This window comes from Salvelinus namaycush, chromosome 1 (genome assembly GCF_016432855.1).
Source record: "Salvelinus namaycush isolate Seneca chromosome 1, SaNama_1.0, whole genome shotgun sequence".
Lineage (NCBI taxonomy): Eukaryota > Metazoa > Chordata > Actinopteri > Salmoniformes > Salmonidae > Salvelinus > Salvelinus namaycush.
This window is the reverse complement of record NC_052307.1, coordinates 36357249-36418196: the sequence shown is the minus strand read 5'-3', so window position 1 is coordinate 36418196 and position 60948 is coordinate 36357249. Positions and strand designations below refer to the sequence as shown.

General features: G+C 43.7%; 1 protein-coding gene across 1 annotated transcript; it reads left to right on the top strand.

Moving 5' to 3' along the window:
- Positions 1–302: 302 nt before the first annotated feature.
- LOC120051521 (NMDA receptor synaptonuclear signaling and neuronal migration factor-like) lies at positions 303–26493 on the top strand. Its single transcript, XM_038998440.1, has 15 exons — positions 303–331; positions 1551–1612; positions 2133–2921; positions 4335–4407; positions 5320–5325; positions 19211–19263; positions 20334–20423; positions 22146–22273; positions 22564–22647; positions 22901–22934; positions 23073–23143; positions 23303–23382; positions 23517–23619; positions 25965–26040; positions 26396–26493. The coding sequence occupies exons 1-15, from the start codon at positions 303–305 to the stop codon at positions 26491–26493; spliced, it is 1776 nt and encodes a 591-aa protein (XP_038854368.1).
- The last annotated feature ends 34455 nt before the right edge of the window (positions 26494–60948 follow it).

The window sequence follows — 60948 nt, the reverse complement described above, 5'->3', positions numbered from 1 at the left end:
CATAGCTATGTGGGTGTGCTTAGAAATGTGTTTGTAGAAATGTGTTTGCGTTCGAGAGTTGATCTAATTACCACTATTAAACCACTTAGTACTGCTGACCATGTTTTTTTTCTGTTGCCAATTAAGAGAGCGAGAACAATAGCTCTAGCCACTAAATAAAACATTTCCACATTCACTCCACATTTTAAGGGAAAGGGAATTGGGAAAAGGATTTTTTTAAAGAAATTGATGTTGAAGAATTATAATGAATTGTATGGTAATATTTCATAACCCACCCTATTACGTTTTAAGTATTCATAAAGATGTTCCGTATGAAATCCTTTGTCAGAGGGTTGGTCATGGAGCCGCAGATTGTGCAGGCTTTTGTTCCGGCACAACACTTAAAACCTGATTCAACAATGGTCTTGATTGTAATCTGGTAGTTTAGCACTGGGCTGGAATAAAAAGTCTGCACAGTTTACAGCCTTCACATGACCATGTCTGAAGCACTGTTCACATTCCAAGTTGGCCAGTTAGAACGCCTCTGTTTGTGTTCCAAATGGCACCCTATTCCCTAATAGGTCCACTACCTCTGACCAAAGCCCCGTGGCCCCTGGTGAAAAGTAGTGCGCTGTTAGGAAGTACTGTAGGGTGCCATATGGAAGACACATTTGTCACAAAAGTCTAAAACCGAATTAAATGACCCTGCTACTCTGTGTGGTACAGTACATGGCAGATCGTATTAGGAAGTATTAAACCTGGAGAAGAGAATTGCACGCGGCTTTTGTTTCGTATTGCAAATCTATCCCCAGGCCCATGCTAAGAAACCGTAGGGGAGATTGAATTTGTGACATGTGAAAGGAGTGCTTTTAAGTTTTACGAAGATAACGATTGAATTCATGTACATACTCAGTCTCCCACATCCTTCTTCTAACTCTCCATGCCCAGTGCTCCCCACGCGACTATGTGTGCTTGTGTGTGTGCATGCATGTGTGTGTCTGTGCTTGTCTGTGTGTGTATTTGTGTATGTGTGTGCAAGCGTGAGGAATCATATCAAACCTGTCTGGAACACACTGCATATTGGATTTCACCTTCTGTAGGAGAGAATAATGGCCACTGTGTAGGACACGTACCATGAACATGTTTGCGATGTATAGATAGACTAGCAGCGTGAAGTGACCTTCTCGAGTAGTTTCGGCTTAAGAAGACAGTTCCATAGGGAAATCAGAGTAAAGTCAAGTCAATGAGACAAATGTTCAGGTTAATCAATGATTGCGCAAGACAATCATAGAACATTGCTTGCGTCGCAAATGGAACCCTATTTCCTATTAAAGTGCACTACTTTTAACCAGAACCCTATGGGCCCTGGTCAAAAGTAGTACACTATAGGGAATCTGAAGCTATTTGGCACGTAGCTAGCTACTGAGTAGGTGACGCATTGGAATAGTGAATCACTCTCAGTTGGAGTCAGCAGGAAGGCTCACGGTGGCAGGCAGGCAGTCAGGCAGGCAGGCAGGCAGGCTGCCAGTGGTCCAGTGCTAATCAGTGTTGTGTTGTGCTTCTTTTTGCAGAGCAGCCAGAGCTTTTGGAGATTACCTGTCTCACACACACCCTGAGAACCGTGCCGGCTCAGGTAGGCAACCTCTTCCCCTGTGCCCAGCCTCATCTGGTAGCCTACATCCCAACCTCATCTAGTACATTCCAGAGCTTTCCTCATTACATGGCTTGACCTTTCCAAGGACCTTCCTCATCACTCGGCCTTCCTCTCATCTCACTGTATAGCAGTTAGAAGCAGAGAATGCTCTGAAAATTTGACCACATTATATCTGGCATATTTTACTGTGAGAGGGTGTGTCCTCCCAAGGCCCAGGACCGGGCAAGTCTGCCAAACCCCTTCTATCCTTCAACTTATCCTCTCAAAATCCCTCCCAATTCCCCTTCTCCGTCATCCATCTCTTCACATCTCATTCCCCCTCTCATCTCCCAAAAGCTTTCTTGGCTCCCTGATGTTTGCTCAAATGTTGCCAAGGCCTTGAGATCACAAGACGAACAGCTCATCTCTTCGCCCCCTCTCTCTCTCTCTCTCTCTATCTCTCTCTCTCTCTCTCTCTCTCTCTCTCTCTCTCTCTCTCGCTCTCTCTCTCTCTCTCCAGATCACCTGCTGTCTGATACCTTTATCGGCCAAGACACAGACTCCCCTGACCTCAGTCGTTTCCACAACAACCTACACCCTCAGAATCAGCCCCAGGCCCACAGTCTCCAGTCACAGCCCAGCACCCTGCATTCCCAGCCCAGCAGTCTCCAGCCCCAGCCCAGCACCCTGCAGCCAGATAGTTTGCAGCCCACAGGACCGTCCAAGCGCAGGCTCTCAGCAGGGCTCTCAGCGGAGCGCAGCTTCTCCTTTGAGGAGCAGCAGCCGCCTCCCAGGTCCACTGAGGGAAGTCTGACGGGCCTGAAGCCAGCTGCCCAGCGGGTCTACACCATCACCAGGGAGGGAGGCATGCTAGGGGGCCGAGGCAGTGAGGAGAGCCTGGAGCTGGAGGTGCTGAAGCAGCCCCTGTCCCCTCCTCCCTCCTCCAACCAGCCCTCGTACTCAAATCCACAACCACCAGGCAGCAAATACCAACGCGGCGGCGGTGGTGGCAACCATCACCATGGCAACCATAACCATGGCCCACAGAACCACAGGTCCCAGTCCCAGCCCCTGCAGAGCTCGGGGAGCGCCCATAACATCCGGGACTGGGGGGTGCGGAGGGGGGGCTCGCGGGAGGACTGCACCCCAGAGTCTGTGACCTGCATCAGGGCCCCATGTCAGAGCCAGCGCTCCCTGGATCTGGAGACGTCCCCGCAAGACGGAGGCAAACAAAGGAAGAAGCTGGAGAGGATGTACAGCGAGGACCGAGACAGAGACAGAGACAGACAAGGCTCTGCTGAGGAGAGAGGTGAGGAGGAGGAGGAGGGGGAGGGAAGAATGGATGGGAGTGGGGCCTTAGGTGTCTATATATCTCATTATCTCCATCCCTTGTCCACTATGATAAGATTCATTTGCAACATAATGTTTTTCTCAAACGCAAAGCACTTAAGGTTGGAATCGGTATCGGTGAAACTGCCATGTCCGTTTGTAATATTACAACAACAATGATGTTACTTCAAACAGTGGGGCCCGCAGAGGTACTGCAGGGGGCCCGCAGCTAAATCTCAATCACACCTACTCATTCAAGGTTTTTTCATCAAAACTATGAAATAACACATAGGGAATCATGTAGTAACCCAGAAAATGTTAAACAAATTAAAATATATTTTATATTTCAGATTCTTCAAAGTAGCCACCCTTTGCCTTGATGACAGTTTTGCACACTCTTAGCATTCTCTCAACCAGCTTCATAAGGTAGTCACCTGGAATGCATTTCAATTAACAGGTGTGCCTTGTTAAAAGTTAATTTGTGGAATTTCTTTCCTTCTTAATGTGTTTGAGCCAATATAAAATATAAAATCTATTTTGATTTGTTTAACATTTTTTTGGTTACTACATGATTCCATATATCTTATTTCATAGTTTTGATGTCTTGACTATTATTCTACAATATAGAAAATAGTAAAAAATAAAGAAAAACCCTTGAATGAGTAGGTGTGACCAAGCTTTTAACTGGTACTGTATATATATATACTGTAAAAATATATATAAACTCATAATTATTTTTTATTTTTTATGAATATTACTAAGAACAGATTAAACACATTTTGGCCAAGGGATGTGTTCTTAACCCTGGGTTAACATGAGCCTGGGAGGCTCACAGGGATTTTGGTATCCACAGTACACCAATTATAGATTTTTCAACTCAATACTTCTTGTATTCCCCAACAATCTTTAATTTTCATAAATGCACTGTATTTTAATCTTTAAAACACCAAAGTTTTCTATTTGCCTCATGGAAAAATGTGTAGAATTGCAGGATATTAACGTTAAAGCTGCAACAACCCAAAATCTCTGCCCCATGACAAAATGTGTTTTTGCAGGAATTGCAGGAAATTGGCTTGAAAACTGCATCATTTTCTCTCCAATGCCAAGAGGCGAGCCTTTAAAATGTTCTTTCCCAGGGCCCGAGACTTGGTTAGAGGGGGTACCTGACTAATTTGCTATCAAAAAAGGGGTCCCCGGCCCCCAAAAAGTTTGATAACCCCTGGTTTGATAAACAAAAACAATAACAAATCCCCCATGGTGGCCAGTGGCACTGTTTCCCCTAATACGGATCTCAGCTCTAACATTGTATGAAGCATGGTAACTGCTGAGAGAGAACAACAGTTGGAGTCTTATGTTGTGGGCTAAACTTCTGCTTTGTTTCCTTGGTATGTAGAGGACAACCCTAATAGCTGGTTCCCCAAAGAGAATATGTTCAGCTTCCAGACGGCAACCACAACAATGCAGGCGTGAGTATAGGATACGCCCAGTCCAGATATAACACACTCCTAACGAACATGACATGGCTTCCTCAAGAGTTCTGTGTTCTCAACACGGATCTAAAGATAGATGAGAGTTCAGAGTGCCTCCCAAATATGCACCGGATTCCCAACAGTATATAGTGCTCTATAAAGGGAAAAGGGTGCCATTTGAGATGTTTCGACTCCTTCACATGGCTCTACCCTGGACACAGTTGGAGGCCAGTAGTTTGAGAGAGGCTCTGTCATGGAGTACAGAAGGGCTAATGACTGTGCAAGGCCTTCGGACCTTGGGCACTGTGTGTTGCATGAGCAGGTTCATTAGTCTACACACATACACACACGAGGTACACACACACACTGCTGACTGCTTAATTATCACCTGTCTGGTTGAACTAGTAATTACGGCCCACACACACCCTGCACTCCCAGCACGCCACTGTCATTCTCCCTGCTCCCTCTCTCACTCCACTCATCTCCTATCTGGCCGTCCCCCTGGATCCCACGCTCTCTCTCTCTCCATCGCTCCCTCTCTGTGCACATCTGTCAACGTCTTTGTTTATTTTTCTTCTCATCTGTCGCTGTCCCTCCTTCCCTCTGCGTCATCTGTCCCCCCCTCATACTCCCCATGGAGGCACTGCACTATATCCCCTATATAGTGCAGTACTTTTGACCAGGGCCCATAGGGCTCTGGTGAAAAGTAGTGCACTATAATAGGGAATAGGATGCCATTTATGATGCACACAGTGTCCTTGACTGGAATAGCATATGATTGACAGCTAGCTCTCCCAACCGTATATCTCTCTGTCAAGTTCTTTATTTATTACTAAAGTGTCTTAACTTGATTCTTCTCTCTTTCCTTCCCTTCCTCCACACGGCCTGCACCAACTCCTGCGCCTACAGTATATCGTGAGTAACTCTCTCTTTCTCTCACTCCTTCTCTGTGCCCCTCAGACAACTCACTGTTAAACTCTTGGCTATGTCTCCCTGTGTGCTGTTACCCACTGTATCCCTCATCCTTATTAACCCCTCTTAACCCCCCCTGCTGGACTGAGTGTTCGATGTTACGGAAAAACATCAACAGTATCCAAAGCTCCAATGAATAAACAATACATATTCTGCACAATAGGTCTAAATTGTAAATAAGTACAGATTGAATTCTCACTTTAACAGTATAGCTAGTATTAAATTGTATTAATCTACGGATCAACAATGCAGAACATAAAATACACAGTACTGTAGCACAATGAGTCACACTAGAGATGGTAGTGTATTGTTCTGTTCCTCTGTAGCCGGGGTCATGACTCACACACACACACACACACACACACACACACACACACCCCTCTCCACACTGACGTTGTTTTAAGCTTGGCTTCATCAGTTCATTCGGAGCAACAAAAGGACGACTGACTCTTCAAAAGGCCGCATTCGGAAGGAACATAGAATTGCCTAGAGCAATATAGGCTTACTGTAGTTATGCAATATTGTATAATACACAAGTGCATAAGTATAATGAAAAGTACACATTGTAGGTGGTCTCAAGAAAAGGCCATTATGGCGCTCATTGTTTTAGTGGTCCCCGTCTAGATAGAAGTAGATCCCAACTGACACCCTATTCCCTATATAGGGCACTACCTTGGTCAAAAGTAGAGTACTATAAAGGAAATAGGTTCCCATTTGGGACGCATTGAGAGTGAATAGATTATATTTCATAATTAAGCAATAAGGCACAAGAGACCATGCTATGCGCTGAATACAGTCACAGGTAAATGCTGTTGTTCAGCCCGATGCGAAGCGAAGGGCCAGTCAACCCATTTAACTTTGACTGTATTCTGCACATAGCACGGTCTCGAGTGCTTTATTGCTTTAATAAAACAGTTTCCAACATATAAAATGTAAATAAATGACACATTTTCATGAACTTTATCTTGACAATTCAATTCATACTATTTAAGTATTCCTTTAGAGGAAAGAGTCCGGACAGAAACTGGTTGTCAATTTTTTGGGCAATGTTGTTAGGGAAAAACACTGGTTGTTCTTTCTATACTTCTAACAAACAATTGTTGTGCTATGTGCTGAATTCTGTCACCGGTAAATGGGTTGACTTCGGGCCAAACAACGCAATGTACTTGTAACTATATTCAGCACATAGCAGAGTCTTTTGTGCCTTATTTCTTAATTGTGCACTGTCCAGTATTCATAGAACAGGTTGTGAAGTAATTTGTTTTATAATCCTCATTAGTAGTTATTAGTTTATACCACAGCATACAGCAGTCTAGTTTATGCACAGTAGGCAACACACACGCACGCACACACGCACGCACGCACGCACGCACGCACGCACGCACGCACGCACGCACGCACGCACGCACGCACGCACGCACGCACGCACGCACGCACGCACGCACGCACGCACGCACGCACGCACACACACACACACACACACACACACACACACACACACACACACACACACACACACACACACACACACACACACACACACACACACACACACACACACACACACACAGACAGCTCTCATCATCTGTCTGACAGGCAGTGATTGACCCCAGTGCGTAGAATATGGATAGCATCTGTCACACATGATCGTTACTCTTTTTGGCACCCTGTCACAACATATATCCATTTAGGAGGTACACACACACAAACACAATTGCTAGTTTCCTGTGTACTCCACCTCTGTGGCTCCGTGTCTGTCTGACCTCTGCTCCTCTTGGTCTCTGATTGGTGGCTTGGTGGTATCCTTATGTGTGTGTTTGCAGTGTGCGTGTGTCGTGTACAACAAGCACCTGTGCTGCTGGCTCTAACCCACTAGCCACTAACCAGTGCTAACCCTGTGATGGCTAATTCTCTGTGGCGTGGATCCCCGCTCACTAACGCCTTCTAACCCTGCACTCACAAACCCCGCCCCTCACGTCTGAGCCCTGACCCCGTTAACACTGTGACGTCCCAGCAGGGCATTCCGGTGCATTGCTGAGAGAAAGAGGAGGAAACGAGAACAGGAGGCAACCTCTACTATAACAGAGACTGAGAGGTACCTTCCATGTCTGAACTGGCTGCCCTGTACACGGTGTTGTAGTGTGGTGTGGCCCCCGCCCCAACAACCCCTGCACACACACACACGTGCACACACACAGAAACACACAGACGCACAGGCACCCTCTAACATTATTGTTGTGCCTCCCCCCTCACATTCACACCCTGTCCGTCAGACCAACTCTAATGATCGACCATGTCTCAGTAGCCTCTCACTGTTCCAGGTAGCGTGATCATACAACACTTTGCTTAAGAGCCAGACAGTTGCCTCCAGAAGTCAATAATCATTGGTGTGCGTGAGTGTCTGGGTTGCTGTGCATGGATGGGTTGGTGGTAAAGGAGGAAAGCTAGTGTCTGTCTCACCAACTCAAACCCAGCTCGAAAGTTGCGCACTACAGTATATATGGAATAGGGTTCCATTTGGGAGACAGCCTAGCTGTACCACTGTAGATGGGACCAGGAACTGGGTTTGCGTTGGTGAGACTGACACTGCTACAACAGCTTGTCAACATTTTAGTCCGCAGGCCTGGCAGCTGTGCGACAATGGGCAGTGGTGTGTAACCGTGGCAATGAATCAATGTATGAACATTTACAGCATGGCGTTGGCATGACAGTTTTAATCAGTGTTAAACACCGAGCTGCTGCAGTGCACAACGTGTGACTGTGTTCATGGAGACTGGACTGTAACTCACTTCTCTGCCGGACAGCTTTGTGTGGCTGTGACTGTATGAATCATGTGTCACAGTGTAGCTCTTACAGGATAAAGGGTACAATAAATTGTCGGTGTATTCAGTGCACCAGGGTTCTCATGTGTTGCAGAGGAGTATGGACAGTGTTTCATTGTATCAATTTGGTTCGATTTATTATATTCAGATTGAAGGAACACATATGGATGGGTGGAGATTGGACTAAGAAGTTTGTATATGAAGAGTAACGCACGCACGCTAATACACACACGCACGTGCACACACACCAAAACATTAATTTAGATCTGGAGGAGGTGCTCTCTCTTGCTCGCTCGCTCGCTCTCTTTCATCACTGAGTAATTTCAGGGAGTGCATCGTGCTGTCACAGGCACCCAGTTGATTTGTGTAAGAGACCTTGACAGCATTTTATTTGTAAACCAGCTGTCTAGAAAACACACATTAGCTTTAGCTTGGTATCTAACACACAAACCGTTAGGCTGCCGTTACACGATGCAACTTGCACACAATTTTAGTTGCTAGCAACTGAGTTCTTTCTTGATTGCTTCGCGAAGCACCCCCCTGCAACTAATCTGGTTGCATCCATTTAAAACTTTTCAACAGTCAATCAAAACAAACACTTTTGTCACATGATCCATTCGACGGTTCGGAATTCTGACCCAGTTGTCATGTCAACACACAGCTGTCAGTTCTGCGCAGCACAATCCGCGACCAAGGTTGACAGAACAAAGACTAGCACAGCAGGAGATGTTTAAGTGATAATGCACTTGAAGCCGGTGTTTGGAGGATATATTGGCACGGGTGTTGTTTGGCCCGAGACAAAATTGAGTTTAACAACACCCGTGCCAATATATCCTCCAAACATCAGTTTTATACATCAGGTTACCAACATATTCAAATAATGACTGACATATTTTCATCAAAAACATTATTTAGATTTTTTTTAAATTCATACTATTTCATCCTTCCACAAGATATAGTCCCGACACAAATCTAGGGTTGCTACCCAAGCCGGCTGGTCGTTCGTTCTATCGGTTCGGTTGCTAGAGACGCGACACATGGACGCGACCCAGTCATTCGTTCTAAATGTTCCATTGCCATACTGGCTGGCAACGTTCTTATCCCTTGCTTGCTAGCTAGCCAACTACGGCTAACTTACAGTCACGTCAAAAAGTGCAGGTAGAATAACAGCAAAGTAGCTGCATTTGCATTTGTTTAACCCTCTGTGGCATGGTGTTGCCCTCAGGCAACAAACTACCTTTTCTACCTCACACCACCACTTACATTTTTTGGGATAAATAAAATATATCACCTAACATGTTTGTGTCCAATGAAATGAGGGGCTGAAGTGAGTGTGGCCTTTTGTCTGGGGGTAGAGCAGTCCTTTCAGGAAGCAAAGCCACATGGGACACAGTGCCACCAATTGGTAAGATAAAATCACTTTTTAACATGTTTAAATTGAAATAACGTTATATAAAAAAAATATGCATGAGTATGTAAAGACGTATGTTTGATTGTTTAAAGACTTATTTTGTTTTTATTTATATACTAAAACTGTTTTTTGGTTCGTTGCCTCAGGGCAACATTGTGCAGTTAGACCACTTTTGTTCGGGCAATATCATGCTAAAGTGTGGAGATGTGCTCGGATGCATAATTATGACCATAGTCAATGTTTTTACTTTACTATCTACTGATACTTACAGGAAATGGACACAAGAACGTTTTATGGGCGGAAGTGTCATGGCTGTCGTTGAAGAAAGACCAAAGCGCAGCGTGGTGAGCGTACATTACTTTTTATTATAGAAAATGTTGCCAACAAAAACAATAAACAATACAAAACAACCGCGAAGCTTAAGAGGGCTATAGTACCCCAAACAAAGACAACTTCCCACAGTGACACAAGGGAAAAAGGCTGCCTAAGTATGATTCCCAATCAGAGACAACGATAGACAGCTGTCCCTGATTGAGAACCATACCCGGCCAAAACATAGAAATACACAAACCTAGAAAACAGAACATAGAATGCCCACCCAAATCACACTCTGACCAAACCAAAATAGAGACATAAAAAGCTCTCTATGGTCAGGGCGTGACAGGAAGGAACATCATCGAGCAGTTAGGGTCATTCCCTCTGACAGTGAGGACAGTGAGCTTGAGGAGTCAGAAAGAGTGGATCCCCGAATCAGGTTTGAAAGACAGTTAGGAGGTCAGGGGTCAGTTAGGGGTCAGTCAGCAAAGTAATGTGTGTGTGCACGTGTGTGGTGTGTGTGTGTGTGTTTGCATGCGTGTCTGGATGAAGAAGGGTATATGACACATTCATATGTGTGCTTCCTGCTTTCTTTTTTAAAGGAGAATGCCTGAGGATGAAGATGTAGCAGAGGTTGATGTTCCACGCCTACCCCGGTGGAGAACACCCCACAATGCATACTTCATTGCTTACCAAGAATGGCAGGGCCTGCTTTCAAGATCTGATGATATCATGTCCCCCTCCAGTACTTCAAGCAGTTTTTCTCAGAAGACATTCTGGAAGTTATTGTAGGGCAGTCAAATCTATATGCGATACAATGTAACGCAAACAAGCCCCTTAACCTCACTACAGAAGAACTGGAGCAGTTCCTGGGTATTGTGGTGTACATTGTTTGGTTTACCAGGCACCTTCATGTTTTGGAACAAAGCCTGCCGAGTGTCCCAAGTAGCTGACACCATGATACTGAATAGATGGGAGGCCATCAAAAAATCCCTGAGGTTGACAGGTGGGATCGCAAGCGAAAGATGATCAACAAAGTCCCCTGCCCTGCTGTGGTGTAAGAATACAACAAGAATATGGGTGGGGTGGATCTGCTTGACTCACTGAGTGCACTGAACCGGGACAAAATCAGATCAAAGAAGTGTTCCACTTCCTGGATATGATCATCGTGACCACCTGGCTGCTCTACCGAAGAGATTGTGAAGGCACTGGCATGAGAAAGAAGGAACAAATGAAGCTGTATACCTTCAAGTCATACATCGCTGAAGGCCTATGCAAAAATGGAACGAGTCTGGAGTGCAAAAAATGTCATCCCAGTTCCACAATTGCTTGTGAGGTATGAGGAGAAGAGGAGAAAAGGACCCGCTGCTCCAATTCCAGTTCCTGATGTACGCCTGGATGCCACAGCCCACTGGAAGATTATGGCTGAAAAGAAGGGGAGATGCAAGGTACCAGGGTGCACAGGTACACCAAAAGCCAAGTGCCAGAAATGTGATGTCCACCTCTGTTTCACATCCACCAGCAACTGCTTCCTGAGGTTCCACACAGAAGAGAAACACTGATTCAAACAATAACCCACACATTCAGACACACTTGCACATATACCCACACACATAAGCTAACCCCTCCACACACACACACGCACACGCACACACACACACACACACATATACCCGCACACATAGGCTAACCCCTCCACACACACACACGCACACGCACACACACACACACACATATACCCGCACACATAGGCTAACCCCTCCACACACACACACACACACACACACACACACACACACACACACACACACACACACACACACACACACACACACACACACACACACACACACACACACACACTCATTTGGATGTTAGTTTATATGTTTGTATGGAATGTGAGAAACGTTTATACATGAGGTCTCAGTTGTAATTAGTAGTAGTTTGTTTATTTGATTGTTTAATGTTTTGACTTGAAAGCTTCTAATTGTGATTGGCTGAAACTATTTGTGGTTGATGTTTGTCTAAATAAAACTTGTTCTAATGCATATATTGCTTGTTTTCCTTATTCCACTTATCATACGTACTATAAAAAACCTTGGTGTTTCAGTACCCTCGTAGCACATTGTTGCCCTGAGGCAACAAACCAATATCTGGTTGGAAGGGATGACGACACATTTATGATGGATATATTATCAGGGTTTATCATATTATCATATTATCAAGCTCCCCAAAAATCGGGTGAAATATCCCTCCCCCCCCAAATAAAAAGTCATGCCATAGAAGGTTAAGCTGTTTTCCAGAGACATTTATTTGGATACATCCATAACAATGAGATAATGAGGCATGGTTTCGCCTGGAAAATGTGCTCACTCGTCAGGACACTGATGTTCAGAGGAGCTAGCCAACAACACAGCTAATGTAACAGGGTTATATTGGTGATTCCCCTTGCCACTTTATTGTTAAGCCAATGGGTTTTTGGTTTTAGTTTTGTCTTGCCTTCACCTACTCAACATGGCATCTTATTGGCTGGTTTGCGTAGCTTGCTTACGAGGGAGGATGTTTCAGTTAGAATCGTCCCAGCGAACAAGCACCAAACCAGCGGTAAGTTGTTGGTTGCAAAGCACTGTACGTCAAAAGTCATTTTTATACTCCCAAGTGATGATTTAAATGTACAATTTATATCAATTTGTTTGTAAATGTTATTCGAACATCACAAATAAGATGCAGCGTTTTTTGGTGAATATTTATTGTGCATTTTGTTGTAGAGAATTCCCACCAATACTAGCTAGCAACTTACCGTGTCTGGTGGGGAGGTTCGTATATTTTGTACAGTGCGTGAGTGCAGAGTTGGATGGTGAGCCGTGCATTGCATGACGTGCAATTATGTGCTGTTTTCTGTCAGAATAAAGCTCCATGACTGGTGCTACAAGTTGGAGTTCGTGTCGATGATTGATTGTACACAACGCAAGAAGAGTACTGTTACACTAACACAATCACTTCAAACTGAAGCTGGAAAGACTGCAAACTAGCTGCACTTCGTTTCGTTTGACATTTTTTCAATTGACATTTCTTTGTATATATCCATAAAAATTATGCCAGCAGATTCATGATTTCGACTGGCTGAGAAACGCTACCTGCCTGTCTATCTGTCTCGTCCCGAATCCCGACACGTTCATTACTATGGGACAGCTGCACATCGAATTTGAATATTGAAAAAATGTTGCAAATGTCGGAGAGACAGTAGGGTTTTTACAAATCTCCGCTGTTGAAAACAAAATGTTAGTCTAAAAGAAATAGATAATGTCTAGATGCTTTTTATAGTGGAGATAAAGTTTATAAATTGCCTGGCTGAGCTGATGAGACAGTGGATTGCGCAGTCGGATGCAACAGAGTAAACAGGCATTTTAAAGGCATAGATTTAGCCTGTGGTAACTTGTGGAATAGACACCGGCTGGAATGCGGTTTTAAACAATCAGCATTCAGGATTAGACCCACCGTTGTATAATTACAAATTATTGTACATGGTATAGCAGTTAATAAATGCAATTTTGAAGTGAACCCAAACCTCTCCCTGACCAGTTTCAACTGAAATTGTTCAACATGAGCTACGCTAGCTAGCAAGTTTGTTGCTAGCTTGTTTAGCGTGTTGCTAGATACCTACCTAGCTTGATCAAAAAGTGCTGGCAATTAATTTTTTCTAGCTATCTAAATTGAACAGCCAGCATTTTGTCTTAATCGTTCCTTATACAATAACGAAACGCTTGGATAAACCAATAATAATTTGTGAAATCACGATGTACTGCAGCAGATGACACGGGATGAGTTTAGAATTCTCAAACAATATGACAGAAGCATCTTCAATTTGATTGGCTGTTCCATGCAATTTTAATCGCATTTGAGTTGCTTCATGTAACAGCAAAGTTACTTGAGATGATGTCACCTAAAATTGCATGATAGTTGCTTTGTGTAACCCCAGGCTTAGGCAACAGTCTCAATAAAGGTATTACCGTTATAAATTGGACACAGCAGAATGCACAACATTAGTTATAATTTATGAGTGTTTCTTCCGACATGTTTGTCTTAACTATGGTATTCATACCACAACAGTATAGAGAGAGATTCAGTATTGCGTGCTGGACAACACGTGGGACCAAATACCTAACTTTGAGAGAGTCCTCTTAAACAAAGACAAGCGACGACACCGCTAAAAGCGTCTTAACAGAGGCATGCATGCACAATAGCATCACGTGTCAAACAAGCATTCATGAATTATGAAAAAAATGTTTTAGGCTTGTTTCTCTTCTACAACTCTGTTCCACTTACATTTAGGGCTTTCTCTGTTTCCCCTCATCCTTTTCCCTCTCTACTTCCTCCTTTAAAGCAGGCAGTGTTTGTGGGTAAACTGACGACAGCAACTCACACACACACATCGCCCACACACACACACACACACACACACACACACACACACACACACACACACACACACACACACACACACACACACACACACACACACACACACACACACACACACACACCCATATGCATAATGCCTGTGTTTGATCCACAACATGAATCATAACCATGGATATGTGTAAACCAGACAGCTGTGTAGAACGAGAGACAAGGGCACAAGGGATGAAGTAGGTTGAAGAGACGAGGAGAAGTAGTGAGGGATGAGAGGGAGGGCAGTATTCAACTTCAAATTCAAAGTCTAATTTCAACTTCTAAGTTAGAGGGAAAGAGAAGGTTAAGCACACATAAATTGCACCTTAAGCCATACCAGTGGCGATTTTAGCATGTAAATCTTTGTGGGGCAAAAATAAAATGTTTTTAGATGCATGCCAGCAAAGCCACTAAACAACACAACACAACACTAAACAATACATTCATTTTAGAATTTTTTATTTCACCTTTATTTAACCAGGTAGGCTAGTTGAGAACAAGTTCTCATTTACAACTGCGACCTGGCCAAGATAAAGCAAAGCAGTGCGACACAAACAACAACACAGAGTTACACATGGAATAAACAAACATACAGTCAATAATACAATAGAAAAAGTCTATATACAGTGTGTGCAAATGTGGTAGGATAAGGGAGGTAAGGCAATAAACAGGCCATAGAGTGGTGAAATAATTACAATATAGCAATTAAACACTGGAGTGATAGATGTGCAGAAGGTGCAAAGGAGCAAAATAAATAAATAACAGTATGGGGATAAGGTAGTTGGATGGGCTATATTTACAGATGGGCTATGTGCAGTGATCTGTGAGCTGCATTGAAAGCTGGTGCTTAAAGTTAGTGAGGGAGATAATGAGTCTCCAGCTGATTTTTGCAGTTCGTTCCAGTCATTGGCAGCAGAGAACTGGAAGGAAAGGCGGCCAAAGAAAGAATTAGCTTTGGGGGTGACCAGTAAATTATCCTGCTGTAGCGTGTGCTACGGGTGGGTGCTGCTATGGTGACCAGTGAGCTGAGATAAGGCGGGGCTTTACCTAGCAAAGATTTATAGATGACCTGGAGCCAGTGGGTTTGGCGACGAATATGAAGCGAGGGCCAGCCAATGAGAGCATACAGGTCGCAGTGGTGGGTAGTATATGGGGCTTTGGTGACAAAACGGATGGCACTGTGATAGACTGCATCCAATTTGCTGAGTAGAGTGTTGGAGGCTATTTTGTAAATTACATCGCCGAAGTCAAGGATCGGTAGGATCGTCAGTTTTACGAGGGTATGTTTGGCAGCATGAGTGAAGGATGCTTTGTTGTGGAATAGGAAGCCGATTCTAGATTTAATTTTGGATTGGAGATGCTTAATGTGAGTCTGGGAGGACAGTTTACAGTCTAACCAGACACCTAGGTATTTGTGGTTGTCCACATATTCTAAGTCAGAGCCGTCCAGAGTAGTGATGCTGGACGGGCGGGCAGGTGCAGGCAGCGATCGGTTGAAGAGCATGCATTTAGTTTTACTTGAATTTAAGAGCAGTTGGAGGCCACGGAAGGAGAGTTGTATGGCATTGAAGCTCGTTTGGAGGTTAGTTAACACAGTGTCCAAAGAAGGGCCAGAAGTATACAGAATGGTGTCGTCTGCGTAGAGGTGGATCAGAGAATCACCAGCAGAAAGAGCGACATCATTGATGTATACAGAGAAGAGAGTCGGCCCGAGAATTGAACCCTAATTAATTGCACTATAACGGTGACAAAAGGTGCCTACAAACTGTTATGGCCTACATAAAGTTGTCCCAACAGCAGAGCTTTTTTTTCAGCACCATGGAGTGAATCCTTACCACCGCTACACCTGGCTATCAGCGGAGCCTTGTCTGGCAGTGAAACAGTTCATTCAGCCTCATTTACTGCCTTTAAAAAAAGCTGATATGGCTGACTTGCTTAAACAAATGTTGTTTCTACTGACCATTGAGATGTACAAACTATGGCATAATGGGACGACGAGCAAATATGAGGCAATCCGTAATTTCGATTAAGACATTAATGAGCGAGCTAGGACGGACGTATATATATAATATATATAATATATTATATAATATATAACTATATGTTCAGCACTTTTGAAATGTACAGCGACAGAATTCAGAACATTGGCCGTTCTTACAGTATTCTCCCTGTACACCAAGTCAGAACCGTAGGATAAATAAAGGGGGCATATACGCAGACAATGAAAGCTCTTACAATATTCAATGATGACATTTATGTAAAACAGGCTATAGGCTACATGTGCACCACCAAGTCAGATCAGTAGGCTAAGTTATGAGGGGGAAAGGTACCAAATTATTAGGGTGAGGCACATGGGCTACTAACAGCTTGCTACACAACATACACTTAGTATTACTTTCTTAGCTACAGTATACATATCTCCGAGGCATATTCACCACCACCACAGAAAGCACTGAGCTAGGCTGAAACACCTGCATTTTGGAGCTGCCTTACTCAAGAAAGCAAAGATGAGACCATGTTTTTGTATGCGGCTTTATTAACTCAAGGATTTTTTTTAACATTGTTTGCAAACTGATATGTGACACGTATTAATGCCAAAATAACATGCAAAACAACACATTTTTGTTTTATTTTTATTATTTTTATTTTTTAAATTTTTTATCCCCTTTTCTCCCCAATTTTCGTGGTATCCAATCGCTAGTAATTACTATCTTGTCTCATCGCTACAACTCCCATACGGGCTCGGGAGAGACGAAGGTCGAAAGCCACGCGTCCTCCGAAGCACAACCCAACCAAGCCGCACTGCTTCTTAACACAGCGCGCCTCCAACCCGGAAGCCAGCCGCACCAATGTGTCGGAGGAAACACCGTGCACCTGGCCCCCTTGGTTAGCGCGCACTGCGCCCGGCCCGCCACAGGAGTCGCTGGAGCGCGATGAGACAAGGATATCCCTACCGGCCAAACCCTCCCTAACCCGGACGACGCTAGCCCAATTGTGCGTCGCCCCATGGACCTCCCGGTCGCGGCCGGCTGCGACAGAGCCTGGGCGCGAACCCAGAGACTCTGGTGGCGCAGCTAGCACTGCGATGCAGTGCCCTAGACCACTGCGCCACCCGGGAGGCCCAACAACACATTTTTTATATTAATAACAAAAAATATATATAAATAAATCAAGTAATACTGCATATATACATACAGTGTCTTTGAAAAGTATTCAGACCACTTGACTTTTTCCACATTTTGTTACGTTACAACCTTATTCTAAAATCAAAATACAAATCCTCAGCAATCTACTCACAATACCCCATAATGACAAAGCAAAAAAACTTTTTTTCAGAAATGTTGGCAAATGTATTAAAAATAAAAAACAGAAATACATAATTTACATAAGTATTCAGACCCTTTGCTATGAGACTCAAAATTGAGCTCAGATGCATCCAATCAATTGACTGGACATGATTTGGAAAGGCACAAACCTGTCTATATAAGGTCCCACAGTTGACAGTGCATGTCAGAGCAAAAACCAAGCCATGAGGTCGAAGAAATCGTCTGTAGAGCTCCGTGATAGGATTGTGTCGAGGCACAGATATGGGGAAGGGTACGAAAAAATGTCTGCAGCATTGAAGGTCCCCAAGAACACAGTGGCCTCCATCATTCTTAAATTGAAGAAGTTTGGAACCACCAAGACTCTTCCTAGAGCTGGCCGCCCGGCCAAACTGAGCAAACGGGGGAGAAGGGCCTTGGTCAGGGAGGTGACCCAAGAACCCGATGGTCACTCTGACAGAGCTCTAGAGTTCTTCTGTGGAGATGGGAGAACCTTCCAGAAGGACAACCATCTCTGCAGCACTCCACCAATCAGGCCTTTATGTTAGAGTGGCCAGACGGAAGCCACTCCTCAGTAAAAGGCACATGACAGCCCGCTGTGAAGATGTTTTTCAGCGGAAGGGGACGAAGGGTCTGTATACTTATGTAAATGTGATATTTCAGTTTTTTATTTGTAATAAATGAGCAAAAATGTCTAAAAACTTGTTTTTGCTTTGTCATTATGGAGGTATTGTGTGTAGATTGCTGAGATTCTTTCAAATCCATTTTAGAATAAGGTTGTAACGTTACAAAATGTGGCAAAAGTCAAGGGGTCTGAATACTTTCCGAATGCACTGTATATATTTTTTGCCAAACAGGTGGGGCTCAAAACAGTTGGGGCTCTGCCCCATCTGCCCCGAATGACAGTTCGCAACTGAGCCAAACCATTGCATGTGTTTCCTTAAGAAAGTTGTTTAGTAATTGCCTGTTTCACTCATATGTTTATGAGGATGCTCCAGTAACAAGGTTATCTCTACGCATTACTGAATCTAGTCAGTATTTACAATCTGTGTAACTAACATCACATGTTTTTTTGTTTTTTTGAACATTTGTACAGTCAGTAGATGACAGCTGAATCACAGGAACTTGTTTCACAAGCTTGGATTTTTTTTAAATTCACAGATCCACAATGTTTTAGATCTTTTTTCAGAGGTTTTGGATGAGTCAGTCTGACCAAACTTGGAAAAGAGTTCATCTCTTTTGATCCAGTTGAATCATGTTGTGGGAGAGTTCGAAAGGAATCAGTTTGATCAGACTGAATAACTTCAAACACCAAAGCCCCCCCCCCCCCCCCCCACATGAACAGGCGTTGATTGACAAGCTGTTTCACTTTCCTGTCCAGGTAAGTTACTAAACTGTTACTCTTCTTCTTCCCTCTGCTCTCTCCCTCTTCTTCTCCCTCTGTTCTCCTTCTCTCTCCTCCCTCTTTCTTCTCCCTTCTACTGCTCTGTTCTTTTCTGTGACAGGAACTTCCGGAAGCACCTGAGAATGGTGGGCAGCCGCAGAATGAAGGCTCAGAGTGAGTTCCCCAGTGAGTGTGGCCCTGGTGCCTGTGCCGTCGTAGCTTGTTATTATGGGCTCAACTTTCGTCAGTGTGGTTGTGCTAAATGCATGCAGCCTGTAGAGTACATGTGTATAGAGTACTATGTACAGTGTGTGCTGGATAAAATATACTGCATGGTGCGTTCATAAATAAGTGTGGCATGGCTCAATATTAACTAGTTGAAGCTACAGTAAATGGAACCAAGTGGTCCATTGTGGGAGTGTGGTGAAACTGTAGTAGTATAGTCTCCCAAGCACACCGAATCTCACTTCACCCGCCCTTTTCCACCTGTTCTCCCCTCTGAATTCTGTGTCCCTCTCTTACATTTCAACCTGTCTGAAAAATAGACATCCAACTCCCGGGTGAAAGTGGTCAAAGAGTCAAGATGGTCAAAGTTACGGCATGAAAGCTTTCAAGTTGGCGTTTTATAGTAGGATGTCTGGTTAGACGAAGCTGGTAGAGGTGTTGACTTTATTAGCAGCTGTTAAGTGACTGGGTGGTTTGGATACGACAGGCCCAGCTGTGAGCTGGAGTACCAGATGCTCACCCACTCAGTATCACTGTTTCGTGATGATGACTCAGTCAGAGCAATACAAGGAACGTGTTTTCACCCAGGCTGTTTTTGAATGAACCGGGATGTGTTGTACATATGGGAAGTGTTTGTGTGTGTTGGCGTCTGTATAGCGGACTAAATCCCACTCCGTGGTGAAAGACGTTTCTGATGAGTTCCTAGCGTCTGTGTGGAGTGGCTACATCCCAATTATCTCTCCTTTTCTCCCAAAGTGTTCCTTTGTTCACTTCCCTTCACTGATTCGAAAGGAAATTACAGGTATTAAAATACAAGGTGGAAACTCCCTCTAGCCTCCACCAATCCAATGCTTTTAGATTTGTTGGAAGTAGTGAACAAGTGTACGCTTCAGAAGAAAATAGATATTATTGGAACACGCCCAGTGTCTTTTGGGCTTGATTAGGGAAAGTGTGTGTGGCACTCCCCCCCCCCGGCCTCCTCCTCATCCTCCACTCATTCTCCTTCACTCCTTCATCAGCATATGCCGACCGCCGAGCTAAGAGTTTCAACCGCTCCTGGAGTGACCCAACCCCTATGAAGCCAGACTCTCTCCATGGCTCCAGAGACAGTGAGTCCAGACACATACTATACACACACACTCGCTCATGCAAGCTGACGTGCCCAGGAGACATACGCAAACACACTTTCTCACTCAAGCATACTCGGGCACAAGCATGTACAGTTAAGAATAACTTTACTGAGGCACAAACAGGCACTATACGTACACTATGGACACACACACACTCACACAAACACACACACAAACACACACACACTCATTTGAAAGAAGCTCCCCTGTACAGACTGTTTGACCCTGATTGTATTTTTCCTCTACCTATTCACGTCTGTCTTTTGGCGGCGACGGTCTACTGTACCTTGCGTCTGTACGTCTGTCCTTTACGCCAGTACTGTGCGTCTCTGCAGTCCTCCATATCTGTCCAGGGTCTGTCCGAGTCTGTGCTTGTATGTTCCAAGCTCTGTCTTTCATCTAAATATTTTGTGTCCGTGTCTCTCTGCAACCTATTGTCTGTGTATCTGATGGCTTTGTGTGCCTGCTTTATGTGCCTATGATTTCTTGTGCTACAGTGCATTCGGAAATTATTCAGACCTCTTGACTTTTCCCACATTTTGTTACGTTACAGCCTTATCCTAAAATGGATGAACAAAAACCAAAATCCTCAATCTACACACAATACCGCATAATGACAAAGCAAAAACAGGTTGTTCGGAATTTTTGCAAATGTATAAAAAATTAAAATCAGAAATACCTTATTTACATAAGTATTCAGACCCTTTGCTATGAGACTCAAAATTGATCTCAGGTGCATCCTGTTTCCATTGATCATCCTTGAGATGTTTCTACAACTTGATTGGAGTCCACCTGTGGTAAATTAAATGAATTAGACAGGATTTAGAAAGGCACACACTTGACTATATATGGTCCCACAGTTGACAGTGCATGTCAGAGCAAAAACCAAGCCATGAGGTCGAAGGAATTGTCCGTAGAGCTCAGAGACAGGATTATGTTGAGGCACAGATCTGGTGAAGGGTACGAACACAGTGGCCTCCATCATTCTTAAATGGAAGAAGTTTGGAACCACCAAGATTCTTCCTAGAGCTGGCCTCCCGGCCAAACTGAGGCATGGTGGTGGGAATGTTTTTCAGCGGCAGGGACTGGGAGACTAGTCAGGATCGAGGGAAAGATGAACGGAGCAAAGTACAGGGAGATCCTTGATAAAAAGGAACAGAGAGACAGGAAACACAGGGATAAATACACTGGGAAAACAAGCGACACCTGGAGGGGGTGGAGACAATAGCGAGGACAAGTGAAACAGATCAGGGTGTGACAAAAATAGCTGTGCCTCGATGCTCCCCATCCAACCTGACAGACCTTGAGAGGATCTGCAGAGAAGAATGTGAGAAACTCCCCAAATACAGGTGTGCCAAGCTTGTAGCGTCATACCCAAGAAGAGTCGATGCTGTAATCGCTGCCAAAGGTGCTTCAACAAATGACTGAGTATAGGGTCTGAATACTTATGTAAATGTGATATTTCCTCGGTGTGTGTCTCTCTATGATTCCTGTCTTCTTCTCTCTGCAAACAGCCAGCAGCCATGTGTGCAGCTTTGGTTGTATACTCTCCTCTAATCAGCTCTGTTTGTCATCCTTTCATCTCTCAACGACTGTGTGTGTGTGTGTGTGTGTGTGTGTGTGTGTGTGTGTGTGTGTGTGTGTGTGTGTGTGTGTGTGTGTGTGTGTGTGTGTGTGTGTGTGTGTGTGTGTGTGTGTCAGATGGGGACCTGCAGTCCTCGTCAGGGGCTCTAGATGAAGGGTCACAGGAGGATGCAGACTGGGAGGAGGAGAGAGAGCTGGAGAGAGCAGCCTGCGAGGGAGAGGACTTCATCCCACCCAAAATCATAGTGAGATTCTCAGCTCACCTACGAGACCAGTTAGCCATCTCATAGCAGTGCAAAGTGAATAGGGTACATTGTGTTGTTAATAGCTAAGTGTCAACTGTAGTAGAATATCTCTGTAGCTCTGTTCTAGATGACCTTAAACAGATATCATACTACTAAGTAGGGTTGTTTCTGACAAATGTATTTATCTGTTTCCATTCTTATTATGATGTTACTTAGTATATAATGTACCCATTATGGACAGTTTTTAGTGGATTTTTGTATAGATGTTGAGACTGGCCGTCTTCTTCCAGCTGATATCCTCTAAAGTCCCGAAGGCTGAATATGTCCCTAACATCATCCGTCGGGACGACCCCTCGGTCATCCCCATCCTTTATGTGAGTCCCTCTCATCCACTGGTCCGTTGCACTACTCCTACCTGTTATGATAATTCCTGGATATTCTGATGACTGTCATATTGATTTACAAGAGCCTCTTCTACACTTCCTAATTATTACAGTTTATATGGAAAATATCAACTTTTTAAATGCTACGCCATAACGGGCATACCATAAACGACCCCGTTCACACAGTAGTCGGAATTGTCTTACCGTCTCATCTTATTGTGTCCTATTTTTCATTTTTCTGTAGGATCATGAACATGCCACATTCGATGACATCATTGGTGAGTAGATTGATGTGTTTGTTTTTCAGTCATGGTATGCCCTGAATAATGATCATAATACAGTATGTGGCCTCTCTCCCCAGCCTGCAGAAAAGTAACATTTATACTTTCCTCCCTCATCTTTCCCTCCAATCACAGAGGAGATAGAGAAGAAGCTGACGGCCTACAGGAAAGGCTGTAAGATCTGGAACATGCTCATCTTCTGTCAGGTGAGAGAGAGGAAGGGGAGATGGTTTAGACAATATTGTGTGTTTGCGTGTGTGAGCTGGAGAATGGGTTCTTGTTGTCTCAAACTCAGCGTTTAAGTCAGCTTATTGCTGCTGCGGTTATTGTTGCACGCACATAACTGGAATTAACCTGTTCTCCAGGGAGGTCCGGGGCATCTGTACCTGCTCAAGAACAAAGTGGCCACGTTTGCCAAGGTGGAGAAGGAGGAGGACATGATCCAGTAAGATCACTCACTTCTGACAACAATATCACCATGACAACTGTCACTGGATTGCAGGAACATAGACTAAAGTCATACACTACCATATTAATGCAGATTCATTTAATCTCTTCCACTTTTATTTGTATGGACAGGTTTTGGAAGAAGTTGAGTCGGTTTATGAGCAAACTAAACCCTGAGGCCAACCTCATTCACATAATGGGCTGCTATGTTCTGGGGAGCGCCAATGGAGAAAAAGTATGGATTTAAAGTTTCCTATTGTAGTTGCAAAATTCTAGTAATTTTCCCAAAGTTACCAGGTTTTCTAGAAATCCCAGTTGGAGGATTCCTGGATTTCCTGCGTTCTCCCCTCCTGATTCCAGGAATTTCTGCCAAAACCTTTGGGATTTTGTGAAAGTTACTGAAATTTTGGCACCATAGTCTGGGTAGCAGTCTGTTTAGCTGTCATTCCACTCCTTGACAATCCTCGTCATGCTAATCTTTGTCATATGACAGCTGAACAGACTGGTACCCAGGCTAACCCTACCCAGTACTATATTAACTTATGTAAAGAGTTGTTTCCTATTCTGTCACTGTCAACATTTATTACCACAACCGTACTGCTTCATTATAGATTAATGCACAGTATATAGGCCTATCCCTCTTTTTTTATTCATGTAGCCAGTATAGAGCCTCACACACACACACATCCCCCTGCCCTGGCCCTCCTCACCCACAGAGCCTAAGCCGTACTGGCAGACACTGCAGGGAACAAGCAGCTATGCACACAAACAGTTTCACGGACACACACAGACACACACGGGCACTTAGTGCAGATGGTCTTGAAAATGCGTGCACTCTCACACAGAAACTCTGTGCACATGCTACAGCATTTGTGTTTACTCATTTAAATAATTGAACATACAGTTTTCACAGGCTGTATTAGGCAGTCCAATATACAGCAACACATGCATGCATTTTGTACATTAGCACGCTGTACAGTCTGTCTACACTCTGACACAGACATCAGTGTTGTTCTAGTCTATCTGACATTTTCTCCACGTTGTTCCTTCTCTGGTGTGTGTGTGTGTGTGTGTGTGTGTGTGTGTGTGTGTGTGTGTGTGTGTGTGTGTGTGTGTGTGTGTGCGTGTGCGTGTGTGTGTGGCAGTCTGGAGGCTGTACAAGTCGCAGAAATGAAACAGGGAAGCATTTTTCAGTGCATTTTTCAGTGTTCTCTTCTGCTATCTGTAATCCCCTGCTACCTCAGCTGGAATGCAGAAAGAAAGCTTTAGTCATCCGTCTAATAATAGTCTGCTAGTTTTAGAGACCTACGTACCGGTACACACCCAGCCTACCTGTATCTGCAATTCAACTCTAACATCTCCTTGATTGATTTTGGGTGTCTCCCAAATGGCAACCTTTTCCATATATAGTGCACTACTTTGACCAGGTCCTATAGGGAATGGGGTGCCATTTGGGATGCAATCCTTAACTTTGTTATACAGCTCGTTTCCACTACTTTAGTTGTATTCACTCCCTGTACAGTCTTCTTCTGGGGAGCAGTCACCTCTAGCCTACAAAGGGCAAGACAAAAACATCATTAGTTCCTCCTCTGAATTCTGTTCATCCGTGAGTCTGCTGATTTCTGCCGATAGAATCTACCACCGAAATCCTTCTGTTGTACAGTATTCCCCTCTTTTAAAACAGTGACCCGGCTTTAAGGGTTCAAACTATTGTTGTTCATCTCTGTCGACACGGTCAGGGGAGTTGAGGTTAAGCACTGTAACACTGGATCACGTTATATTAGCAGAGTCCCGCTAGGGGCCGCGAACCCTGACCTCTCCCACACACACACACACACACACAAACTCCCCAGAGGTTCCGTGCATTGATTTAGATCCTGAGCATGCTGCTACTTCTACTGCTCTGTGAATGGCGTCAGCAGAGAGGAAACGGGCTTCTGGAAAAACATGTTAATTGGTTGCGAGGCTCCATGGGGCAGTGGCACTGGCTGGTCCAGACTGCAGGGAGTGGAGTAGGAGAGCAGGAGCGGAGAAGAGAAGAGGTGCAGGGAAAGGGGAGGTGCAGAGAGAGGGAGAGGAGCGGGGAGAGGGGAGGTGTAGGGAAAGGGGAGGTGCAGAGAGAGGGAGAGGAGCGGGGAGAGGGGAGGTGTAGGGAGTGAGCGGAGAAGTGGGCAGGAGGAGGGTTATGTAAGGTACAGTAATGTGCTCTGACAGGCTCTCTCCAGCAATGAGCACTCTCCTCGTACACAACAGCCACTCAACAACAGATATACTCAGGGAGACAAACACAGGTTAACACTTCAGTGTCACTTCCCATTCTGCTGTATACACAAGACCCTGCCCCTGTCGTTCCCACTATGAAGGGCTCTTTTCAGTTGATGTTATGACATTTAACTTTGGAGTTAGTTGTATTGCTTTTAGAGGTACAACTGAGCGTTAGTTTCCTTTGGAAAAAGAATGAGTGACAATATGTCTGCAATTGTTTTTGCTGTGAACAGAAGACTATTTTCTCTCCTCTCAAGAGGTTTGTCTGTTTTGCCAGATGGATGTTTTGAAAATGTAAAATGTTCTGCTTCACAGCTAATCCAGAATCTGAAGCAGCTAATGAGACCTCATGCCATCGAATTCAAGTCCCCACTAGAGCTGTCTGCGCAGGGTGAGTGTAGCACGCATGACCCCACAAATGCAATTTCACATATGTACATGATCGATTTTCCAATATCTGCTACATGCTCCGCTGTGCACGTTCCCTGAATGTAAATAGTGAACATTAATCAAACCTAGCAAGGCAAACCAAGTTAATCAGGACATTAGGGAACACGCTGGCAGACATGTCTGAAGTTCCTGAGCTCTGAACGCACCGCCCATCAATCATTTCCCCCTGACACTTATTGATGTCATGCTAATTATTTCTCAATTAATATCTCATTATCTCCACTGAGTGTTTCCCTCTCCTCCATTTCCACCAGTTCGACCCCACCCACTCTCTCTCTATTTCTCTCTCTCTCTAGGCAAGGAGATGATCGAGATGTACTTTGACTTCCGTCTCTTCCGCCTGTGGAAAACCCGCCAGCACTCCAAGCTGCTTGACTATGACAACCTTTTGTGACATTGCTCACCTTTCACCTTTGTCAGCCTACTGGCTGTGTATCTCATCACCGATAGCCTATAGTGACGGCTTTCCTTGAGAGGTCCTGGACGGGAGCGCTCTGTAGAAGAGGTGCAACAGGAAGACGGGGTTCAGGTGGTTTTACTCACTGAGGAGGCTTCAATCCTCAGCTCTCAGATGAATTGAAGGCACTAAGTGAAATCCAGTAGCAGCTACTGTCAAGAGGTGAACTGTACATTTCCCCCCATCCATTTTCACTGTCTCAACTAATGCCTCTACTGGAGAGAACCAGAGAGAGAAGCTAAAAGAGAGGAGTGGATAGATCATCCTTTAGTCTCAAGAGACACATAGAGTTAGATTTTAAGCTCAGGAGCCCAGAAATTCTTCTTTTAGAGAGAGCGAGAGAGAGAGAGCGAGAGAGAGAGAGAGAGAGAGAGGGAGAGAGACAGAGAGAGAGAGATGCAGCACCTGCAGGGAAAATAAAAACTCTTTGTGAAAGGGGAGAAAAGATGGTGACATATTTCCTCCTTTGTCTACCTGTCAGCTGTGTGAACTCAGATTAAAGCTCATTTTTTTCAGGAAGTACGTAGATCTCCCTAAGGAGCTAAATGTATTTATAAAGTGCTTTGGTGGTTTTCGGAGCTTTAGAGAATAGATTTCCGTTATCTATACATGTACCACAAATAGAAAAGATAGTACTAAATTAGTCTTACCAATAATTCAAAGTATCTATATATCGTATAAAACAGCTTTTATTTGAACTTATTGTATTAGTATTTCTTATGGACTGTTTGACTTGAATATCTCAGGGTTACTGCTTTCCCTCATATGATAATTGCCGTCACCTCATGTACCGTCATAACGTAACGGAATAGGATCGGAGATGTCTTTCGACTAGTTCTGATCCTCTCCGCTCAGTGGTTGTCAGGGAAACCATTTCTGTGTCTCTGAGCACCTGTGCGTGTTTGTGTGTGAACGAGGCAGGTGTTTGTATTTTTAGATTCTTCATACACTAGGTCAATTGTAGCTTATTGCTCATTACGCATGCAACAGTGACACCATACCAGAGCCCTTCCATGTTGATGTTTTACCCTGCTGAACTATGGACACGGACGTTTCTTTCTTGTCGTGTTCAGTTCACTCCCAGGGAATGATACCCTTATGCTGTGAGCGCTCTGTCTTACTGTGTGTGTCTGCATTGCATTGCTAACTGTGCATCATTTAATACTGCCATGAGGTTTATAGAAAGTGGACTAGGCCTAGCCTAGATGACTTGTGTCACACTGCTTATGGTAATCTCCCTCTCTTTATATCTACAGTATATTTACTTGTGTTGAACTAGTATTGCTGCTAGTTACTCTAGTTCTCTCTGCACTGCCTGTGTTTTTCTTCATTCTTGTATGAACCAAAATCTCAGTATTCTTGTCATGTCATTCTTATGGCATTTACTTTCTTTGTATTGTGCTATTGACTTTTAACAAATGGGCTCTCTGTCTTGCCTATGTGATATTGTGCAACACTCAGTAGTGGTTTACAGTACATCTCAAACACGCGGAGCAGTTCTGTGAAGGAGTGTGTAATGATATTGAGATTGGTTTCAAACTTTTGCTTGTGCTCAAAAGTGGCAAAATAACATCGTTTAAGGATGCTTTTCTCATTTCCTCCTTAAACTGTTCCACCAGAGCTAATAACTGAATGTGTGTGTAGCTCCCCGGTGTGTGTGTGGGTGGTTTGTGTGTTTCTCAGAATCCTTGCCTGATGGGGCACTGCAGGGGTACTGAACTGTGAGGAGTCTTCATTATCAGTGTTTTCTCTTAGCTGGGGGGGGGGGGGGGGGGCAGAGAGTGGGATGATAATACACATCTTTATGCATCCATGTGGACATACTCAATACAGAGAGACAAAAGAGAGGGGGAATTTTCTTTATATTCCGTAAGATTTGCTATTATTCAGCAATGTTGGTGCAGAGGGTACACGTCTAACAATTCTTTGTTGACCTTCCTAGAATGAGGCAGGCACTCCGTGTATTTTACTCACTTGTAGTTGTTCAACATTTAACTCTTTCTCACTAACATACGAGTATTACTGTACATGCGTTATATTGATGTGCAATCAACATTCAGTTTGTGCCACATGGGTACTGTATCTCTCCCCACTCCTCTGTTTAATGTGTACCTTTACAAAACTGTTAACCAAGGATACAAACCCTCTATCCTGTAGCAATAGACTTCGTAACATTTCCTACACTGTTATTAGAAAATATGCGTTTTGCCTTGTTTTGGTCCCAACTGGCCCCAATGCACAGCAATCTCCAACATTACTGACATTGATATGGAAGTAGAGACAGAGGGAGAGCGCACGAGAGAAAAGAGAGAGAGTGAGAGAGAAAGAGCACGACTGTACACTTTGATATGTGAGGTTCAGTGTTTCTAGCAGATGAGGATGTGTGTGTATCTTGCTACTCAGAAAGTAGCCTACTGTATGTGTGGTCTTGGACATCCCACAGTTACTGGCCTTCCACTTCCTCTGCTCAGAGCCTCACTGCTGCCTGTCTCAAAAGCTAACCCCAGGAGGGATTAGGGCCTAGATTTAATGCGGAAGATCTGCGCAATAGCACAATTTAAATTTAAAAGACAATGTTCCTGTGTTCGTCGAGACTACATTCACGGTACACACTGCATATGTCGGCTCTATCGGGAAATGGCCTAACGCGGCTCTTCCACGATGTGGATTGAATCTAGCCCAAGGTGTTAGAGCACCAGGACATTAATTGTTACCGTATTAAAGTACATCAAATTGCCCATATCTATCTGTCTTGGTCTGTTTTAATGCAAGTTAGCTCGAAAAACGGAAATGGACAAACAGTGAATTAAGTGAAGTGAATTAATTGAGCACAGTGAAATACAGTGAATTCAAAAATGTTGTATGAATCATTGATGTATGGTTCTGCTTTAAAAATATGTTTATGACCCAGGAGATAGGCCAGTGGACAGAGAACCATCCTTTAAATACCATGGATATAGGAATATTTATTATCTGGTATTTGAGGATGATTTCAAACCATTGTGCCAGCAGAGCCGGAAGTGGCGGAGCAAAAGTAGTGCACTATATAGGGAATAGGATGCCATTTGGGATGCATATGTAAGAAGAGGAGTGTACGAGGGCTATGCCAATATTTCTTGGATAGTTGACAAGCATGGATAGACATGGATAGACATTAAAACTTTGAGATTGCAAAAGAGAGACGTGTAAATGAGAAGTTGGTCTGGCCCATATTTAGATGAGAGCTAGGGGCTTTGTCCCAAATGGCTCCCTATTTCCTATTTAGTGCACTACTTTTGACCAGGACTCTGCTCAAAAGTAGTGTACTTTCTATAGTGAATGCAGTGACTGTAATGTATTATACTGGAGCCAGAATCAGCGAAGCGAGCGCTGACTGCTCATCGTGGTTTGACTTATCATCCTGGCCAACGAAGCAGCCATTTCCATTTCTGTGAGGAGAAATATAATCACACAAACCAAGACATCCATCTCACATGCTCTATTAATTCAAAATGTAACCTTCTGGTCATCACCAATGAGTAAATAAGACATTGCCATGAACTTTCATCCCATTTTTAATGTTTGAGTTTCTCCCCCGTTGACTGCGTCCACTTTTTATCAAGATATATTGTATGCCTCCCAAATGACACCATGTTCCCTGTATAGTGCACTACTTTTGAACAGAACCCTATGGGGAAAGGGTGGAATTTGGGACTCAGCCATTGCCTAGTTCTCTGCTCTGTATGCTCTGCTCTGTGTTGGGGATGCTGATTGAGTTATGATGATTGATTGATGCAGCTCTAATTGCTCTGACGCCTCATGTTGGGAAGTGATTGTATTTTGGGACGAGGGGGAGCGCACAAAGATCTCATATTGTGTAACCTCGGTCTTAACTTTTCACAAAGTCATGTCTGGACCAGGGCGTTGCATTTTCAGTAGATTTCTTTCGGTAGATTTACATAGCATACTAGAATAGAAAGGGAGACTTTAGAAGTGATAACTATCACTAATGTAATTCTTTAGTCAGGTTGAATATCCAAATGTCTTGATAAAAGTATTGTTTAAAATGCTAATTATGATAGTGATAAGGATTGATTATCTGTGGTGATTTTAATTCGAGGAGATACTAAAGAAAATAGACTGGGGTAGTGTACCTTTACTTAGAATAGCCATATATCTTGAGAATTGACATTTAATTGACATTTTAAACTTGCTGTAACTGAACTAATATCACAAGCAGTACAGTATGTTTCGCACTGTACAATATTGGTACTAGCCAGTGGCAAATGTTTTTAAAGTGTTGTTTTTCTTTTCAGTAAAAAATGTATCCAGTTCTAATCAATTTGTGTCTTCGTTGTTTCTTTGTTGGCTGACTCACCTGAATCTGTAAATAACTTTCTCTATTTTACAATGAACTGTTGGGAAATAAGCAGCACAATGATAGATAGGTGGTTTATCCATCCAGTCCAGCATCTCAATTTATCCTCAATCATCTCTTGCCTCTCTGCCTATAATACACAATGGTTGATAAACTATTTGTCTCTGACACACACACACACACACACACACACACACACACACACACACACACACACACACACACACACACACACACACACACACACACACACTTTCCACAGTCTCTGGCTGGTGATCAGCTGGTGCTTAAAGGTTGTCAGCTCATAGGAGATGTACTTAAGTGTGACTATTCACAGAGCAATGCTTGTAAACAGCAGGCAGAGAATAACTGAAGGGCAGTGGTGGAAAAAGTACTCAATTGTCCTACTTGAGTAAAAGTAAAGATACCTTAATAAAAAATGAATTAAATATAAGTCACCCAGTAAAATACTACTTAAGTAAAGGTATCTGGTTTTAAATGTACTTAAGTACAGGGGTGGAAAAGTACAAAAAATGGTCAAGTAAATGTAAATGCCCTACATCAAATTCCTTATATTAAGCAAACCAGAGAGCTCAGTTTTCTTTTTTCCACAGGCAGAATGGGTGGGGCACACCAACACCCTGACATAATTTACAAATGCAGTATTGGTGTTTTGTGAGTCCGCCAGATCAGAGGCAGTAGGGATGACAACACGTTATATTGATAGGTGTGTGAATTGGACCATAACTCTCTCCTGCCTCAGCCTTCAAAATTTTTCAACAGTCATTTTTGGTGTCAGGTAAAATGTATGGGAGTAAAACACACCTTATTTTATTTAGGAATGTAGTGGAATAAAAGTAAAAGATGTCAAAAATATAAAGAGTAAAGTACAGATACTCCAAAAACGACTTAAGTAGTACTTTAAAGTATTTTTTACTTTACTACTTTAAACAACTGTTAAAGGGAGCTGCTGAGACCAACACTGAAAAACAAGAACAAAGTGATGGTGAGCACTCATGGGATTGGCTGGCTGGAGCCTTTCATTAGCAGGTAGAGAGAAAGGGAGGGAGGGAGGGAGGGAGAAACAAGCCATTACACGTGATGTAGTCTGAATCTGGGCCACTCTCCTCCCTCTGTCTTAAGCCCCAAAGTTAACATTCCTCTAAGGGCACACGATTGGATTACGTTACATTCTCAGGGTGTTGGTGTTTAATTGGTGTTGTGGCTTTTGGCAACACATTTGAAAAAGGTCCCCAGGGATATTAATAATTAAAAATAATGAGTCAGGGTTTTTCATTAGCTAAGAGTGTTTTCTGTGCCTCATCAAAGACGTTCAACCACACACAGTCGAGAGTGATTTCCTATGGATAACTGTACAGTATCTGTACACAAACACATCTCTTTACCTGTACACAGACACGTGGAGCTCTTTGTTTGTGTGTGCGTGTGCACTTCCATTTGTGTTCTTATATGTGTGAATGTCTGCATGTGTGCCTGTGTATGTGTGCCTGCGTGTGTGTGTGTACGTGCCTGTGTGCATGCATGCATGGCTCAGATTGGAGTGAAGAATGGCATTTATAAGCACTTTTATAGCAGGTATGTCTCCTAGGTTGTAGGTTTAACCAGGCATTTACAGCCTGTATGAATCAGGGCCAGTAAGATGGGTGATCGTATGACAGGCTGACACGCTTGGAGGAGACAGACTGCTTCAACCTTTCTGCTGTCTTCACTGATGAAGGGTGCTATATTCCACACTACACTACCTCCTGCCTCTCCCCCCGGGCCCCAGTCCTACCAAGGGCACTGCTTCATTGCACTTTCCTCATAGAATGCGGGCCCAAATGACACCCTATTCCCTATATAGTACACTACTTTTGACCAGAGCCCTATTGACTCTGGTCAAAAGTAGCGCACTATAAAGGGTAAAGGGTGCCATTTTGGACAAAATACTGGGGTCCTGACCCTCCTGGTCCACTTCACTACACTTCACACCTCACATCTGAGGAATGGAGGCCATAGAGGAGGCTTTATAGTCCTGTAAGACCCTTAAATCTGAACCCTTTATACTTAAGGGAAATGGCCTATATGGATAGGGATAAATTGAAATGTTTCTTAGAGAAGAAATATGCAGAACTATGGTAGCAATTGAAAGGGAACAGTTTGGAGATTATGTAAAAATTATTAGACCGAAGGTGATGAGAACAGTTCCCCTGACACAAGACTGAATCCGAACATTACACTGCTGATTTTATGTGCGTTTTACATTTACTATACTTTTCGCTGCATTTGTTAATAACGAAATCTATAAGTAATCTGGATACATTCAGTAACATGATAAGAATATTTCTGGAAAATGTGGGGTAGGTGCAACATAAGACAAAAAATTACAAGGGTTTAAGTGAGAGGACTAACTTGTGACTCCAAATGGCCACACATCTCTCCAAAGTGTGCCCAGTTCCAAAGCAATTTCAATGCACCGTTTTGACTCAAAAAAGAGTCTTCAACTATAAGATGCTTTTTTAAGCTCTGCTAGCTGTGCCGTTGAGGAACTAGAGCAAGTACACTTGTAGTTGTTTTGAACACAACCCTGCATCCCCACCATTACAAAATTATTGTTGTTTATTGCGCAATCCAAAAACAGTCGATTATAAATCGCAATCTGGTTCAGGTGGGTATCATTTGAAAGCCAGTTCTATTTCCAACATGTCTAGCTAAATTATAAAATATAATATTACAATGTTAGGCTTTCACAATGTAATTCAGGAAAAATTATTGTAATTTTAGTGGACAGAGAAAAGAGTCATGAGTGCATTCAGGTACGTGTGCTGCGTGAATTTTCTTCTCCATAGACAAACAGACTCATGGGGGCGGTTTCGCGGATACAGATTAAGCCTAATCCTAGACTCAATTGCACTTTTAAACTGGACTAACTGAAATGGCATTTCTCAGGTTTAAAAAAGTCTCAGACTTGCCATAGTAGATTTAAAAAGTTTGATTTCCAGAAGGACGATTAGAGTTCATCTAGATCTAAATGAAGCCTTAAATTAAACCTGGCAGGTTAAGGCAGGTTAAACTTCAGATTAATGGATGTTGGCCCCCAGGTGATTTAAAATGATTATTTTCTTAACTTTTACCCCTTTTTCTCCCCAATTTCGTGGTATCCAATTGGTAGTTACAGTCTTGTCTCAATGCAACTCCCGTACGGAGACGGGAGATGCGAAGGTCGAGAGCCATGCGTCCTCCAAAACACGACCCAACCAAGCCGCACTGCTTCTAGACTCAATGCCCACTTAACCCAGAAGTCAGCCAGACCAATGTGTCAGATGGAAACACCGTACACCTGGCGACCGTGTCATTGTGCATGCACCCGGCCCACCACAGGAGTCGCTAGAGCACGATGGGACAAGGACAACCCTGCCGGCCAAACCCTCCCCTAACCCGGACGACGCTGGGACAATTGTGCGCTGCCGGTTGCAGCCGGCTGCAACAAAGCCTGGACTCAAACCAGGATCTCTAGTGGCACAGCTAGCAACTGCGATGCAGTGCCTTAGACCACTGCGCCACTCGAGAGGCCACCCCCAGGTGTACCTTGGCAATGGAGGAAAATGGATGACCTGGACTTCTTCAGTGATGATCAAAGAGCACCACCAAGGCCAGACAGAAGGGTGGTTATAGACAGGAGGTTATAGAATGATTTTGATGAAATCGATTTCTGTAACGTTTCCGTACAAAAGAAAATGCAGCTGACGTTTGTTTGCTTGAGCCAAGGACTTCGTCTGACTCTCTTAGGGGAATGCCCATCCCTCCTTCCCTACAAGTACTGTATATGTTATATGTGAACTGAAAGACACTTACAGTACATCAAGATCCCTAATGCTGCTGCCCACAAGGTATAGTTAATTGAATATGGGAACTTCCCTGGAGTCATTGGCTGTATAGATGGATGTCATATTCCCACAAGTGTCCCTCTACAGCAGGTGCTGAGGAGTACAGGAATCGTAAAAACTAGTTAATGAAAACTCCTCTTTTCATGCTCAGCTTGGAGGACAACATAGTGGAATCAACTTCTTGTTCACCTCCTTTCTTCATGGAATATGACCTGAGCAACAACAGTACAACCAAGCACATATACGCACCAGAGGTGTAGTGGAGTGCATGTTTGGTGAATGGTGTCTCAGAAACACATTGCGCTTCCAACCAAGACGATTCTGCATTGTCATAATTACAAATGTTAAATTAATGTGTCCTACCAAATGAGGAGAGGAACGATCCCCCATCTAAACTGTCCAAATGGTCATCATCGGGGATGCCTCACAGGGGTTGCTGGCTATCAGTGATCCCGGTCAACAAGTCCCCCAGCTCATATGTCTCCGTGTTTCCACTGCTCCAGAGTCCAATGGCGGCGAGCTTTACACCACTCCAGCCGGTGGTGATCTTAGGCTTGTGTGGCTGCTCAGCCATGGAAACCCATTTCATGAAGCTCCCGACAAACAGCTCTTGCGCTGCTGTTGCTGCCAGAGGCAGTTTGGAACTCGGTATTGAGTGTCGCAATTGAGGACACACAATTTTTACGCGCTACGTGCTTCAACACTCGGCGGTCCCATTCTGTGAGTTTGTGTGGCTTACCACTTCGCGGCTGAGCCGTTGTTGCTCCTAGATGTTTCCACGGGTTTGGCTGAATTAGCTAAATCCACTAATTTGAAGGGGTGTCCACATACTTTCTTATGTATAGCGTACAGTTAATGTACAAAACATTAGGAACACCTTCCTAATATTGAGTTGCACCCCTTTTTGCCCTCAGAAGAGTCTCAATTTGTCAGGGATGGACTCTACAAGGTAGAGCGTGGAAAACCCAGCAGCATTGCAGGTCTTGACACACTCAAACCGTTGCGCCTGGCACTTACTGCCATACCCCGTTAAAAGGAACTTCAATCTTTTGTCTTGCCCATTCCTGCTACTGCATGATTCCATGAGTTATTTCATTGTTTTGATGCTTCACTATCATTCTACAATGTAGAAAATAGTAAAAAATAAAATAAAAATCTTGACCTAAGTGTATATATATATATATTTTTTTTACACTGTTTGGACCTGAAAAAATGCCCAAAAGGAATCGAATGACAGAAAAATTGTCCCATTGGATTTGTTTCCTTGGTTAAGATTTTAGATCATTACATTATATAACAGAAGATGGTTTAGAAAAACAATCAATATTTGAACTTATGCATGACATTTTCATCAGCAGTACAACATTGATTTGAGTGATGTAAATGAGGGCTGATATCTAGGTATCGGAGGTGAAATTCTGAGAATATGGATGTACTCCACCTACCACCACCGCTGAGCTCAATAACCATCCTTCACCCTCCCTGAAGAGTGTGTATGATGAATGCCTGATGCACCCCAGCAAGCATATGGCTGAGTCCCAAATGGCACCCTATTACATATATAGTGCATTACCTTTGACCCATAGAGCTCTGGTCAAAAGTAGTGCCCTATGTAGGAAATAAATTAGGAAGCCATTTCAGACTCAGCCATTGGCGAACCTGTCAGGGCCCTGTCGCTCCCCCACCGCACCCTAACCGTTCTCCCACCACTCCTGTACTTGGGGTTTGAAGGTTAATTGGGTTGAACCCAGATACACATCATAATGGTCAGATCAATCATCAATCAGGTCTTTACTGTGTGGGGGTCAGAGGGGGGAGAAGAGTACAGAGAGCAGAGCTCAGTGTGCGTCTCAAATGGCACCCTATTCCCTACATAATGCACTACTACCTTATGGGCCCTGGTCAAAACGAGTGCATTATATAGGGAATAGATTGACATTTGGGACGGGACCTCAGAATGGATTCAGGCTGAGACTGAGAGGGAATTGAATGCTTTTACAGTGTTATCATGCCCTTAAAGCCATCCACCCTCACTAGTCCTCACCATCCCTCACTGATATAAAAATCTGTTATAGATATATTATAGAGCAGGGGTAGGGAACAGATTTGAGTATTTTCTTCCCAAAATGGTATTCAGCTAAAAATGTGTTTCATTGAGGAAATCTGTTCACCAAGTACAGTACTCCCATAAAAAAAGAGATGTGATAATTTCTCAAGATATGATATTATTGTTATTTTCAAATCTCTTTTTGTGCTTAGTTGTAGTCACTTTGCAGTGTACAAATGATTCAAATTATTTTCCAGCCCCCTGACCACCCGCGGCGGAATCTAGTTGCCTACCGCTGTATTAGAGGCACAGCATCCTGCGCTGGCTGGGTCATGAGCATCAACAGATTGTCCAGTATACAATACAAGACGGCCATATTTCCACATCACTTCACATTTCACACACATAGGCTGAGTGTCTTATGTGATATACCCTGCCAGGTATAATCACATAAGACACCAGCCAGCACTGAGCACACAGACCAATTCTTGCTAATAAAGTGGACAAAATCAAATTGTATTGGTCACATACACTTGTTTAGCAGATGTTATTGCGGGAGTAGCGAAATGCTTTTGTGCAGTGTGTAAGCAGGCAGGTATGACTTTGTCCCAAATGGCACCCTATTCCCTATAGGCCCTGATCAAAAAAAGCTATACTATATACGGAATAGGGCGCCACTTGGGACAAAGATTGTACAGCCATTAAATGCATGTCATAGCAGTGCTATAGCCTGCTGTAAGTTTATTTTCCTTATTATTTCCAGAACCACAATTCATGTCAGTTCTCACTGGATAGGATTCTCAGTTATCTGAACCGAGAGAGGTCAGGTGTGTGTGAATGTGGACATCTTCCTTCTTAAGCCTCATTCCTTGTTCTGACCGGACATTCTGTAGCGGTTGCTACCGGCCTCTTGTTACATTTATGGTTCTCCCAATCTCTACAACCCAGCCCTAGTTTACAGGGCCATTTGGGGCATCCTCCACCTCTCTTGCCATTAGGATGGTAATAACTCTATGATGGCACTGGAGAGAGAGCGATGGCCCACACCACAGACCCCTGGGAAGGGAGGACACTGATGCAGTGTAATACGCCATGGACACTAATGCTAGCATTCTGTACATATATCCACTACAGTGCAACCTCTGGACCTCAGGATACTGCTGATGTAGTTACTATAAGGTAAATGGGATTTCAGTCCCTTTCATTAGGCAAATCCTCATCGATCCAGAAGACGTTATCCGTCTGTCTGATTATGGTAAAGACTGGCCTTATCTTCTAATATATTCATATTTTATTCTTTATTTTTTCCCCCCAACTTTTACTCTGTTAATGTTTTATTCATTCTGCTAAATTATCATGTGAGGTGATGAATTTCCTGTGTTGTAAAGTAATTAGTTAAATCTACCATGAATTGGCCAGTGTGTGTTCAACCTACTTTTAAATCCTTAATAACCGTGTAACTTGGACTTTTACTGTTAATCCTCACCCCAGGCCAGCTATGTAGGAGAAAGCTTCTCTCTGGTCTCCCCTTAATCTCCCCTGTAGCTCTGAACGTGCTTCTACACCTGCATCGCTTGCTGTTTGGGGTTTTAGGCTGGGTTTCTGTACAGCACTTTGAGATATCATCTGATGTAAGAAGGGCTATATAAATAAATTGGATTTGATTTGAACGTCAGAAGTTAGTAATAAAAGCTAAGTTCCTCTATTTCGCAAAGGTAGCTATAGTTCTTTGTATAGAAATATACATTATTTATAGACCCCAAGGAGAGATATTCTGTTAGCTTTCCTGTTTGTTCAGTGTCTCTCTACATGTTTTATTCTATTCCTCTCCAATATGCTTAGTCAGCTCTCCTCTCTCACTTTGTAGAAACCTGCCTCTACGGCACATTACCTGGCCCAGGGGAGGAGAGGAAAACAGAGAGATGGAGAGAAGAGACAAGAGAACTGACAGCTGAACTGATGTACCTTCTCTCTGCTGCTGAGTCCTTTTTTGCTTTGAGTTGGTCACAGTTTGTTTCTTTTCTTATGGCCAGAGAGAGAGAGAGAGAGAGTCAACAGTTTGCAGGGCATTAGGTGTGACCATGTGAACAGGCTGCATTTCCATCCATGTTTCCCCTCCTCTCAGCATCTTGACCCACATATACTCCTGGCTGATGCAAGACATGACATCTGGGTCTAGTTGGAAGATGGTTTTAAACATTTTGGGGGCAAATCGGAGATCGGAAAAGGTCAATGACTCCGGTGTCCTGTCCTATCTAAACCCAATGACTTTAATGCCGTCAGCCTGTCATGCAGTCTGGATGCTGGTTGAACCCCACAGACTGTCAGCAGGGTTCAAATATTGAACCTGTGAACTCAACATGAATTAATTCTTCATACCACTTCACATACAACACATATAATTTGTTCCTCACATCATTTATACACTTACTGTAAGAAGGTATTCTTCTATGTTGTCTCTGTCATTCCAGCTGAGCTCATTCACAGGTTTACGCTCTGATTTACACTACTCATCTACCTAATCAGGGTGTTTTAATTGCTTCGGGGTGAGAGGGAGAGAGAGAGAGAGAGAACAGTGTGTGGATAGGAAAGCTGCTGAGGTGGCTTTTTCAACTCTGGCCTGTAATGGGGAAGTGACAGAGCTGGAGCATTTTCACACATCAAGCGTCCAACAGAGCTGTGGCTGCTCACACTGAACCCAGAGGCAGGACTCAAATAGCATTCATCGCCTGCCTTCTACAATTAAATGCATATAATTCAAATTGTGCTTTTAGAACTACAGGAAGCTCTATAAATTACAATAACTCTTTTCAAATTGTGTTACCATAACTCCAATTATATCCCATGTGATATCTCTTTATTGGCCCTGGCCACCTGGTTGAGCCAAAGTACCAGTCAAAGGTGTTTACTCCCCATTATGGAGAAAGTTAGAGCCTGAAGCAAGCTATGAGTCACATCTCCAAATGAGCCACTGAAATTGGCAGAGAAATTACTCACCTCTCCTCGAGCAGAAAGGTTAGGCTAGAGTGGTGTGTTACGTAAGGCTTATTTTGGATGAAATACCACTTGGTGACTGATGCTGAGTGTCGTTTGTGGCTCTCCCACTGTGACTGCTTTTAGCAGTTGATGTTATTCTTCAATAACACGAACTCCAAAGCAAATCAGGGGGAGAAAAATATGTTTATTTGAGAAGGACAAATCATAGATGTTATGCTGGGAGATAGACGTTCAGTCTCCCCTGTCCTCAGCTTTTCTCCACCGTACAAAGGAACAGGATGCCATTTATAACCCCCCCCCACCCTAGCCTGGGGTTGACCATTCAGAAGTCCTTGCAGTACCACTGGGCCAATGGCCAAATAACAAGTATCCTGCTCCCGACTCAATGTACAGACCGTAGCACATGTAGCTCTGAGTTCAGGAGTGGCATTCCACAGATTCTAAACAGCTGTTGAACTGAAACCCAACTCCTAATTACAATTCCCTATTGACCATTAGTACTCTAGTTTTTAGTCCTCTCATCCTCTGCGTTGTGTATTTATCTTCTTATACTGGCCTTTTTTAACCTGGAATCCTGAGGAGAGGTGAGTGGCTCACCATGTGGCCTGGTCTAGATGCTCTGTCCCCAATCAATCAATCTCTACTCCCCCCCACATCTCTCAAGAATGGTCTAACACCAATATCTGTCCCACAGGATGTGACAGAGCTGGTCTAAATTCTAGAAATGGGGTCGCCTTGACCCTGGAACGCCATGTCTTATCCATCAGCTCTCAGATGTATTTTTCCTTGCCCTGCGAGTGTTCTGTCTCTTCTGATCATAACTCAGGGAGTATTGAGCTGTCGGTGAATACATTTTAAGCCAACTCAGATTTGCAACACTTACCATGCTGTTTCACTCTCACAAACACTCTCAGCCCTTGGACTTTTTTTTAATGACAGGCATGATATCTTTTAAATTGAATTTCAGAGTACCCACATGAAAATACAACAGTATACTATGGTTTGAATACTGTAGTATTATTTGTAAGAAATTGTCTAGTTTTGAAAAGACTGTATGGCTGGATTTAGTGAATGGTGAAAATAAAAAGGCTCCCGTCAGAGTGACTCAAATTCATGACTTCTCTTTAAGACGTTTTATTTTAGGCAGGTCAATCGTCAGAGGACATTGAAGTTAAAGAATATATACTGAACAATAATATAAAACGACACATGTAAAGTGTTGGTCCCATGTTTCTTGAGCTGAAATAAAAGATCCCAGAAATGTTCCATATGCAGAAAAAGCTTATTTCTCTCAGATTTTGTGCACACATTTGTTTACATCCCCATTCGTAAGCATTTCTCATTTGCCAAGATAATGCATCCACCTGACAGGTTTGGCATATCAAGAATCTGTTTAAAACAGCATGATCATGACACAGGTGCACCTTGTGCTGGGGACAATAACACTCAAATGTGCAATTATGTCACAGATGTCTCAAGTTGAGGGAGCGTGCAAATGGCATGCTGACTGCAGGAATGTCCACCAGAGCTGTTGCCAGAGAATTTAATGGTAATTTCACTAGCATAAGCCGCATCCAACGTAATTTTTTAGAATTTTGGCAGTACGTCCAACCGGTCTCACATCCGCAGACCACTTTTTAGCACGCCAGCCTAGGACCACCACACCTGGCTTCTTCACCTGCGGGATCATCTGAGACCAGCCACCCGGACAGCTAATGAAACTGTGGGATTGCACAACCTAAGAATTTCTGCACAAAATGTCAGAAACCATCTGAGGGAAGCTCATCTGCATGCTCGTCGTCCTCACCAGGGTCTTGACCTGGCTGCAGTTCGGCGTCGCAACCAATTTCAGTGTGCAAATGCTCACCTTAGATGACCACTGGCACGCTGGAGAAGTGTGCTCTTCATGGATTCATCCTGGTTTCAACTGTACCGGGCAGATAGCAGACGACATATTCTGTGTTGTGTGGGCGAGCGGTTTGCTGATTGTGAACAGAGTGCCCCATTGTGGCAGTGGGGTTATGGTATTGGCAGGCTTAAGGTACGGACAACAAACACAATTGCATTTTATCGATGGCAATTTGAATGCACAGAGATACCGTGATGAGATCCTGAGGCCCATCCACCACCTCATGTTTCAGCATGATAATGAATGGCCGTTTGTCACAAAGATCTGTACACAATTCTTGGAACCTGAAATTGTCCCAGTTCATCCATGGCCTGTCCCCAACTGAGCATGTTTGGAATGCTCTGTATCAACATGTACAACAGCGTGTTCCACTTCCCGCCAATATCCAGCAACTTTACACAGCCATTGAAGAAGAGTGGGACAATATTCAACAGGCCACAATCAGCCTGATCAACTCTATGCGAAGGAGATGTGTCGCGCTGCATTAGGCAAATGCTGGTCACACCAGATACTGACTGGTTTTCTGATCTATGCCCCTACCCTTGTTTTAAGGTATCTGTGACCAACAGATGCATCTCTGTTTTCCCAGTCATGTCAAATACATAGATTAGGGCCTAATGAATTTATTTAAATTGACTGATTTCCTTATATGAACTGTAACTCATTAAAATCTTTGAATCTGTTGCATGTTGAGTTTATAATTTTGTTCAGTGTAGTATGTATGGTTCTAGGAACAAAGGAAACAGGTGACAGTTAAATCCACAATAAGCTACAATAACCCTGGCAGAATTCATCAATACAACTTTGCCATATAATGCTACTCAAATAATGCTACTCAATAACTAGCAATACTGAACTGGCTTAAACTTAAATGAACAATATGCTAAATGCTAAAGCTAAGAAGCCATAAGAAACAATAGAGCAATACAGCATCAAAAGTAAAGTTCAAGAACATCATCTGATAAGTCAGAAACTATAGAACAAATCAAAGTACATAAGACAAAACATCAGGCAACAACTCACTTTTGGTCAATGACGTATACTGCTAGTCCTCAGAATATGGCTACTGTTCAATGAATTGTGTGGTATGAATTGTGGCCATCTTTAATATGGTTAGCGGGTGACCACCTGACCTGTAAGATGAGTCGCCAGGGGACTTGTCTGCCATTTTGGAAGCACTTTGCCACTGTGATGGTGAGTTTGATCGTGAACTGGGCATTAAACATAGTATAATCTGCAACAACCGCCACCACATTAATGCAGCTAATGTGTTCCCTAACCGCTCTTCAGGCATTGTCCTTTGCGATGGCTGGCAAAGACGGGTCGCTGCTTACACAGGTCTCTGCATCTCTTGGCCACCGAGCCAGTGGTAGGGTTTGTCCATTTTTGGCAGGATTGCAGTGTGGGTTGACACTGACGGATGAAGTCCATACACTTGACTGCGGCACCATCTCTGCCGCCCCATGGAGCCAAGGGCAAAGGCAACTTGAGGCAGGGATGCATCCGGGGTTTGCAATGTCAGAGATTGTGTGGTCAAATCAAATGTTATTTGTCACATGCGCCAAGGTGTAGACCTTACAGTGAAATGCTTACTTACAAGCCCTTAACACTTTCTTTTTCTTAACTGTGTTTTTGGTTTTAAGAAAGTATTTACCAAAATAAACGGAAGTAAAAAAAAAGAAAAAAAAGAAAAAGAATTACAAATAATTAAGGAGCAACAAAATAACAGTAGCGAGGCTATCGGTACAGGGGCAACATGCGGGGGCACCGGTTAGTCGAGGTAATTGAGATAATATGTAAATAGAGGTAAAGTGACTATGCATGGATAATAAAACAGAGAGTAGCAACAGCGTAAAAATGGGGGGTGGGGACAATGCAAATACTCCGGGTAGCCATTTGATTAGCTGTTCAGGAGTCTCATGGCTTTGGGGTAGAACCTGTTAAGAAGACTTTTGGACCTAGACTTGGCGCTCTGGTACCGCTTGCCATGCGGTAGCAGAGAGAGTCTATGACTAGGGTGTCTGGAGTCTTTGACAATTTTTAGGCCTTCCTCTGACACCGCCTGGTATAGAGGTTCTGGATGGCAGGAAGCTTGGCCCCAGTGATGTACTGGGCCTTATGCACTACCCTCTGTAGCGCCTTGTGGTCGGAGGCCGAGCAGTTGCCATACCAGGCAGTCCAGCTAGTGGCCTGGCAGTGTCCGAGAAGCGTCATTTCAGCATCACTGCGAGAAGGCTTGGGATCAAGAACCAGTGAACTTGGCATCTCCACTTGACAGGACAGGGTGTCAGAGGGCATAACCAGGGAAGACAGAAGGCACTGTTGCACTGGAGTGTAGCTGGTAAGGAGGCCCTCATAGCGTTGCAGGGTCCAGCCAATGTGTCTTGAAGCCACATTGGCAGGTTTTGCAGATTGTAGGGATTGAGGCTCGTCGAGTTTAGTTTACCCTTGAGCTGTAGGAACTCTATGAAGCCGTCTGGGACACTTCGGCAGTTTGCTGAGAAGTCTGTCAACATGGAAACAGTAGTTCAACTTATAACCAGAATGATCTTCCAAAGATGTCCATCTGCTGGTGAGCATGCTGCTTTGTAGAGCGAAGCTCTGGAACCCCTGAGAGTCACCAGCCTTCACATCTTGGGCCATGAGGAGGGCAGCCATCTCACTTTGAGTGAGCTGATGATGTTGGCCATGCTGGACCTGGAGTGCCTGAATGCTAGCTGTGTAGGGTGATAAATGTAGGACTGGCCAATAATCTGTTTTTCAGGGAGCTTGAGATGTTCCAATAGGACATGGTACTTGTATTTCTCAGTCAAGGAGATTGTCCAGTGCCAGTTTTAGATTCGCAAAGTCCTTTTAACTGTCAGTGGTGAAATCTGGTTTAGGAGCCCAATACAGTGGCTAAGGGTGACTTGCATTGAAGGTTGGACCCATCTGCTGAGCTGGACCCCAGGAGGCTTCAGATACCCCTTTGGAGCTGGATGTGGAACTTGCTGCGGGATAGCTGGGTACTCCGACTTTGAAACAGGGTATAGAACTTCCTGCGAGTGACCTGGATAGACTGGTACTGGGAACCGATGGAAGTACACTGGCTGATGTTGAGCCGAGACTGGTTGAGAGTGACCTAGTTGGCCTCAAGCATTGACAGGCTGTGAGTGAACAAGTTGCCCTTGAGCTTGAATGCCCTCTAGCTACAGAAGTAGGGCCTGAGGGAGAGTACGAAATTATTTGTCAATGCTCCTCAGTGTTCTGCACAGGGCAGGTTGCCGATCTGAAGGCCTGGCTGAAGGTGTAGGTAGTTTGAACAACTTGTATGTAGTGAAAGTGCCCTCTACTGATGATAACAGGTTAGGACTGCTAGAACCTTGTGGTTGGGGTTTATCCAGTTGTAGGACTTCAGGGTCAAGCGGGACACCACTCTCTGAGGGGGATCGTCTTTTGGATTTGTAGTAGAGGTACATATTATGCGAGGAAGAGGATTGCCTCTTGGAGACCATCTTGAGATCCAGGCTCCACTTCCTTTGGTTGCAAACCTTAAAATGAGACATAGGACTCATCGGAGTCGGAAGTTTTGTTCTGTTGCTGGTTTTGGAGCAGTTGTGCTGGGACCAGCCAGAGGCCCACTCTCCTGACTGCGGCCGTTCTCACTCTCCTCCAAGAAGAATAAAGAAATGTGGCCAAGCATCTCCTGACGCCTTCTATGCCGCCTTTCATACTGGAGCAGTTGGCTTCTAAGCTGCTTAACCTTTCCGTCTCTTCCATTTCAGCTTTAGACACTGACTCCACAAGTGCTCTTAAGGGACTTCATGTTCAGAGATGCCTGTTGCACAGGGGTTTGCCCATCAGCTCGTCCTGCTCATATGTCTGGCAGAGAGCTGGCTAAATGAGAATGTCCTGTATCCATCCTCTTTGGTAGCCACCAAATCCACACGAAGGGCCATGTAAGAAATGGTTTCGTTTTGAAAGGACTGTATGTTTTTAGTAAATAGTAATGGCCACCAAAGGGCTCCTGTCAGAGAGACTCAGATTCAGAACTTCTCTTTGATCATTTCGATCCGTTTTATTTAGGCAGGTCAATCATCAGAGGACATTGAAGTTATAGAATGTATGGTTCTAGGAACAAAATAAACAATTGACAGTTAACATATTCACTATAGCTACAATTGCCCTGGCACAATTCATTAATACACATTTCCCATATAATCCTACTCAAATGGGTGCTATAAGTAGCAATACTAAAGAACAAATCAAAGTACATCGTAAGACAAAACATCGGATAATAACTCACTTTTGGTCAATGACGTATACTGCTGGTCCTCAGATGATGACTGCTGTTCAATTAATTGTTTAATGTGGTGTGTTATGGCGGCCATCTGAATATGGTCAGCTGTTGACCACCTGACCCATCAGGTGACTTGTCGGACATTTTGGAGAGACACTTTGCCACTGTGATAGTGAGTTTGATAATGAACTGGGCATTAAACATTAAATAATCCACAACAATATTTACTGTATATACTATAGTAATCAATGTAGTTTTTTTGCAGACATGACTATGATAAACTGTATTATTTACATGTTTGTATAGTATTAATACTGTAGTATTACTATAGTTAAGAAACCATAGTATATGCTATAGTAATCAAGGGATCAAGGGGTAGTGGTATAGTATTCTACGATGTACTACAAAATTCTATAGTAAGCACTACACAATCGAGGTGTGGAGTATAGTATTCTAAAGTATACTACAGTTTCCTACATAATTATATTGTAATTACTATAGTATTTTATAGTAAACTGTAGTATTTATTAATGTGGGGCACCTCAACACACCCATGCATGCACACACACAGATACTACCACACCATGTGTGTGTGTGTGCGCGTGGCGTGCGCACACATAACTCATAGAATATGTAGAGGCATGCACACACATACGTAGTGTGGGTGTGTGTGTGGTTGCGGGCGTGCATTTCTGTCTGAAATTCTGTTTGTCCTACATAAAATAATTCATTCCTGTCCAAAAACGAGCGTGTGTGTGTGTTTCATTCCTCCTGGCTATCATTTTGCAGTCGTCAGATTCAGGGTTCCCTTGGGAGCTCCTCCATTGAGGAAGGGCACCGCCAGTGATGGGATTAGACCAGAGAGCCCAATGGGCCTGTCAATAGCAATCACTCTAACAGCGCATCCTCACAGCCACTCTCCCCCAAATGGCTCCCTATTCCCTTTATAGTGCACTGTTTTTTGAAGAAAGTTGTTTAGTATTGTTTCTTAGAGCGACATTAGCCTGGGTGCCAACGTTTCTGCTCTCTTGCCAACTCCTTATGGAATTGCCATGTTTGGCTTGACAATGGAGTAGGCAAAACCACCAACAGATCTGGGACCAGGCTAGAATGAAATATAATCAGCCAGGAATACAAAACATTAACAACAACTGCTCTTTCCATGACATCACCAGGTGAATCCAGGTGAAAGCTATACTACCTTATTGAGGACACTTGTTAAATCCACTTCAATCAGTGTAGATGAAGGGGAGGAGACAGGTTAAATAATGATTTTTAAGCCTTGAGACAATCGTGAAGGGGCAAGACAAAACATTTAAGTGACTTATGGTTGTAGGTATGGAATGGTTGTAGGTGCCAGGCTCACCGGTTTGAGTCTGTCAAGAACTGCAATGCTGCTGGGTTTTCCACACTCAACAGTTTCCCGTGTGAATCAAGAATGATCCATCACCCAAAGGACATCCAGCCAATTTGACACAACTGTGGGAAGCTGTTATACCCTGATTTGTTTCACCTGTTCCTGTGATTGTCTCCACCCCCTCCAGGTGTTGCTTATTTTCCCCAGTGTATTTATCCCTGTGTTTCCTGTCTCTGTGCCAGTTCGTCTTGTATGTTTAGTCAAGTCAACCAGTGTGACTTGTACTCACATCCTACCTTACCTTTGTCTGTACACTATGCCTCAAATCTATGCTATAGTTCCCAGAAATCTGCTCCTTTTACTCTCTGTTCCGAACGTGCTAGACGGCCAGTTCGTATAGCATTTAGCCGTACCCTTATCCTACTTTCCCTCTGTTCCTCTGGTGATGTAGAGGTTAATCCAGATCCTGCCGTGCCTAGCTCCACTCCTACTTCCCAGGTGCTCTCATTTGTTGACTTCTGTAACCGTAAAAGCCTTGGTTTCATGCATCGTTTCATGCATCGTCTGAGATTCATAGATTGGAAAGCTGCCGCGGTCATCCCCCTCTTCAAAGGGGGTGACACTCTAGACCCAAACTGCTACAGACCTATATCTATCCTACCCTGTCTTTCTAAGGTCTTCGAAAGCCAAGTTAACTTCTCTAGGGTAGGGGGCAGCATTCGGAATTTTGGATGAAATGCATGCCCAAATTAAACTGCCTGCTTCTCGGGCCCAGAAGATATGATATGCATATAGCTGGTAGATTTGGATAGAAAACACTCTACAGTTTCCGAAACTGTTAAAATACTGTCTGTGAGTATAACAGAACTGATTTGGCAGGCGAAAACCTGAGAAAAATCCATTCAGGAAGTATTTGTTTGGGAGGTTTTGTAGTTTTCTATTCAATGCCATTACAGTATCCATTGACTTATGACTCAAATTGCAGTTTCTATGCCTTCCACTAGATGTCAACAGTCTTTAGAAATTGTTTCAGGCTTGTAATTCTGAAAAATGAGGAAGTAAGAGCAGTCTGAAGGAGTGGACCCTAAAGTGTCGCAGAGCTTTTTCATGCGCGAGACCGAGAGAGTGCCTTTTTGTTTACATTTTAAATTGACGACGGTATTGTCCGGTTGAAATATTATCGATTATTTCGGCTAAAAACAACCTGAGGATTGAATATAAACATCGTTTGACATGTTTCTATTAACTTTACGGATACAATTTGGATTTTTTTGTCTGCCTGTTTTGACTGCGTTTTAGCCTGTGGATTACTGAAGAAAATGCACGAACAAAACTGAGGTTTTTAGATATAAAGAGACTTTATCGAACAAAAGGAACATTTATTGAGTAAATGAATGTCTGCTGAGTGCAACCATATGAAAATCATCAAAGGTAAGGGATTAATTGTATCGCTATTTCTGACTTGTGTAACTGTTCTACTTGGCTGGTTACTGTTTGTAATGATTTGTCTACTGGGCTATGTTCTCAAATAATCGTAAGGTATGCTTTAGCCATAAAGCATTTTAAAATCTGACACCGTGGTTGGATTCACAAGAAGTTAATCTTTAAACATATGTAAAATATGTTTTGTTTTCTGAATTTTTATAATGAGTATTTCTGTATTTGAATTTGGCGCCCAGCAGTTTCACTGGCTGTTGAAGAGGTGGGACGCTAACGTCTCACGTACCCAAGAGAGGTTTTAACAAACAGATTACTGACCATTTCGAATCCCACCGTACCTTCTCCGCTATGCAATCTGGTTTCAGAACTGGTCATGGGTGCACCTCAGCCACGCTCAAGGTCCTAAACGACATCATAACCGCCATCGATAAGAGACATTACTGTGCAGCCGTATTCATCGACCTGGCCAAGGCTTTCGACTCTGTCAATCACCACATTCTTATTGGCAGACTCGACAGCCTTGGTTTCTCAAATGATTGCCTCACCTGGTTTACCAACTACTTCTCTGATAAAGTTCAGTGTGTCAAATCGGAGGGCCTGTTGTCCGGACCTCTGGCAGTCTATGGGGGTGCCACAGGGTTCAATTCTTGGGCCGACTCTCTTCTCTGTATACGTCAATGATGTCACTCTTGCTGCTGGTGATTCTCTGATCCACCTCTACGCTGACGACACCATTCTGTATACTTCTGGCCCTTCTTTGGACACTGTGTTAACTAACCTCCAGACGAGCTTCAATGCCATACAACTCTCCTTCCGTGGCCTCCAACTGCTCTTAAATTCAAGTAAAACTAAATGCATGCTATTCAATCGATCACTGCCCGCACCTGCCCGCCCGCCCGTCCATTATCACTACTCTGGACGGCTCTGACTTACAATACGTGGACAACTACAAATACCTAGGTGTCTGGTTAGACTGTAAATTCTCCTTCCAGACTCACATTAAGCATCTCCAATACAAAATTTAATCTAGAATCGGCTTCCTATATCGCAACAAAGCATCCTTCACTCATGCTGCCGAACATACCCTCTTAAAACTGACCATCCTACCGATCCTCGACTTCGGCGATGTCATCTATAAAATAGCCTCCAACACTCTACTCAACAAATTGGATGCAGTCTATCACAGTGCCATCCGTTTTCTCACTAAAGCCCCATACACTACCCACCGCTGCGACCTGTACGCTCTCATTGGTTGGCCCTCGCTTCATACTCATCGCCAAACCCACTGGCTACAGGTTATCTACAGGTCTCTGCTAGGTAAAGCCCCGCCTTATCGCAGCTCACTGGTCACCATAGCAGCACCCACTCGTAGAACGCGCTCCAGCAGGTATATCTCACTGGTCACCCCCAAAGCCAATTCCTCCTTTGGTCATCTTTCCTTCCAGGTCTCTGCTGCCAATGACTGGAACGAACTGCAAAAATCTTTGAAGCTGGAGACTCATATCTCCCTCACTAGCTTTAAGCACAAGCTGTCAGAGCAGCTCACAGATCACGGCACCTGTACATTGCCCATCTGTAAAAAGCCCATCTACCTACCTCATCCCCTGATTGTATTTATTTATGTATCTTGCTCCTTTGCACCCCAGTATCTCTACTTGCACATCCATCTTCTGCACATCTACCATTCCAGTGTTTAATTGCTATATTGTAATTACTTCGCCACCATGGCCTATTTATTGCATTCACTCCCTTATCTTACCTCATTTGCACTCACTGTATATATACTTTTTTGTTTTCTTTTTTTCTACTGTATTATTGACTCTATGTTTTGTTTATTCCATGTGTAACTCTGTGTTGTTGTATGTGTCGAATTGCTATGCTTTATCTTGGCCAGGTCGCAGTTGCAAATGAGAACTTGTTCTCAACTAGCCTACCTGGTTAAATAAAGGTTAAATTAAAAAATGGGAAAAAAATGAGAAGAGCTTGGGGCCTAGGATCGAGCCTTGGGGTACACCCTTGGTGACAGGCAGTGGTCGAGACAGCAGATGTTCTCTTTGAGAGAGGTAGTTAGCAAACCAGGCCAAAGACTCCTCAGAGACACCAATACTCCTTAGCCAGCCCACAAGAATGGAATGGTCTACCGTATCAAAAGCTTTGGCCAAGTCAATATAAATAGCAGCACAATATTGCTTAGAATCAAGGGCAATGGTGACATCATTGAGGACCTTTAAGGTTGCAGTGACACATCCATAACCTGAGCGGAAACCAGATTGCATACCCAAGAGAATACTATAGACATCAAGATAGCCAGTCAGTTGATTATTGATACGTTTTTCCAACACTTTGATAAACAGAGCAAAATAAAAATAGGCCTATAACAGTTAGGATCAGCTTGATCTCCCCCTTTAAATAAAGGACTAACCGTGGCTGCCTTCCAAGCAATGGGAACCTCTCCAGAGAGGAGAGACAGGTTAAAATGGTCAGAGATAGGCTTGGCGATTTAAGGGGCAGCAACCTTAAAGAAGAAAGGGTCTAAACCATCTGACCCAGATGGTTTTTTGGTGTCAAGTTTAAGGAGTTCCTTAAGCACCTCGGACTCAGTGACCGCCTGCAGGGAGAAACTTTGTAGCAGGGCAGGGGAAAAAGACGGAGGAGCATCGGGGATAGTCGCATTAGAAGATGAGGAAATGTTGGACTATTTCAATGATGATCAAAGAGTACCACCAATGCCAGACAGAAAGGCAGTTATAGACAGGATCAACCCAGTGAATGATTTTGATTAAATACAATTTACGTGACCGCTTCCGTATGTATAAAGAAAATGCAGCTGACATCATTTGTTTGCTTAAGCCAAGGCTTTCAACTGACTCTCTTAGGGGAAGGCCCATCTCTCCCTCCCTACAAGTACTTATCCCCTTGAGGTTTTTGGCATCTGGAACCTTCAATCGTGAACAGGAGACTTCTGTAATGTAAGTTAAACGACTGCATGCAAAATAGTCCACAAAGTATGCAATGCTATATGTGAACTGAACAAAATTAGATCAAGATCCCTAATGCTGCTGCCCACAAGGTATAGTTAATTGAATATGGGAACTTCCATGGAGTCATTGGCTGTATAGATGGATGTCATATTCCCATCAAGTGTCCCTCTACAGCAGGTGCTGAGGAGTACAGGAATCGTAAAAACTGGTTCTCAATAATTGTACAAAGTGTGTCCACTCCAAATGTGCAGTTCTCCAACATTGTTGCACATTGGAAAGGTACAAATCATGACTCAAGGATTTTCCAAACTCCTCTTTGTATGCTCAGCATGAAGGAGGACAGCATAGTGGAATCCTACTTGGTGACAGTGAGTATTCACAGACCAACTTCTTGATCACCTCCAATCTTCATGCAATAGGACCTGAGCAACAACAGTACAACCAAGCTCATATATGCACCAGAGGTGTAGTGGAGTGCATGTTTGGTGCATGGAAGAGTCATTTCCAGTGTCTCAGAAACACATTGCGCTTCCAACCAAGAAGATACTGCGTTGTCATAATTGTAACAGCAGTGCTTCACAATTACCTCAAACAGCATCCTCACATTGAAGATGAGGATGACCCAGATGTTCCCATGGTTGAGGCAGACAATGACAGAAATGGACTAGCCTGCAGAGGTGCTTTTGCTATGGAGCACTTCTCACAACAAAGATAGCTCAAGTGATTTGAAGAAAACAATAGCCATGGATTGGTGACAAAAATGGTTTTAATTCATAAATGGAAATATCGGGACCCCGAACTGGTGCGGGTTTGAGAAGAACATTGGTACTGCTGCTGCTTCATGTTTATCTCCTTCTCCTTCATAGCCAAATCAACATGAAGGATGCGCATCTTCATATCATGACCTTCTTTTAAATACATTCGTTTCCGCTCATGAAATTCCATGGCCAGTTTCTCATGCATGCTCAGCCTCTTTTTTTGTCATCTGGCCCAGGTTAGTGGCACAATCTTCTCTTCTGGCTGCTGCAGATGTAGCAGGCTGACCTTCACCCAGTTGTATCCCTTCCAGGCTATTGTGATCATATGCCTCCCCAAAAAATATTACATTGCTGCATTAGAGAACATTATTTCTTCAAGAGTTACATATGTTTCATTTTGGGAGTGCAAGAGATGACTGACATTACATATTCCCTGCAGTCCAGGATGGCACATGCTGAATGAATGTGTCCAACCAAATGAGGATTCGAACGGTCCCGCATCTGAACTGTCCAAATGGTCATCATCTGGGATACCTTCCCGGGGTTGCTGACTTTCAATGATCCTGGTCAACTAGTTCCCCAGCTCATCTGTCTTACTGGGGGGCTGCAACCAGTCTTGAAATGCTCCCTACGAGCAACATTTTGTCTTCTTTAAGTAGATTTTTATGTTTCTCCACAGGACCTTAGAAAGACAATATAGAAATTATATTAGTAATTGTGTATGATATTGTTTGTGTTACATTTCTGCCCTGAAGAAGGCACGGTGATGCCGAAACATTGGGGATTTACCCAATAAATGACTGGGAGATTATATATATTGTAACGACCCTGGGTTTATAAGCGCGGAAATCGACTCTGCCGCTCGAGCATGCTTTTGCGGCACAGTTGATAGCGCGCCGGACTTCGGGCTAGAAGGTTGAGGGTTCGAGACCCGCTCCCTGCCTGTTTCATTACACTGGTGTCGGAAGTGATCGGACCTCGCATCCACGACAGTGCGTGTGCTTGGCCGGTGAGCGCGTTCCTGTAAGACGTAAAGTCGCAAGCTAGCGCGAGGACGCGCTCTTTGAAAGGAGGGAGTAGTGTAACGACCCTGGGTTTATAAGCGCGGAAATCGACTCTGCCGCTCGAGCATGCTTTTGCGGCACAGTTGATAGCGCGCCGGACTTCGGGCTAGAAGGTTGAGGGTTCGAGACCCGCTCCCTGCCTGTTTCATTACAATATATATAGAGAGTGCGTTCTCTGGGTGTGCGCCAGCTCCTGTTTTTTTTAAATCCAAATTTCTGTCACACAAATACATTTATGCCGACACTGTGTTGTTTTACACACAAAAAACGTAACATTTAAAAGTGACTCAAAAAGGTCCAACAATAACTATATTTTCTTACCTGAAGTTGTTCTGGTGTCCTTTTGTTTACTTTTTCTTTTGAGTTGAATTCATTACAAATTTTTGACCAGGCATTCTTTGTCTTGTTTTCTGTTGATGCATCATCCTGTTTTCGATACTTGGGTAGTTTGACACAATTTGCTTCCAGAGAGTTTTTTCAAAACCTTGACAGAAATTCTTTGAACGTTTTGTTTCACCTCTATCCATGGTTTGGTTCAGGTGACTTGCTCCAATTTCACACAATGCTTAAGTCCCATCACTGTTTTTTGAGATAATTAGCAAAGACAGCACTGGACAAGTACTTGTGGGGCCTATTTGTCAGAATTAGGCCAATCAGCAGGGAGTTTGCTGTTTTTGTTACGTTAATCCGTGTGGATTTTGCTATCAGTTGAGTATAAGTGTTGAAGTCAAGACAAATATTCTTAAAATGGTCTGAAGCTGGGGTAAGCTAATCTAAGTTAAATCCCCTAAAACGACTAATTCAGATGATAGAAAAGATTTTAAATCAGGGATGGGCAACTTTGATATGGGTGAGGGCCACAAAAAAATGGAACTCATGAGGGGCTGCATTGGCTTGTGGGACTGCATACCCACATTCATAGTCGTACAGAAAATGTCCTGCAATTCTACAAATTTTGCTATAGGGTGGAGGCAATTGCTTGCAGTTTGTAATATATTATCTGATGACCACCCCAGTTGGTAATTTCACCATGTTTACTAAAAGTTTAGATATTTGAACACTAGACTAATTTACCAATCTAAAAAATATTAACTGACATGGGCAATTGTGAATTCTATGATTCTAACTCTCAACAGTAAGTTGAGACCCCGACTGAGTTCACACCCCAAATGTTTTAAATAAAATAATAATAACTGTACTGAAGAGCTCAGTGACTTGTATGCCCTGCTAGAACTGCTCCGGGTTAACTGTAAGTGCTGTTATTGTGAAGTGGAAATGTATAGGAGCAACAACGGCTCAGCTGTGAAGTGGTAGGCCACACAAGCCCACAGAACTGGACCGTCGAGTGCTGAAGAGCGTAGTGCGTAAAAATCGTCTGTCCTCGGTTGCAACACTCACTACCGAGTTCCAAACTGCCTCTGGAAGCAACTTCAGCACCAGAACTGTTCGTCGGGAGCTTCATGAAATGGGTTTCTATGGCCGAGCAGTCGCAACACAAGCCTAAGATCACAATGCGCAATGCCAGGCGTCGGCTGGAGTGGTATCAAGCTAGCCGCCATTGGATTCTGAAGCAGTGGAAGTGCGTTCTCTGGAGTGATGAATCACGCTTCACCATCTGGCAATCCGACAGACAAATCTGGGTTTGGTGGATGCCAGGAGAAAGCTACCTGACCGAATGCATAGTGCCAACTGTAAAGTTCGGTGGAGGAGGAATAATGGTCTGGGGTTGTTTTTCATGTTTCGGGCTAGGTCCCTTAGTTCCAGTGAAAGGAAATCTGAATGCTACAGCATACAATGACATTCTAGACGATTCTCTGCTTCCAACTTTGTGGCAACAGTTTGGGGAAGGCCCTTTCCTGTTTCAGCATGACAATGCCCCCATGCACAAAGCAAGGTCTATACATAAATGGTTTGTCGAGATTGGTGTGGAAGAACTTGACTGGCCTGCACAGAGTTCTGACCTCAACCCCATCGAACACCTTTGGGATGAATTGGAACACCAACTGCGAGCTAGGCCTAATCGCCGAACATCAGTGCCCAACCTCACTAATTAGCTTGTCCCCGCAGCAATGTTCCAACATCTGGTGGAAAGCCTTCCCAGAAGAGACGAGGCTGTTATAGCAGTGAAGGGGGGACCAACTCCATGTTAATGCCCATGATTTTGGAATGAGATGTTCGATGAGCATGTGTCCACATACTTTTCGCAATGTGGTGTATGTAACAGACCAAGCCCTCTATGCGATTTTTTTAACAGCGGGGGTATCTATATTTATGGCTTTTGAAATAATAGCACTGGACGAGCTGACCACAGTGGGCTTCCCATTTGGGCTAACAGTAACATAACTAATAGTGGAATTAAAATGTATGGGCACAAGATTACTGCTGCCAATACCCCTGGGAACATGGTTATCTGTAGCTGTATGACGATAACACTGTGAAACTCAAGGACATTCAGAGCAGGGCTTGAGCTGTTGTTGAGCCAATGCTTTATAATAGCTTCTTCGATGTTGGCTGAGATAACTTTGCCCCTCTCCTGTTTGAATGCAAACCATCCGTCTTATAAAGCTGGGGCCTTTCCCAGAAGTGGTCAAAAGTGTCAATGATCTCCAAATCGATTGAGGAACAGTAGGATTCAAGCCAGTAGTGTAGATGGCTAAAGCAATCAATTCCGTGACCTATGATTGGTAGAGGACCGGAAATGAGAACCAGCTTGTCCGTCTCCTTTAGCCTGCCTATGAGCCCTCTGAAGTCAGCTTTGGATTGCTCCGACTTATGAAGTTTGCTGTTGTTTGTACCAACATGAATGATTACTGTGTGAGCAGTCGGGAACTGCTCCATTACAACAGGGAAATGGTGATCTATGTCCCGAACACAGGCTCCAAGGAAGCAGAGGGTCCTTGCTTCCGTGTTCACTACATCCCTAACTATGGAGCTTCCTAAATCAACCACCTCTAAAAGACGAGAAGGTCGCTGCGAGACTGTGGAACGTGCTCTGGGGGCTGATCCAGGGGATCACGTTGAACATATCACTGGTCTTACATTTGTGTCCAGATTTCTCTATTGAGGCTTATGTCAAATGGAAGTAAGTTGCTTACTTCTAAAAGTACAGACTCAGAGCTTCAAAATGGTATATCGTACACTGTAGTTGGAGGAAACATGGGAAAGTTATGCTGCTTTAAATTGTATTTGTTATCCCACTTAAAAGACAAGAAGGAGAAAATGCCCTGAGATTTTCACACATTCCAAGAGGGCTCTTCTTTGTTTATGTCGATTCAGCATTGTTTTCACCCTCTTAAGCCATAGCCCAACCCCACCCACACATGTAAACGCATTAGAGTCAGCATGGCATTGTCCTCTAGAAAGTAAATTCCCTACTTAAACCCAGCTAAATTCAGGGCAGCAATGTTTCTGAGAGCTGTAGCAACACTTTTGCAGTTGTGTTTCCAAAAAATCTATGGTAGCTAAAATGATCTATATACTGACCGGGGTAGAGCCCATTCTGTTATAGACAGAAGCTTTTGACATGGCAGACCAATCAGGATTCATCTCTCAGCATGTCCAACCAATCATGACCAGCCAGGAAGGATCCTTTAGCTCAGCGCTCTGTACTTGGCTCAACTAGGCTGATAGTTTATCATTTTTATTCATATTTACGGATCCCGTACAAGCTTGTAATTAAGGCACATGAAAGTTCACATGTTCAAGAAGGCGTTTTCTGCAAAAACAAAAAAACAAAATATATATATTTTTTACGGCCCTACTGTGAAGTAGGAACCAGTGTCAAATGCCTCAGATCCTGTAACCATTCACATTTCATGGCAGAGGAGTCAGACAGGCTCGTATTCAGGTCAGGATCAATGGTCCCGGCTACAAGAGCCTACCGCGACGCAAGACAAGCATGGCAGGTGACAGCCAGGCAGGGTTAGCCTGCTAGCTCTGGCACTTCAGACAGGAGACAGTAAAATACAGCCAGGAGAAGAGTTGCATAAAAACTGTGTTAAGAACAGCACTAACACCTCCCCTCTTAAACTGCACTATTTAATCTGTTCTGACAAAAAAACAAGGACGAGTAAAACATTTTTGTAATCCCCCTGACACACACACACACGCTCACTCTCACAAACACACCCCGAAGTCAGTCTCTCTGCATACCGGTATTTGTTATTTCTTTATCTTTCTTTACAATACACAAAAGCAATATACCATGCCTGACCCACTCTCTGGTCTTTCATGCACAGTCACAGCCACAGACACAGCCACATACACAGTCACAGCCACAGACACAGCCACAGACGCACACAAACAGGCACGCACAAACTTTCCTCCCATTCATTTCCCCTTCCTCTCTATCAGCACCAACTTTTGCATGTCACTCCCACAGCCGAGTAGAAAACCTATGGCCTCCTATACAGTACGCCTCTTTACAGCTTGTCCGACATTTATCATCCTTGCATTGTTCTCTTTCCCTCCTTCCTTCACTCCCACCTTCATTCTTTTTTTCTCTCATTTTATTTTTGTCTCCAGTTTTATATCACCCCCCCCCTCCTGGATGAATTTTCAATGTCATCATTTTTGTCCTCTATACCCTCCTACTCTCTTTATTTACAGTACCTCTGCTTTGCCCTCTGCTCTGGATTGTACAGCAGGGAACCACACTTACTTCACTGTTCATCATTACTCACGTAACGGTTAACAATTCAGCATATCTGTATCGATTTGTATGAAGGATGAGATATTTAGCTGTGATATAATTGGAAATATGTAAGTACATAGACATTACTGTATGAGTCTGTATTGTAACTAGAAACAGCCACAGTGGAGTAATATTGCACTATGCATAAAATAATTTATCATTTAGGTTCCGAAACAGAAGTCACTTAGTTTTGCGACTAGGTCAAGGCTAAGGTTAGGGTTGAGCCGGGGTGTGTACATGAAGCTAGGGTTAGGCGGGGTATTTATGACTACATCCAGGCTCAACCCTAACCCTAACCCTATGTTCACATCCCGGTTCAACCCTAACATCAACCACAACCCTACCCTAGCTTAATTTCCACATCCCGGTTCAACCCTAAACATAGCCTCATTAACAACCCTAGCTTTACCTCTTTGATAAGTATCTTAAAAAACTAAATTTGTCGGGGCATGGACCCTACAAGGTGTCGAAAGCGTTCCACAGGGACGCTGGCCCATGTTGACCCCAATGTTTCCCACAGTTGTGTCAAGTTGGCTAGATGGCCTTTGGGTGGTGGACCATTCTTGATAAGCACAGGAAACTCTTTAGCGTGAAAAACCCAGCAGCATTGCAGTTCTTGACACACTCAAACCGGTGCGCCTGGCACCTACAACCATACCCCGTTAAAAGGCAATTCAATGTTCAGTCTTGCCCATTCACCCTCTGACTGGCACACGTACACAATCCACAGTCTAAAGGCTTAAAAATCATTATTTAACCTGTCTCCTCCTCTTCATCGACACGGATTGAAGTGGATTTAACAGGTGACATCAATAAGGGATCATAGTTTCACCTGGATTCAACTGGTCAGTCAATATCATGGAAAGAGCAGGTGTTCTTAATGTACAGTGCATTCAGAACGTATTCAGACCCCTTCACTTTTTCCACATTTTGTTACTTTACAACTGTATTCTAAAATCGATTAAATATAAAAACATCCTCATCAATCTACACCAAATACCCCAAAATGACAAAGTGAAAACAGGTTTTTGGAATTTTTGGAAAAAGTATTCAAAATAAAAAAACAAATACCATATGTACATAAGTATTCAGACCCTTTGCTATGAGACTCGACATTGAGCTCAGGTGCATCCTGTTTCCATTGATCGTCCTTGAGATGTTTCTACAACTTGATTGGAGTCCGCCTGTGGTCATTTCAATTGATTGGACATGATTTGCAAAGGCACACGTCTGTCTATATAAGGTTCCACAGCTGACAGTGCATGTCAGAGCAAAAACCAAGCCATGAGGACGAAGGAATTGTTCGTAGAGCGCTGAGACAGGATTGTGCCGAGGCACAGATCTGTGGAAGGGTACCAAAAATGTCTGCAGCATTGAAGGTCCCCCAAGAACACAGTGGCCTCAATCATTCTGAGCACACATCCAAGACAACGCAGGAGGGGCTTCGGGACAAGTCTCTGAATGTCCTTGAGTGGCCCAACCAGAGCCCGGACTTGAACCCGATCGAACATCTCTGGAGACCTGAAAATAGCTGTGCAGCGACGCTCCCCATCGAACCTGACAGAGCTGGAGAGGATCTGCAGAAAAGAATGGGAGATATTCCCCAAATACAGATGTGCCAAACTTGTAGCGTCATACCCATGAAGACACAAGGCTGTAATCGCTGCCAAAGGTGCTTCAACAAAGTACTGAGTATAGGGTCTGAATACTTATGTAAATATGATATTTCAGTTGTTGTTTTTATACATTTGCAAACATTTCTAAAAACCTATTTTTTGCTTTGTCATTATGGGGTACTGTGTGTAGATTGATGAGATAAATTTTTTTTTTAAATGCATTTTAGAATAAGGCTGTAACGTAATAAAATGTGGAAAAAGTCAAGGGGTCTGAATACTTTCCGAATGCATTGTATGTAGAGGTATGTAGAAGTCTTAAAGTACAGCCATGTTGAAACACCTCAAAGTACACTCAGTTTGGAAGAGACGACAATCTTAATTGTGTCATTCAAAGGTTATTTCTACCTCATCTCTCTGTCTCTGCATATCCTCCCTCTCTCTTTGGCAGGGCAAAATTATTCTTCTCCCTGTTTGCTTATGTTTCACTCCTCAACTCTCCGCCGCATTCCCACTTGACTCTGAAAGGACTTGGCCAGTGGTCATCGTATAACAAACGACTCCGTCGCAGAGCTCAACACAATCTGCCAGCTCTGATCTATCTTCAAACGTCTGCTATTGGCAGAACAGTAAATCTTCTGTCACCACGGCACTTCAATTACCGAAAACAACAGTAATGTACAACCCCATTTACACCGAAAGTACTGGGCCGGCCGGGAGAGGAGAGATCCTTCCCAGAATACCAATGACAGAGTTCCCTTCCCCTTGGTCCATCCATAATGCCTGCGTCCCAAATGGAAGCCTGTTCCCTATTATAGTGCACTACTTTTGACCAGAGCCGTATGCAGTGCACTATATTTGGGTGTAGGGAATAGGGTGCCATTTGGGACGCAGATACTGTGACCTCTAGCTGTAGGTCCTGCAGACAGATTCACTCCTAGAAGCAGGGTTTATAGATCTATCCCTCCCAATATCGATTAACACTGAAACATCTCATCAGACCCATTAAT

What these genes read in the sequence shown, in the direction of transcription:
- LOC120051521 (XM_038998440.1), top strand. Translation starts at nt 303, where the DNA reads ATGTTCCGTATGAAATCCTTTGTCAGAGG. An exon ending in AGGCTCTGCTGAGGAGAGAG is followed by an intron (nt 2,922 to 4,334) that starts GTGAGGAGGAGG and finishes CTTGGTATGTAG; the next exon opens with AGGACAACCCTAATAGCTGG. An exon ending in CGGTCATCCCCATCCTTTAT is followed by an intron (nt 22,648 to 22,900) that starts GTGAGTCCCTCT and finishes ATTTTTCTGTAG; the next exon opens with GATCATGAACATGCCACATT.